Source organism: Callithrix jacchus, chromosome X (genome assembly GCF_049354715.1).
Source record: "Callithrix jacchus isolate 240 chromosome X, calJac240_pri, whole genome shotgun sequence".
Taxonomy (NCBI): Eukaryota; Metazoa; Chordata; class Mammalia; order Primates; family Cebidae; genus Callithrix; species Callithrix jacchus.
Window position 1 is genome coordinate 102,789,086 of NC_133524.1, and position 72,089 is coordinate 102,861,174.

The following is a 72,089-nucleotide window of genomic DNA, read 5'->3' on the forward strand; positions in this document are numbered from 1 at the left end:
AGGCATCACACTACTGGACTTCAAACTATACTACAAGGCTACAGTAATCAAAACAGCATGGTACTGGTACCAAAACAGAGATATAGACCAATGGAACAGAACAGAGCCATCAGAGGCAACACAACATATCTACAACCATACAATCTTTGATAAACCTGACAAAAACAAGCAATGGGGAAAGGATTCCCTGTTTAATAAATGGTGTTGGAAAAACTGGCTAGCCATGTGCAGAAAGCAGAAACTGGACCCCTTCCTGACACCTTACACTAAAATTAACTCCAGATGGATTAAAGACTTAAACATAAGACCTGGCACCATAAAAACCCTAGAAGAAAATCTAGGCAAAACCATTCAGGACATAGGAGTAGGCAAGGACTTCATGACCAAAACACCAAAAGCATTGGCAGCAAAAGCCAAAATAGACAAATGGGACCTAATCAAACTCTACAGCTTCTGCACAGCAAAAGAAACAGTCCCTAGAGTGAATCTGCAACCAACAGAATGGGAAAAAATTTTTGCAGTTTACCCATCTGACAAAGGGCTGATATCCAGAATTTACAAAGAACTCAAACAGATTTACAAGAAAAAAACAAATAAGCCCATTCAAAAATGGGCAAAGGATATGAACAGACACTTTTACAAAAGAAGACATACATGAGGCCAACAAACATATGAAAAAATGCTCATCATCACTGGTCATCAGAGAAATGCAAATCAAAACAACATTGAGATATCATCTCACTCCAGTTAGAATGGCAATCATTAAAAAATCTGGAGACAACAGATGCTGGAGAGGATGTGGAGAAATAGGAACACTTTCACACTGCTGGTGGGAGTGTAAATTAGTTCAACCATTGTGGAAGACAGTGTGGCAATTCCTCAAGGACCTAGAAATAGAAATTCCATTTGACCCAATATATATATATATATCCAAATATATATATTTAGGTATATATCCAAAGGACTATTAATCGTTCTACTATAAGGACACATGCACATGAATGTTCATTGCAGCACTGTTTACAATAGCAAAGACCTGGAACCAACCCAAATGCCCATCGATGATAGACTGGACTGGGAAAATGTGGCACATATACACCATGGAATATTATGCAGCAATCAAAAACGATGAGTTCGTGTCGTTTGTAGGGACATGGATGAATCTGGAGAACATCATTCTCAGCAAACTGACACAAGAACAGAAAATGAAATACCACATATTCTCACTCATAGGTGGGTGATGAACAATGAGAACACATGGACACAGGAAGGGGCGCTACACACTGGGGTCTATTGGGGGGAATAGGGGAGGGACAGTGGGTGGGGGGAGCTGAGGAGGGATAGCATGGGGAGAAATGCCAGATGTGGGTGAAGGGGAGGAAGACAGCAAATCACACTGCCACGTGTGTACCTATGCAACTATCTTGCATGTTCTGCACATATACCCCAAAACCTGAAATGCAATAAAAAAAAAATGTGTGTTGAGAGAGAAAAAAATTAGTAAGATGGTAGGTTTAAACTCAATCATATCAACAACCATATTTAATACATGGTCTAAACAACCCAAAACCAGAGTCTGTAAGGTTGGGTATAAAGCAAGACTAAACTATAGGTTGCTCGCAAGAAACCCACTGTAGTTATTAAGACACACCAAGAAGTATAGTGAAAGGATGGAAACAATATATCGTGATAACACTAATCAAAGAAAGCTCGAATGACTATATCGATATACAACAATATAGATTTTAGACAACATAATATTCATGGATTGGGCAGTCAATTGTTAGGGTCTCAATTCCACTTAAATTGATCAATGGAATCACTACAATTCCAATCAATATCCTAGCAGTCTTTTTGTAGAAATTAACTAGGAGATTCTAAAATTCAAATGAAAATGCAAAGAAAGTTGAACAGTCAAAACAACTTTGATAAAGAACAAAGTTGGAGGACATGCTTCCTGACTTCTTTCAAAGGTACATTAATCAAGATAATGTAATGCTATTGTAAAAATAAACAAATAGAGCAGTGAAATAGAAGAGAGATGTCAGAAATACGTTACACATATATAAACATTTGGTATTTTCCGAAGATGCAAAGGCAATTCAGAAGAAACACACTTTTCAACAAGTGACACAGAAACGATTGAATATACATGTGAAAATTCACATTTTGTTCAAAAAAAAAAATAAATCATAGAACTAAATGTGAAATCTAAAACCATAAAACATTGAAAACATATAGAAGAAAACATTTATGCCTTTCAGTTTAGGCACATATTTCTTATATATGACGGCATATCATAATCCTTAAGGGAATGAAATAATAAGTCAGAGTTCATCAAAATGTAAAAATTGTGCTGTTTGAAGAGTTGTGAGGATGAAAAAACTTCATAAACTGCAAGAAAAAATTTAAAAGAAAATATCTGATGAAGGACTTCTATACAGAATCCTTAAAATTAAATAACAAGAAAAAAATGACCCAATAAAAATAGGGAAAATATTTGAATCAACATTTCACTAGGAAGATATATGAATGGCAAATAATCACATGAAGGATGTTCAACATCATAATTAATAAGGAAGCAACTGCACACTTAATAGAGCAGTTAAAAATTGTGTACACCAAGTGTTGGTGAAAATGCGGAGAACTGAACTCTCATATGTTTTTGATGGGAATGTAAAATGATGCTTTGGAAAAGTTTGGCAGTTTCTTAAAATGTTAAGCCTACATTTATATGATCCAGTCATTCCACCATTAGGTATTTATGCGAAAGAAAAAAATATGACTACACAGAGTTTTTACATAAATTTTGTAGCAGGTTTATTTGTAACAGCTCCAAACTGGAAGTAATAAAAATGCAAATCAGCCGGGCGCAGTGGCTCACGCCTATAACCCCAACACTTTGGGAGGCCTAGGCGGGTGGATCACTAGGTCAAGAGATCGAGACCATCCTGGTCAATAAGGTAAAACCCCGTCTCTACTAAAAATACAAAAAATTAGCTGGGCATAGTGGTGCACGCCTGTAGTCCCAGCTACTCGGGAGGCTGAGGCAGGAGAATTGCTTGAACCCAGAAGGTGGAGGTTGTGGTGAGCCGAGATCATGCCATTTTTCCACTCCAGTCTGGGTAACAACAGCGAAACTCCGTCTCAAAAAAAAAAAAAAAAAAAAAAAAAGAAAGAAGTCTCAGCTTAGACATTGCTGCCTCTGGGGAAGCGTCTCTGGATTTTCCAGTATTGGTTGCATAGCTCTCCTCTGTGCTCCCTTTGCCTCTTGTACTTCATGGATCATAGCACTTTTGACATGCTGTGGCTCCATAAAGAGAGAGCTCTATGTTGTTTGCCCTGATGTCTTTAATATCCAGCACATAGTTGGCATTCAATATATATTAAATAAATATACTAATGAAAGCAATTAACCGAAAAAAAATAGAACAAGTCATCCAGGGATAATATGAGCAACTGGGTGTGTGAATATGCAATGCAACAGTGAGCATGTAATGCATATTAAAATCTGCATGAGTTTTCTACTGATTCAGAATTGATAATAAAGAATCCCTCAATACAAGGGACATAAGTCTAAAAACAAAAACATAGGCGAGTGGCTAAACAAACTGTTGTATGTAAATTCAATGGACTACTTACTAATCAGCAATAAAAATGAGTAAACTATTAACGCATATAACAAGAAGAATGAATCTCAAACTAATTCTTCTGAGTAAAAGAAGCTGATAAAGAAGATGGCTCACTGTATAAGTGTATTCATATAAAATTCTAGAAAAACAAATAAATCTATAGTGACAGAAAGCAGGTAAGTAATTGACTAGGGATATGGACTGAGTGGGGGGTGATTAAAAAGTGGTGCAAGGAAAAGCCGCTATGATGATAGTGAAACAGTTTATACATATATCAAAACATATTATGTACTTTAAATACATGTGGTTTATTTTAGGTCAAGTATACCTCAATAAAGCAGTTTAAAGAAAAAGCAGGTTATTAAACAGTAAGTAAGGTGTCTTAGTCCTTTCCTGTTACGATAGCAGAAACTCCTTAGTTAGACTGGCTAATTTATAAATAATATAAATATTTCTCACATTTCTGGAGGCTAGGAAGTCCAAGATCAAGATGCCAGCAGACTCAGTGTCTGAAGAGGGCTTGCACCTTCTTGCTGCATCTTCACATGGCAGAAGGGGCAAAAGCGAGAAACACTGTCCTCATATGGCAGAAGATATGGAAGGGCCAGGCAGTTCACCGAAGCCTCTTTTTAAAGGGCATCAATCCCATTAACAAGGGCAGAGCACTTCTGACTTAATCACTTCCCTGAAAGCCCCACCTCTTGACACCATCACCTTAGGGTTTAGGTTCCAACGTACAATTTCTGGAGGAACATACCTACAAACCATAGTAGACAGCCTATCCATAAGATTTTACAACATGTTGCTTCTAAAAACAGTGAAGTTGCTATATATGTAGTGATATGGAAACGTCATGTTATGTTTTTTAAAAGGCAAAATGCAGAATGGAATGCATCATATGGCCCCATTTTCAAAGCAGAATACATATGTTTGCACAATATGTAAAAAAATACAGAAATTATCTGCCAATAATTAATAGAGTATATCTCGATAGGCAGGCAGGTACTGGGGGTGATGGAGATATAAGATTATATCAACATCTATATTATAACATTCTCCTGGTTCAATTTTTCTTCAAAAATTTACATTAGTTTTGCTACCAGAAAAATGAGATATTTTAGAAGCATAAAGAATGTCTTCTTCAAAATAATCTTTTAAATGATGAAAAAATACTTTTGATTTAAAAATATTTAAATATGATGTTGAATGTAAATAAAAATCATAGTATCCAATAATATTGAGATATATTTGTGTGAAAATTCATGAAGGATGAAAATCATAAATATTAACTGTAAGCATTTCTGGCGTGTTACATTATCTTCCTTATATATCTTATATTTTTGCATTTTCTACAAGCATTTGTAATTGTTTTACAGATAAATATTGACAATAAAGACATTATAATCCTATTGTATCTGATTCTCTCAGTTCTTTTTCTATTCTCCTGTATACATAATGGAAACCCATAGACTACTTCGCCCAGACTCCCTTGCCACCTTGATATATATTAGATTATGTCAATGGGAGAAACTGGTAGGAGATTGGAAGGTGGGATTAAGAGAGAAGCCATTGTTTCTCTCTCTCTCTCTCTCTCTCTGTCTCTCTCTGTCTCTCTCTCTCTCCTCCCCTCCCACCCTTTTTGGCAATATAAGTTTCCAGTAACTGTAGCAGTAGGAGTGGGGTAGTAGACTCCTCAGTAGGAGTGTGGGTTTCCCAGTAGAAATGTAGTCTCCTGGGTTCCTGCTCAGGCAGAATGGTCCTGGCTGTGGTATCACAGATGCTCTGGCAGCCTAGGCAGCAGTGTCCTTCTGGCTCTGGCTCTGACAGAGGCAGTGGGAGTTCTAGTAGGCTTGGAAACACAGCATTTAGATACTTTGATCTTTATAGCTTCAGGGCAATCATGGGCTTTGGCTCTGAAGATAAAAGTGGCAGATGACTTTGAGCATGTGGGCTTCTGTAACATCAGTGTTGCTGTCACGCACATGAGTACAAATATACTCACAACTTAAAATAAGTGAACAATAATGAGAATATATTGGTCTTAGGGTGTTATGATAGTACTTTTATAGTTCTTTTTTAAACACATATTCCATGTATGAGATCTCCTCTGTATGATCCCCACTCTTTTTGTTCTCATATCTCTACTGCATCTTCATTGACAAGATTATTTTCCTTATATGGGACTTTTTTCTTTTCTGATTCTCCTTTTCTTATTGTACTTAATCCAGTATCTTCAAGTATCGCCTACTCAAAACAAGTGTGTAAACCCCTTTGGAGTTTTAGGAGGAAAAGATGAGGGCACCAAAAGTGATATCAATTAGTAGTCCTAAAACAAAAGAGCCGTATTAAAAGCCTTGCATTAGTAAAGAAGCAGGAATTTAAAACATGCCAATGTCCCAAGGATTTTTTCAGGATGTAAATAATTTATGTTAGAATTCTAGTCTATATTTACATAAAGTCATGCACTGAATAATGGTGGTTTGGTCGACAACAAACAGCATATGCAACAGTGGTCTCATAGATTATAATGGAGCTAAAAAGTTCCCATGTCCTAGCGAAGTCCATCATAGCTGCTGCAAAATCTAGAGCAGTACATTATTCATCCACTTGTTCAAACAAACCTACTGCACTGCCAGTTGTATAAAAGCACAATTTAACACATACAATTATGTGCAGTACATATTTGATAGCAATAATTAATGACCGTAACTCATTTATGGATTTACTGTATTATACGTTATCTTGTCATTTTGGAGTGTATTTCTTCGACTTATTTTTAAAAAGTTAACTGTAAAACATCCTCAGGCAGTTCCTTCAGGAGGTATTCCAGAATAAGTCTTGTTATCATAGGAGATGACAGCTCCATGGCTGTTATCGCCCCTGAAGACCTTCCAATGAAACAAGATGTGGAGGTGGAAGACAGGAATGATGATGATCTTGACCCTGCACAAGGCCTAGGATAACGTGTGTGTGTTCTAGTTTTGTTTTTAAGTTTTGAAAGGAAAAAAAAAGTTAAGGGTTTTAAAAATAGCGAAGAGCTTATAGAATGAGAATATAAAAGAAGAAAATATTTTTGTACGACTATACAATGTGTGTTTTAAGCTAAATGTTATTATAAAGTAATCAAAAGTTAAAAAATTAAAGTATGTAAAGTAGAACAGTTATAGTAAGCTAAGGTTAATTTGTTACTGAGGAAAAATAATTTTAATTAATGTAGTGTAGTTTAGGTGTCCAGTGTTTATAAAATCTACAGTAGTGTACAATAATGTCATAGGTCTTCACAGGCATTTACCACTCACTCACTGACTCATCCAGGACAACTTCCAGTGCTGAAAGCTCCGTTCACTGTACATGCCCTATATAGGTATACCATATTTTATCTTTTATACTGTATTTAAGAGTACCTTTTATATGTTTAGATATGTTTACATACACAAATACCTACCATTGTGTTACAACTGCCTATATTATATGGTAATATTTGTACAGGTTTATAGCATAGGATTTTAGTAGGCCATACCATCTAAGTTTGTGTAAGTACACTTTATGATATTCACACAACTAAGAAATTGCCTAATGATGCATTTCTCAGGATGCATTCTTGTCATTGAGCAATGCATGATTATAGATCAACAGACCATGTGTATCTTCAGATGATCCATGATTCACTTGGATTTCTTTTTCCCTTTCTCCCATTCTCACTATGTCTGCATTAGCTGCTTGCTCCATGCGTAGGTAGGTTAGCAGTGCTAAACACTTTTAATCAGTGTAATTTCACTTATATGACTTTCTGTATGGCAGTGTTAGTTTTCCCTGCTTACACTTATTCTCAAAAGTTTCCTGGAAATTCCCACGTTTTTATTTCAGGTGAACTACAGCATTGTTTTGATTACTTCTGTCAACTCTAGAGCTAGATACTAAAATTACTCACATTTTATAGATGAGGAAACTGAGGTATATAGAAATTAAGAAACTTACTTAAGATGACATGATGAGTGGTAGAGCTGGGAAATAAATTTGTATCTATCAGATTGCCTGTAATACTAAGAAATAAAAAATGTAACCATCTGGGTATGTGCATCCCTGACAATTTATTAAGGCTAAACATCTCACCTTGTGAATAGTCTCCAAATATCCTCACTAGAAAATGATAATGACCTTCATTCACAGTAGATACAGAAATAATTCTGGTCCAGGCTAGCCCTTCTTTTATAGATCCCCTAGGTAATAAGATGACTTCATTCTTGCTTTAGAATCCCTAAGATTGATCTCAGAAAGTCCTGTTCTTTGCTCGTCAATCCCAAGAAGAGTTGTGTCTCACTGAAACTCTGTCTCTCTAACATGTGATTTCAGAATGTGCAAGAGTTAGAATTTTTTGTTTGTTGGTTTGTTGCTATTATGTGCACACCATGATGATGCAGTTGTCAGATCTTCAGAAACCTTAGCATTTTATTTTAAAATCTTAGTATAACATTAACCTAAGCTGTCTAACCCGTATAGTTATTAGCCATCAGCAATGTGCAGGTTTTACATATTGACTCAAACACAAAAATTCTCAAATAGGGCAAACTCAAACTTATATTCCTGTGGGCCACGTGTCAGCAGATTCTTTGTGGGAGCTCATCTTTCTATGAAGCACTTTTTCCCTCTCCACCCTGTTCCCACACATTTGCCCAGAGATTTCTCAGGCTCCTTTGGCCCTAGCAATGATTGACTAGTTTGCCTTTCTCAGTATCCAGCAGCTCATGTCCAGTAAATTTTCTTGCTCTTATGCTTAAGGTGGCCTGATATTCAGCCAGTAGGCATTCTTACATATTGTTTGTCCATAGCCAGTGTTAGATACTGGTCAAGGTTTAAGCCTTCGGAGTTGTTACATACTTTGGCTATCATACTGAAACAAATTTGCTTCAGACAAATTTATCTCTACCATGTGTCAAATTTTGTTAATTTACTAGCAAGGCAACCAGTGAAACAACAGAAACATTTAAAAGAGAGTGTGCCAGGTGAGAATAGATGTTGAAATGAAATGATTAAAACTTTGGGAACTAAGAATGCCTACATAAACAAGTAGGTTTTCATAATAATGAAGAAAGTGTCCTTTCATAAAGTCTTAAGATATAATGTCCTTTCCAGTTGTTACAAAGGAAGCTTGTGGCAGTACGGTACATGCTGACCATCAGTTAGAAAATAAAAAGTACCTTCAGTACATGCTATCAGTCAGAAAATGAAACAAAACAAAAATCTTGTATTTAAGCAGCAAATGTTCAGAATTTATCTGCTTGAGATTAAAAACTTTCATCCTCCAGGAACAGTGTGGAATAGGGACATCTAACAAGGAGGCATAAAATCAAATCAATAGAGATAGAAAGCAGGGCACCAAAAAGCAAATTATTGCCAGTGATTTCCTTTCAATCTGAAAATAAATATGTAGAATATATAGTTTGCCCATTTCTGAGTTTGGCAATATTTTTTTCCTTTTGACTATCTCTTTTTTTTTTTGGTCTCCTCTCCCAAAAGGAAATAATCATTCATATTTTAACATATTGTTTGATTAATTGTTTAGTATACTTTTTAAAAGTGAAACTTAGACATAGGCTTACTTTACACACTGCTATTAGAACCATGATTATCAGCAAGGAATGTATTTATTTATATGAATCATTTAATTCGGTTTCCAACATCTAGGAGCAATTTCTAAATGAAATAACCAGGTAAATCAATCTTAATGGTAACAAATTAATTTTGTCCATTCATCTGGGCTTTTAGAGTATTTGGTTTACATATCTTGATATAGTTATATAAGTGTATTGAGTGTTACTGAACACACCCACACCTCCTTAGTATATCGTTGCCAACCCTTTCATGGTGAGAAACTACCAAGCCCTGATGACTGTTTGACTGAAGATTGTGAAAGAATCCAAATCTCTATTTTAAAAAGTCCCTTTTACTCCAGAAATGTTCTTTACCAATTTTATGAACTTATTTTCTCCAAAGTTAGGGAATAAAGACCAAGAAATTTACCTTAAAGAGTGAGATATTTCTGGAATGCTGTGATTTGGATATTTAAAATATAAAAAGAAGAGGAGGAGAAGGAGAAAGAGAAGGAAAAGGAGAGGGAGAAAGAGACAAACACTATGGCATAAGACTGTCAGAATAGAGAATACCTATAAACACAATGTCTAAAACATACCCATGCAAATAATCATAATCAGATTTTTTTCCTCCTTACATTCAGCCCTCTCTTAGTCTCATGTAGCAAATCCTTGTTTCATTTGTTTTGGAATCGCTGTCTACCTCCTGAAGTCCCCTGCTTCTAGGCTGACATAGTCTGGGAAATTTTGAATCTTGGATCCTTTCTACAATATATTTTATTATGACTCTAAGGCTAACTTTCTTGGACCTATCTTTCATAATACCTAATCTTTGACCTATAGTTTGTAATACATGCCCTTGTGACAGTGAAGGAGATTCAAGACTGACAGATTTGGGTTAATTTATTAGAGTGATTGAATATATCAGATGGAGAAGCATGAATTTCCCTATTCAGTATAATACATATATGGACCTAACCATGACCTTTTCTTAAGAACTTAGGTGATAATTACCATAAGTAAGTGTAAGTTGGTCAGTCTATGTTTTATGTACTGCGATTGGCAAATCTCTAGGGCTTTGTAAACCTTGCTATAAAGAGTGGACCACAATTATCACTAAACAGGAAGGAATAAGAACCTAGGAATGAAATCTTGTAATGTACATCAATTTGTAAAATGTTATTGTGTAAGCACGTACACATGAATAAGAGCATGCTTATATCTATCTGAAAAAGATACAGTCAGTGAAACTTTTATATCAATAGCCCTTTACCTATACAAAATTAATCTAGTGGAGGCCGATTTTCTTTTTCTGATTTGGCAGTTTTTCCAAAATATGTGTCTAGAAAAAGAGTAGTTCTTCAAACACTGTGAATCTATTTATAAAATAGCATGCCAAGTATACCTATGTATATTTTCATCCCTTCTTTTATTAGGTGAGGGAGTATGCCTTTTGTATTATTTTCTAGCCATCTGAAAACTGTCAAAGATGACTTGGGTGTATAACACAATGGCAATGGGACAGTTTTTATTATTCTAAATTTAGGGTTAGCTCAGGCTTAGTGGCTCATGCCTCTTATCCCAGCTCTTTGGGAGGCTAAGGAGGGAGGATTGCCTGAGGCCAGGAGTCTGAGACCAGCCTGGCTGACACTGAGACACCATCTCTACAAAAAATATGTTTATAATTAATTAGTTAATTATTTTAGGGTCAAATTTGGGGGAAGACAATAACAAAAGAGGCTACTGGAGGAAATCAGCTGCTTAGTTAAAATTAAAAAATAGACACCTGAGAGCAAAATAAACATAAGAGCAAACCTAAGAGCAAAATAAACATAACAGAAAGAAGCACAACAATAAATATAAATTTAGCTCTTCCTGAAATGAACAGTCTGTGAGCACAAGAGGTAGCACAAAAGGATACAAATAACCTTGTGTGGATTGAAAATGTAGATGAAAGTGGCATATTAAATCTTTTGCTGTCATGATAGGATATATGAAATATAAATAATAAGTTTAGGTCAGGCATGGTGGCTCAAGTCTGTCATCCCTGCACTTTTGGGAGGCCAAGGCAGGTGGATCACTAGAAGTCAGGACTTATAGATCAGCCGGGACAAATGGCAAAAACCCTGTCTCTACTGAAAATACAAACATTAGCTGGGCATGATGGTGCATGCCTGTAATCCCAGCTACTCAGGAGGCTGAGGCACAAGAATCGCTTGAACCATGGAAGCAGAGGTTGCAGTATGCTGAGATGGCTCCATTGCACTCCATCCTAGGCGACAGAGGGAAAGTCGGTCTCAATAAATAAATTAATTAAATAATAAGTTCATATAATCCCATTATGAGGTCAAATTACATATTCTAAGATCATTTTTCATTGTAGTTATTTAATCCTCTCTATTGTTCTGAAACTACTCTTATTTAAATTAGTGTACAATTATATGTGTATATCTAAACACAGACCCAAATATGCGCACACAAATACATATCATAGAAAGGTATAAATTGAGCTTTAAAATATAATTAACCTCTCAACATATTAGTAGATGATACATATACAATATTGATTTTACTATTTTATTTTGAGCTTTATAAAAAAAGCTTTATTAAAATACTTTCATATATAAGTAAGAATCTAACTAAAAATTGTTGCATTGGAAATTGGTATGTTTGATGCTTTGTGTTTATGAATTCCGATTTTCTTAGGAATTGTCTAGATATCCAGAAAAAAATCATTCATTATTTTCAAGGTCTCAAAATCAACTAGAGAGCTTAGAAATTAAATTTAGGTCAACATTAAAGAAAAATACAATCACTGTTGATATTAGAATTTTGGTTTTATGCAAGCCGGGCTTAATATCTAGATGATGGGTTGATAGGTGTAACGAACAACCATGGTACACGTTTACTTATGCAACAAACCAGCATATCCTGCACATGTAACCCTGAACTTAAAATAAAATAAAACAAAGAATTTTTCCTTTATTAAAGCACAATGAAAACACTTACATAGTCCAAATAGAATTACTGTATACCTACATATTTTGTGGTTTTATCTGAAGTTTGCAAGAACCAATCATTTTGCAAAAACATGACTTATTATAATCCAGTTTCTCATTATTATCCTAAACATTTAATGAGAGCAACGTTAGCTTACCTGAGCAGTGAAATCAGTATATAGGAAATTTAGCAAGTTCAGATTAATGAGTTTTTTATGAGAAAGTAATCCCAAACCATGCAAATGGCTTGGGAAAGGACAAGTGGGAGGGCTATGTGGGGTGATATTGCCATACAGCAGAGATTTCCACATATATTTTTATAACCACTGTAAAAAAAAATTGACACCTCCCAGTTATTCGATAATTTTATAAAATATATAATACATAACAGTATTTATCATGTGAATTTAACATATTTACAAGTAGAAGCTTATAAAATCAATCAATATGGAAGAAATTGAATTTTAAACATTTACTTTCTATGTCCCACTGGATCATCTGGGTATGCATAGGTTTCTGTGGAGACCAATTCTATATTATCAATTTAGACATTCCAGTCTGCTACTTAAAACATTAAATAGTTCTCTCTTAACCTCTATAATGTTCAGCTTTAGGCAAATAGTGCCAAAACAGTTCACAAAATGTGAGTTCCAATTTACATTTCTGTAAAGAGTTTATGAACTTTACAGTTGCTCCTCATTCTCACCAATATTTGGTATTTTCAATATTTTATATTTTGGTATGTTTATGTTCTACAACCACTGGTTTTTAAGAGTACTTTTTAATGCTAAAGAAAATAAAACGAATGTCAACAATAATAAAAATCCAATCCTTTAGAGTAGAGACTTTTCATTCTGAATAGCAATGTTTCTCAAGGTCTTGTGACTTTAAAGAACACAGTTTATCAGTTCTATGTTCTTGATGTTGTTATATTTCAATGAACAATTATTCTTGATATTATGTCCTTGTTACATATTAACAGAACTTGTCTCATAATTTTGGAAAATTTTTCATGAACAGAAGCAATTTTTATAGAGTTGCAATACTTAGAAGCTTTGAGCTTTGAAATTATATCAGTGCTCTTGAGATAACTTGCTATTAGAAATCATATGAATAAACAAGTGGGACTACATCAAACTAAAAAGTTTCTGCACAACAAAGGAAATACTCAACAGAATGAAAAGGCAACGCATAGAATGGGAGAAAATATTTGCAAACCATGCATCCAATAAGGAGTTAATACCCAAAATATATAAGAAACTTATAAAATTCAATGTCAAGAAAAAAACTAACAAGTAACCCGATTTTAAAAACGAGCAAAGGACCTGGGTAGTTATTTTTTCAAAGAAAACATACAAATGGTTGAAAGATACATAAAAAGTTGATGGTAGTTAATAATATGTAGTGTATATTTGAAATTTGACAAGAAATAGATCTAAAGCATTTTCTTCTCACCCAAACTATGTGAGGTGATGGATATGTTAATTGACTTGATTATGGTAATCATTTCACAGAGTATATATATATTAAATCATTACTTCTGTAAGAGCTAACCAAATTTTTCTTACTTGCCCAATAATATATTTCTACCAATTTTTGCATTATTATACATTTTGAGGTAACTTCAAGAGTACAAAAAGTTTACAGTTGTCCTATCTTAAAAATAACGAAGGAATTGTGGTAAAAAGAAATTGAAGAGCTGATGAAACCAAAATTGTCAGCTTTATTAGGACGGGAAGATAAATTGCAGGACTATTGAGAGTGAAATGAGACTAACAGAACTCCAGACTTAAGGAAAACTATCCGTCAGCCTAAAAGCATAATTCTCCAGTCTAGAAGACACAAAGAGCCCTCAAGTCACACTGCTTTAAGCTTTCTTCACAGGGAAGTAAATATCAGAAGTAGGGAAGAATGTTGTGAATTCTCCGCTTGTGTTATTTGCCCCTTTCTCTATTTTGTTGTTCACTTCTTTCTCATTGAAATATAAGAACCAGCTTAGGTATATTTTTGTTTATAGAATCATATGGATAAACAAAAGCACTTGAAAAACACTCCTAAGTTTGTGGCTGATCTTTTGTCTATGGTGAGTTTACTATTAACGCATTTTTTTTTTCAATTTTGGTATAATCAGATTTTGTTTGAGGATTTCTCTTTGGAAATGACCTAAGGAAAGAAGTATAAGAAATTTGAATAAAAGGAAAGATATATTAGTCCCAGGTTCAGACTCAAAATTGTAAATAATCAATTCTACCTAAAATAAAGTATTAATTCACCATAATCCAAATCAAAATACTTAGCGTATGTTTTTTCTTGTGAAACTTAGCCAGTAGGTCTTAAATTTACCAGAAGTAAAGTACAAAAGAGGGTCAGAAGAAATATATGTAAGGAACATCCTAATAACATCTTTTATTACATGAAAAAGAGATTTGCTGCTGCTGCTTTTTTTCCATGAAATCACCTATCCTAGAGGGTTGAATGGAAATTGAACAGACATACGTTACCATTACACTTTAAAGTTCTCTAAGAGGAACATTTCTTCTCTTTAGCTGTATTTCTGTTTAACTTGGTCATTATTCTCCTAAATGAAGAGCCTCGTGCTTTCCCCATCACGGAGAGGGGGCGGAGCATCTTTTAGGAGCTTGGAAGCAAGCTGCTCCCAGCCAGTCTTCCGGGAGGATCCACACTACACACAGGCTTTCAAGGCTTCCGCGGAGAAGCTTGGAGGCAATGGCTGTTGTAAACGCTAGTAAATGCTAGTTATTTTCAAGGAGTTCTCAAAGATTTGGAATAAAGGTGAGTAAAGAAGAGAATGCTGCTTAGGAATTACGGGAAAGGAGTGTCGTTTTGTGAGAGTCGTTTCTGTGAGGGAATTAATATCTGGGTTTTGTGTTCTGTTAGATTATTTTAAAAGTCCACAGTCGGGGAGGTGGTAATGAACATGACACCTGAGAAAAAATATTCTTCAAGAGGTAGCAAAAGCTAACTTTTTAACAGAGCATTTTGTGTTTCCAGCAAAAGTCAGTGGTGGCTGAGATAAATGATGAAACGAAAGTTGGGAGATTAATCTTCCTTATTTTGAAAAGGGTTATGATAATCTTAAATAAAAAATTAAGTTGTTAGTTGGGGATGTTGGTTTTTTTATATTACTTTGAATGTGTTGATTGTGTTTCTAACAAATCTTTCTGTTTTGGTGGAGTATGTTAGTAATCTAAAGTAATGCATAACTGCAAATTCGAGTATCTCTGATAATTAGCAGTCTGGTTATTTGTCAAGGGATACATAATGACTTAATATAATAGCTTTTTAAATAATGTGCAAAATATGATCTTTGTATTTTTCTGTCAAGAGAATGGTATGTTTCAATTTGTACTGCAATAGAAAAAATCTAAAGATCACAACAATAACAGGCATATCTTAATATAATAAAACACAACAAACAATATGCCTAGTAATGAAGGATGCCTGATAAAAAAGGATGTCAGGGGAAAAAGGAGGAAACTTTCCATTTCTTTCTTCCACATTTTACTTAGCATGTAGTTCCTATGTCAGCATAAAAGCTGAGATGAGAACTTAAAATCATGGGAGGAAAGCTACTTTCCCCAAAATAGTGAAAACTTATATAAACATGGAAAGGTGTTCAAATATGTGGCTAAATAAATGTAACTTCAAATAGCGTATTCAACCATATATGTAATGAGGAAAACATCAAAAAGATTAGACTCAAATGTAAGCCGTGAACAACTCAGAGTTTGAGTACTGATGACGTGTATTTTCATCTTTAGATTTTATGTACTTTTGATTCTTTTGGAAATGAAAATGGAGCTGAAAAGGGAATAATCAATTATGTTATAGATACTTGAGCAAATAGCCACACACAAATTCCATTGTCTTTTGCTGCAGTAGGATTTTTCTGTGGGTCTAAGAAGGCTCATTACCTGATTGTTTGTGCTTTTCTTGCAGTTCAACTATTGAGTCTATAGTCCAGACTCTGGTTCAAGCAGAACATATTTATCTTTATACTCATGAGGAATAATTCATAAAATGGTTTAAACATATTATGACATAGTTGTATAGGATAGTATATTCATAGTGTTGAGTACTACGCAGCTGTAAAAGGAATAAGCTAACGCTAAATGCAGCGGTTACAAAAAATGTCCAAGGTAGAGTCTAAAATTAAGCAAATTGATGGCTTGCATCATGTAATCCTATTTGTTTATCAAAAAGAATGTGCATGCATTAGTACAGTGCATGCAATAAAATTCTGGAAATATATATGCTACTTTATCAATTGGAGATATAAGTGTTCTTATATCTCCACACATATCTTCAATTAATAAAGAGAATATTTTAACCTTCTATATATTACATTTCCCCATTTAAAAAATTTCATTTTGAAAAGAGCAAGCCTGAATTATATTCATCATAAGAAAAACATAACATTTTAGAACGTGGAAACAATTTTGTAAAGCAATTCACAAAAGGATGATATGGAAAATAATTATTAATATGGAAATATGTTCAAATATATTACTGGAAAAAATAAAGGGTCTACTTTCAAAAATCGTCCACTTTGATAAGTATCTATAGAAAAATATATAGAAATATATTGAGCAAACCATTACATTTTGACCATTGTTGTGTGGCTTTGCTTTCTTCCTTGGAAATCCAAAAGATAAAAAAAGATATGCAACATTCATGAGAGATACTGTAATGAAAAGAATTTAAATGAGAACATTATGATCCCATTTTTGTATAACACATGCACAGAACATTTAAATTGAGAATGAAAATTTCTAGAAGCCTGAGTGTCTGCGGTTCTGGTTCTGGTCACAAGATTGTGCTTGCCAGGTTGCCTAAGCTTCATCCAGACAAACATTTTTATGAGGTGGACAAAGCAATGAGCTATGTTTTGTATTAGCTGACTATGAGACAGCACGTAGAGTGTGATTGAAATTCCATTTAAAATATTGTAAATATCTAGAAGAAAAATCCCCATCAATAACTGATATGAGGACTCAAACAGAAATCATAAAAAGTGCTGCTACATAGAGTCTGGCCCATAGTAGACAGAAATCAATTGTCCTTTCCCTCCTCTCTTTTCTCCACCTCATAATTTTCATGAAGGATGATTTTAGCATGAATGAAATAACATAACTGACACAGGGAACATTTCATATTATAAGAACATGAAGGAAAATAGATGGCATCTATATCATGGATGAGATTTTGCCTTATTCCTGTGTTTTGGAATGACATGCCTGTTAGAGTTTGGGTAGGGAAATTTATTTACACCTTTTCTATTTCATTGGTTTGATTTCCTGCCAGCCAAGCCCCAGGAAAGACAGTGAAACCACAGAAGTGAAGAGCGGGATAGAGATCCTGCTGGACAAGCAGTTAGAGTGAGAATCAAGACAGCTGGACCACAGGGCCAGACCCACCAGGATCCACCTGACAGTGGGTAAGACTCTTCCCATTTCACAAAACATTTCATGGCAAAAACATGTCGAGAACTTGGAGAATAATGTATTTTGCTTCCTGCTCTTTAGCTCTCATAGCATTTTAAATTAAAAGCCACATTTTATGTAAGGATCATGTGAGGTTGAGAATTTGGGGTATAATTCATTTTGCTTCCTGCTCTACAGCTATAATGTTTGCAACTAAAAGTCATAACTTCTAGTTTGGGGAAAGAATCTTATATATTATACCACTATGAAGAAATCATGCAAGAGGCTATTCAGGTGTCTACCTGACTCTCTAGTCCTTGACAACTATGCCAGGTTGTCATACCATATACTAGATAACATAGTTAACAAAGGTTTCTTAGGACCTGCTTAAGGTCTTATGACCTTCTTGAATCACCTGTATAGTCATGCATGGCTTAACAACAGGGCCATATCCTGAGAAATGCTTCATTAGGCGATTTTATCTGAGAACATCATAGAGTGTACTTGCACAAACTTAGATGACATAGCCTACTACACACTTGGGCTATTACTCCTATACCACAAACCTGTATACCATGTTACTCTACTGAATACTGTAGGCAGTTGCAACACAATAGTAAGTATTCATATATCCAAACATATCTAAACATAGAAGAGTTATGGTAAAAATATGACATAAAAGACAAAAAATGGTAAACCTGCATAGGGCCGTTACTGTGAATGGAGCTCGCAGGACTGGAAGTTACTTTGGGTGAGTCAGTGAGTGAGTGGTGAGTGAATGCGAAGGCCTAGAACATTATGTATACTACTGTAGACTTGAATACTTAGGCGATATTAAATTTATTAAATTTTTTTTTCTTTCCTTAATGATAAATTAACCTTAGCTTCTGGTAATTTTTTACTTTATAAATGTTTAATTTTTTACATCTTTTAACACTTTTGTAATAATACTATCAAACACAAACACATTGTACAGCAGTACAAAAATAACTTTTTTCTTTACATCCTTGTTCTATAAGCTTTTTTTTTCTATTTTAAAAATTTTTATCTTTTTTCTTTTCAAACGTTTTTTGGTAATCACCAACACACACATTAGCCTACGCAGGGTCGGAATAACCAATATCACTATCTTCCATTTACACATCTTGTCCCACTGGAAGATCTTCAGGGGCAGTACCACTCATGGTGCTGTTGTCTCCTAAAATAACAATGCCCTTTTCTAGAATACCTCCTGAAAGACCTGCTTTGTGGCTGTTTTATGGTTAATTTCTTTTAATAAGTAGAAGAAATACACTAAAATAAGATTAAAAAGTATAGTATAGGAAGTATATAATCTACTGTCATACTTTTATGCCGGTCTCGGTGTACTAAGTTGTTTATGCCCGCGTCACCACAAACACATGAGTGATGAGTTGTGCTTCAGTGTTACGATGGCTGTCACCAACATCAGCAGGCAACAGGAATTTTGCAGCTTTATTATAATCTTACAGGAACACCATCATATATGCAGTTTGTCATTGACTTAAATGTCATTATGCACCACATGACTGTATTCTCTTAAATAATATTTTATAGTGGTTTAACAAACAATTATTTCCCAGCAACTATCACAAATCTGTGACTCATAACCTTGGGCTCTCAGTGAGATTGTTGATGCTGAGCCTCAACAATCTCATTGTGTCCATGAGCTCTCCTTTGATTGCCTTGAGTGGCAGCTTAGAAAAGATTAGAACCCAGCATTCACTTATGATAACTCAGAGGGTTGCAAAAGCCCAAATTTTCCAAGAACAAAAACAATGTTCCCGATACTGCCAAAGCTCCTCCCACACAATTCCCTTTCTATTATACAACAGAAAAAATAAAGATGTAATATTGGGTTTGTGTTATAATACTTCTTTTTTTTGTACCCCACAGATATATTCCACATCTCTAACCCCATCTGTCTGATACCCACTACTCAGTTTTCTGACTTGTATCTTGTCTACATTCTCATCGTTTACCTTCTTCCTACTTAGGAGACTAAATTTTTTATCTGATCCCTTTTCTTCTTTGCCATGTTTTTTTAATGTAATCTTATTATCACCCATTGAAAATACTTCATTCAAGCTAGTTTGTGAAGGTTCAGGGGGATAAAAGAGGCTCCAACAGGCCAGAACCATTTACTATCCCTAGAGCAATAGAATAAGACTTCTTAAAAAACAAACAATAGAATGAGACATCTTAAAAAACAAAAACAAAGAAAAATGAATTTTCCAGATAATTAGGTAGCTAAAACTCTTATTATTATTGTATTGCTAAATATATTAATATTTAATATTTGGACAACCTAGATTAATATAGAGATACAGGTGACCCATGCATCCTTGTTGACTATGATATCTAGGATATGAGAGATGACAAGCTAGCATTGTTGTCAAGGATTGGAAAGTTTTCTCTCCACTGAGCTAATAAAGGTTTCAAACCCACATTGTCTGAATTTTTGGCTAGCTGTCTGAAAACTTCAGAAACATAACCCTGTCATAATGCCTCGGTGACAAAGTAGTAAAGGATAAACTTAGGGTCTTGCCGACAGAAATCCATATCTCATTAAATAACTCTTTATGTCATTTTAAATGTGGTTACCAGGAAAATTTTGACCCAGGCTGACCCTTCTGTTATGAGTATCTGGAAGAATGATGGCTTCTTTCTTTAGAGTCCCCAGTGCAGACAGTTTTCTGTCTTTCCAACTGATCATTACACAAAGAGTTGTGTCATATGCAGCTCTGTGTCTCTAACTTGAATAGCAAGAATGCAGCAGGAGATGTGTTTACCTGCTCACTGCGATAATGAATGGGGTTGTGAGGGCCTCACCAATTTTACCTAATTTAACAATTTTTGTTTTTATAAATAGCATAACATTATTGTAAGACACCTAAACCTCAGAATCATTATCCACTGGCAATGTGTAGGTTTTAATGCTTCCTGGGAAATAACACCTGACAGTAAAGGCAATAAAAATCTAAATTTAAATCTTAATTTTGTGAATATTTTGAGAATAAAAAAGCTCAGCAAGAGAGTATAAAAATACAACTTTCCTGTACCGAATTGGCAGTTGCAAACCACAAAGCACAGGAGCAAGGAATTGCCAACTGTTAATGAGGCTAAAATGAAAATGACATTTCTCTGTATAACAAATGATTATCAGCCCCTGTCCAGGAATCGCCATATCTGAAAGGGAAGTTGCTTCCAGGCCCCTACAATGCAAAAGGGACTTCTCATAACTGCTCTAAGGCCAAGTGAATGCTGTCATGCAGAATGGTCAGTGCAAAAGCATAGTGCAGGCTGGAAGCCGTGGCTCACGCCTTTTAATCCTAGCATTTTAGGAAGCCAAGGCAGACAGATCACCTGAAGTCAGGAGTTTGAGACCAGCCTGACCAACATGGCAAAACTCCATCTTTATTAAAAAAACAAACATGGGCCGGGCGCGGTGGCTCATGCCTGTAATCCCAGCACTTTGGGAGGCCGAGGCGGGTGGATCACGAGGTCAAGAGGTCGAGACCATCCTGGTCAACATGGTGAAACCCCGTCTCTACTAAAAATACAAAAAATTAGCTGGGCATGGTGGCGCGTGCCTGTAATCCCAGCTACTCAGGAGGCTGAGGCAGGAGAATTGCCTGAAGCCAGGAGGCCGAGATCGCGCCATTGCACTCCAGCCTGGGTAACAAGAGCGAAACTCCGTCTCAACAAAAAAACAAAAAAACGTGAGTTTGGTGTTGTGGCACATGCTTGTAATCCCAGCTACTCAGGAGGTTGAGCCAGGAGAATCACTTGAACCCAGGAGGCAGAGGTTACAGTGAGCTGAGATCCTGCCACTGCATTCCAGCCTGAGCGACAGAGCACGATTCTGTCTAAAAAAATTTAAAAAATTAAAAAAGCATAGTACATGAAAATATTTTTTTAATTTGTGTGGGAATGTAGATGGATGTTAGAAATGGAAAGAGGTCAGGATAATAAGTATGGTTGTTGCTAAAGATGGTTGTAGTTCACCAATATGTTCACCAAAAGAGACATGAGACTAAGCAACACTCACTCACCAATTTCCTCACAGTTCAAAAGTGAACAATATCATCTTTGTTTCTACCAAAGAGACAAGATTCCAAGCCCTGTAGACAGTGAATACTCGTGGATAGAGGGCATACCTCCTGTTTTGGGGTCAGACTTTGGCTCTGACTTTGTCTCACCCTCTTCCTAGCTTTGTGACCATGAGCATTAGCAAGGGTGCTCATTTCTTTGTTTCCTGCATCTCCACCAATTATATCATTTATTTGCCTCTTTGTCAGTCAATTTAGGTAGAAAAATGACATATTATTGTTGTTTTATATTTGCATCTCTTTGGTTATTAGGGAAGGTGAATACCTTTTATGTATTAGTTTTAATTTCTATTTTGAATGTTTGGGTTTTGAGGAGCCCCAGTAAATGGCACCTCCCTTTCTTCAGCGAACAAATTAGATAAATTGATATAAAACAACTGGAGTCGCAGATGGAAGCAAAAATGTCAACATTGGTACAAGGGGAAGAGGAAGTTGGAGGGTATTGATTACTGTGAGAATCAAATAGGCCCGTTTATTTATTTCTTATTTTATTTTGAGATGGAGTCTTACTCTGTCACCCAGGCTATAGCGCAGTATTATTCTACACAAAAATAATAGAAAAATGTAAACATATAAAGGGAATGACATGTAGGGACACAAATATAAATGTAAGGCCTTCTGAACAAAAAAAATGTACTTTGTGTGCCAATTTCAGGATATTCAGACACATACATATCTCTTGAAGGATACAGTGGCACCGTCTCGGCTCATTGTAACCTCTGACTTTTGGATTCAAGCAGTTCTCCCACCTCAGCTCCCCAACTAGCTGGGATTGCAGGCACCCACCACCATGCCCAACTCATTTTTGTATTTTTAGTAGAGACAGGGTTTCACCATGTTGGCCAATCTGGTCTCCAACTACTGACCTCAAGTGATCCGCCCACCTCGGCCTCCCAAAGTGCTGGGATTACAAGCATGATAACAGAACTCCAAATTTAAGCAAAGCCACCCAAATAGCCTAGAGGTTTCTAGCTGTACAGGGAAGGACAAAGATTCCTGTGGCGGCACCGTATAAGCTTGCTCTCAAGGAAGTAAAGATTAAAAGGGGGGAAAATTATTCTCCCAGAACATTGTGAATTGTCTGTTTATGTCTTTTGCCCATTTTTACCCTACCATTATTTCTTATTAATATGTAAGAGATACTTTAGCGATATTTTTGCATTAAAAACAGTTTTGCCAAGTTTGTTCTTATATTTTCAAATTTGGTTTATTGTGTTTTTACCAACAAAAATATTTTTCTTGTCAATTTCAGTATATTCGGATACATACATATCTCTTTAAAGATTTTGGCTGATGTTTTATATTTAGAAATGACTTTAATTGAAAGAAACGATGAAACTTTCTGAAAGATGAATGAGAAGACCTGAATAAAAAGAGAGATATACATCATGTGCCAGAGCCAGAAGAATTAAAATTTCAGGGAATTATTTATCCACAAAATAATGTATCAATTCATTTCAGTACAAATAAGGATGTTGGGGGGCTTTTAATAGAGCTTGATCAGTAGGATCTTGAAATCATTTTTAGAAATGAGGTGCCAAAACAGGAAGAAAAATATGTAAAAGATGTTCTTTACTGAGTCTTTATTATATGATAAAGGCATTTCTACCTATTTTTTCCAGAAAATCACCCAATCTTGTGGTTTGAATATAAATTAAACAGACACGTGTTGCCATTCCACTTTCAATTGCTTTAAAAATGATAATCTTTTCGCTTTAAGGAAATTTCAGTTTAACTTGGTGATTCTCTTCCCTTTGGGGGAAAGGTCCCCTGCTAGTCCCGTCACTGGGAAGGGGCGGAGCCTCGTCGGAGCCTCTTCGAAGGGAGCTGTACCCGGCCAGTCTTGGGGGAGGAGCAGCATTTCAAGAGGCTGCAGCTGACGAGAGGCTTCAAGGTAATGGCTGTCTTAAAGCCAGTTATTTTCTGGGAATTTCTTCGGGCCTTGGTGTTAAAGTAAAAAAAAAAAGAAATATAGATTGTTGATTGAGAGAGGTGGGCATAGAATATGGTATTGTTTGAATTGCTGTTATTGGAACGGAATTAATCCTCTGGAATTTTTGTTTCGCCCGATATTTTTAAAGTCCTCCGTGTGGGAGTGGGCTATCAGATTACAGCTTCTAAATTAAGACTTCGGTGAGACGTGCTGCTCATGTTAATTTTTTACGTGGTGTTCCATATTTCTATCTTTGTTACAGATTTTTTTATATTTTGACTTAAACACGTATTATTCTACACAAAAATGATAGAAAAATGTAAACATATAAAGGGAATGAAATATAGGGACACAAATATAAATGTTCATGAACGTAGAAAGGGATTCAGATATGCCGTCGAGTGATAACACTTGTAAAGATGTATATTCGTTTTCCTTAGGAAGAGAACTAGACTCCCGAGTTAACAGTCAGCATCTCTGAGTGTTCATTTATGAGTGTTCAGATTACGGAGATTTTTTTAAAATTTATTTTTCACTGGTTTCAACATTTTTAGAATTATTTTTATTCGTGCTCATTTTTGGTATTAGAAGAGCATACTAAAGCCAAAACAGTATACCCATTTTGTTTCAAATACATAAACACACGTAGACACCACAGACACGCTCACATACCCCCTTGTCTTTTGCCAAGAGTGGAATTTTTCCTGGACCTGATCAAGTGGGTAGCCTGGTTGCTGTTTCAACTACAGCCCCGCATGTGTCCTCCCTGTAACCCATCCTTTCAGAACCACTTTTCTGTATCATCTAAGTTTGAGAGTGAGAAATGGAGAGGATTTGGTTTATTTCTATGAACTGTTTTAAAAGTATTATGTAGTATGGTGCATGTTATATAGCTGACAAATGAAAGTATGAACTTGTAGTGATTTGAAAAGTTGTCTGAGAAGTAAAAAGAGCAAACTGCAGAATGGTAAGCACCATATTATTTAAACATAAACGACTACATTAATACATGTATACATAAGTCATTTAAACATAAAAGACTACATTAATCCACATGTAACCAAATCAGAAAAAAATATAAACCAGCATGCTAATTGAATTATTTGTGTAGTTGAAGAGCTAGGGCAGGCTTCACTATCAGTATTTTTTTAATTATTAATACATATTTAGCTCTTTTTTAACAAAATCAGAAAAAGGATTGTGGTAAAATGTTGCAAAGTTGGGGGAAAATTTCATTTGATGTGATTCACTAAAAAATCACATTGAAAATGCTTATTAGTATGGAAAAATGTTTAAACCATGAGCTTAAGCAAGACAAAAAGCTGATTTGAAATCATCTGCATCCATATGTTTATGTAAAGAAAAACTATGGAAAGATATACAGGAAATAATAATGTCTTTCCAGAATTATACTTTCTTTTTATATATCTTTCTCATATTTTCAACTTTCAGTAACCACGATCCGACCATTGGAGATGAAGACATTCAGATTCCATTTTTAATATAATGCATAAGAAAACTAAATTTGAGCATGGTATATTCTAGAAGCCTGAGAAAGCTGTTTCTTGGCAGGATGTAGTTCCCACCATTCTTCCACAAGGATGTTGTAGTAACAGTTCTGTTTCTTGTCACAAGATGGCGCTTGCAAGATATCCTAAATTTTCTCCAGACAACTATTTTTATGAATTGAGCAAACAAAGCAGTGAAATGTATTTTATTAGCAGACTATGAGACAGCATATAGAGTGTGATTCAAATTCCACTCAAAAAATTGTATGTGTATAAAAGAAGAAGCCCCACCCAAGAACTGATGTGAGGACTCAAACAGAAATCATAAAAAATGTTGCTGCAAAGAGTCTGGCCCATAGGAGACACCAGTCAATTGTCCATTCCGTTCTCTCCTTTCTCCACTTATAATATTCCTGAACGATATTATTTTAGCATGAGCCAAATATCGTAACTGACAAAGAGAGCATTTCATATTGTAAGAACATGAAGCACAAATAGATGGCATCTGCACCACAGATGAAATTTCACCTCATTCCTGTGTTTTAGAATAACATGCCTATTAGAAATTAGGTAGGGAAATTTATTTACGCCTCTTCCATTTTGTTGGTTTGATTCTCTACCTTTATCAGAGATGCACTTAACATGGAAAATCTGCTTGTGATGCCAGATGAGCCTCAGAAAAACAGTGCAACCACAGACACGCCAGGGAGGGTAGGGCCCTGCCAAACAAGCAGTTGGAGTAAGAATTAAGACAGCTGGATCTCAGCACCAGACCCACTAGTATCTATGTGACAGTGGGTAAGGCTTTTTCCATTTCACAAAACATTTCATCGTAAGAACATTCTAAGTTGAGAATATGGAATACAAGTGATTTCACCATGGCTCAGTAGCCATAACATTTTAACATTTTAAATTAAAATCCACAAATTTTAATGTTGGGAAAGAAATATATGCTAAACTCCGGTAGGAAAAGTATACAAACAGTCATAATGATGTCTAATTATGGAAGACTAGGATGTCTGAGCCATCTGCCTGACTCTCAAGAAATCCTTAAAAACAATCCTTTCCAGTGGGTAGCCAGGACATCCATTGTGAATCTCTGACTTCTAAGCTTATTCTCTTAACAAGGTCGCTGTCTGGATTAGTTTAGGGGATGCAGACTTTCAGTATCTGTGTCTGGCTCCCTTGGGTAGCCAGGGAAGCACTGTTAGCTTAGTAGAGTCTAAAGAGGATTCTACTGGAATAAACCTTGAGAGGCTCCAAAGTACAAAAATATTCAATAACATATGTCCCCAACATATTCCCTAGTTTCCCTGGACATCTCCCACCACCCACTCATACACACTCATTCCTTAGATGTAATAGCTATAAGAAGGACTACAAACTGGGGTATTACAGAACTACTCCTTTTTTTCTTAGATTTTTAAATATTATCCCCCAACCACAATGTTTATTTGTCTTATGCCTAATATTTATTCATCTTTTGTCTTCTTCATTTTCATCATCCATCTACCTACTCCTTTGAGAGAAAAAATCCCTTTGCTTATTCTCTTTTTTCTTTTCCTTTCCTTTAAATGTATACACTCTAGTATTGTCTATTTGAAATTACTTATTCAAGCTTCCTTGTGAGTTTTCAGGGAGGCATGAAAATGCCAGAGAAGAAGAAAGCTGTTTAGTAGCCCTAAGGCAACAGAGGCCTCTAAAACCACCGCTTTTCTAGTTAAACCAGAAAAACACAGACCAGCGACCTAAGGAATTTTGTTAGATGATTGAAAGTTCACTGATTTCTAACCTGTATCCAGATAATAATGCAGATCTATGGTTTATTTGAAGCCTTTTCTTTCCTTATTGCCTTCTTTTCTATGTCCATATCTACCTCTTGCTTCACACTTAAACTGTCACTGAACTTTAAAAAATTATTCTAAACTTGTAATATGTTTTGATATCTGGTGGCATCAGTAGTTCTCCATGTAGTCTGCTGTTAAAGTTAGAACTGGGTCCTAAACCCCTGTCTCTACATCTGTTTGTGAATTTGGAATACATAACAGCCTTGCCATAATACTTGCCTGAGGAACTCTGAGGTTTAGACATTGGATCTTTAACAGTCTCTCACATCTCCTTACTAAAGAATTGATAATTACCTTTATTTAGAATGGTGGGAGGAATAATTTTTGTCCTGTCTGGTTCTTTTTCTATGGATTTCTCAGAGAATGGTGGGGCTAGCGGAGGACTCCTTTTTTTCTTAAAATTCCCCAGGGCAAACCCCAGATAGGTCTTCCTTCTTGCTTGTTTGTGCCAGAAAAAACACTACAGTTTAGTCTGTCTACTGGAATATGCACAGTGCAGCAGAGCTTTGTTTGTCTATGCACTGTAACGATGGGGTTGTGAGGTCCTCATCAAACTTGTTTCCATTTTATTCCTTTTTAAAATATTTCTCCATCATCCTGTGTCTTGACTTCTAATAGTTTTATTCATTGGCATGTGTAAGTTTAGCCTGGGAAAACCTACACATTGCCTTGGAAGCACAAAATCTCCAATGTGGCAGATTTATCCCTCTGCGACCTCTAAGTCACTGGTGGATAATTCTTCTTTTTTATTCATATACATTTTACCAGGGATTATGGAGACTCTTTGATCCCGGCAGTGAATAACTATATCTGACTTACCTTTTCCATACGTGGGATGCTTGTTATTAGTAAGCTTTTCCTGATGTTCTTCTTCTTCAGGTGGGCTGATATTCAGCCAGTTTACATTAATAAGATTGGACTCTTTGTTTAGAGAGAGATTCAGTTGTTACTTGTCTGTGCTTCTGCCTTGGGGGTCATTGAATATTTTGAGTATCTATGAAATGTCTAATATTCTTTGTTTACCAATGTCTGTGGCCCACTCATGGTCTTTGAGAGTGTTCTAACTGGAATACCTATACTTGTTATATAAACCTTATGCACTAAAATATTGATATTTATTTATTTTATGACCACTCCGTTTTCCTGTCATATGTTACTCAGTTTCTGCTTTTAACTGGGGACATATTCTTAACTAGATCACTATTACCAGATTGCAGCATTTTGTTTTCTACTTCTTTCTCCCTATTTCCTTACTTCTCAAATTGCAGAAGAAGGACTATTTCCTCTATTTCCATGCATATGCTTTAGTGCCATGTGATAACTTCAGTGTGGATAAAGGCTGTGCCAATGGGGATAAATTTCATGTACTGTACAATGCTGATGTCATCTGGTTTCTTGACATATGTCCTGTGCTAACTAATTCTCAATGAAAGAGTTATTTAGTGAAGACATGTATTTAAAGGAAGTTCTATAACTGCATCAAAGTCAAGTGTCTTAGATGCTGTCCCCCCATGCTTTAAAGCAAATTCATAAGGAGAAGTTAGTAAAAATTAACAAAAGAAATCAAAGTAATTTACATTTTTAACGTATTATTTCTGCACTTACAGAGGATATTTTTACACGTCTTGTGAAACCCACAGCCTCTTTGACAATCATTGATTCGAAATACAAATCAAAATCCCTATATGCATCACCATTACTCTCACAGTAAAATACAAATGTCTTATATTGGTCATATTCTGATGGGATGCCTTTTTAAGACTCAGGTTTAAAGAGGTATAATTTACATAGAGTTGAATTCACTCTTTTAACTGTACAGTTTAATGAGCTTTGAGAAACAAACCATCATGTAACTACCAGTACAGACAAGCTGTCAAACCTTTCCATAACTCCAAAATGTTCCTTCCTGCCCCACTGTAGTCAGTCTTTATCTCTATGTCAGTTCCTGACAACCACTCATCTGATTTCTGTCCCTATAGTTTTTCATTTTCCATGATGTCATACAAACATACTCATAAAGTATATAGCCTTTACATCTGGCTTCCTTCACTTAGCATATTTTTAAAATAGTCACCAATGTTGTTGCATGTACCAGTAGTTTATTCCTTAATTTAGTCAAGAGGTATTCTGTCATATGAATTTTCTGCAATTTGAGTATCCACTCACCAGTAAATTTGTAGTTTTTGGCAATTATGATTAAAATTGTTAAATATTCTAGAATAGGTCTTTGTGTGTGTGTACCTAACTTTTCATTTCTCTTGAGAAAATACATAGGAGTGGAATTTCTTGGTTTTATGGTAGGTATGTGTTTAATTACATTAGAAATTGCCAAATTGTTTTCTAAAGTAGCTGTGATGTTTTGCATTTCCACCAGCAATGTATGAGAGTTCCAGTTGCTCTGCATCAGAATTTCATTTTCTTTTTAATATTAGCTATTCTTATAAAGGTGTTAGTGGTATCTCATTGTGGTTTTGCTTGCATATCCTCAGTTACTAATGGTGTTGTGCATCTTTTCGTGTGTTCACTTGCCATTCATATGTCTTCTCTGATTAAGTGTCTATTTAATTGTTTGTCTGTTTTTATTGGGTTATTCAATAATAATCTTATTGAATTTTGAGAGTTCTTTATATATTTTAGATAAAAGTTCTTCAATACATAGGTGTTTTGTAAGTATTGACTCTCTGGGTTTTCTTTTCATTTTATTTTTTGAAAAGCAGAAGTTTTCAAGCCGAATTTATTAATTTCTTATAGTCCATGCTTTTTAAATTCTAATAAATCTTTGCCTAGACCACAATCTCAAAGATTTTGTACTTTTTTTCTATAAGTTATAACTTTTGGTTTTATATTTAGGTCAGTAATCCATTTTGAGTTAATTTTGTATATGCTCTTAGCTGAGGGGTCCAGAAGAATATTTTAGCATATGATGTCTAGGTTTTCCAGTATCATTTGTTGAAAAGACCACCATTTCGTTATTTAATTACCTTTGTTCAAAATCTGTTGGCCATATTTGCTGGTCTGTTTACCTTCTGTTGATCTATAGGTCAATCCTATGTCAATAACAAACTGTCTTAATTACAGTAGTCTTGAAATCAGGCAGTATGAGTCTTCTAACTTTTGTATTTTCTTCTCAAAATTTGTCTAGCTGTTCTGGTTTCTTTGTTTTTCTCCATATTCATTTTGGAGTTAGCATCTCAATTTCTGTGAAACACCTACTGGGATTTTGATTGAGATTACAATAATTCTACAGAAATGTTGGAGAGATACATCCTAAAATTGGTATTTCAGTTATTCAGTCAAAGAACATGGTGTATTTCTTTATTTATTTATGTCTTATTTAATTTATCTCATCAGTGTGTTGAAGTCTTCAGCATACAAATCTTGCACATAGTTATCCTTTGTTACTTATTATTTCCCAGTTTTTAATGCTGTTACAAATGGTACTTTTAAAAACTTAAAATTCCAGATTATATTGTATAGAAATAAAATCAATTATTTTATATTGACCTTATGGCATTATTATTAAACTTACTTATTAGGTCTCAAAGCTTCATAGTTGTTTTTTGGTAGATCCACTGGGATTTTCTTCATAGATCATCTTGTTGTCTGTAAATGGAATTTTACTTCTTTCCTTCCAACTCATAAGCAATTTATTTTTCAGTCCTTATTATATTGGCTAGAATCTCCAATGTAATGTTAAATAAAAGTGGTGAAAGCAAACATCTTTGCATTGTTTCGAATTTTAGGGGAAAAGCATTCTGTGTTTTACCATATGATATTAATCATAGGGATTTTGGTGTTTGGTGTTTTTGTAGATACCTGTGTTTAGGTAGAGGAAGATCCTTTAAACCCTTACTATGCTGAATGTCTTTTATCATTGTTTGTAGAAGGTTATTAGTTTTTTTTTCTTTGGTAAAATTTGAGAGGATTTTTTTTCTCCTTTTTGGTCTGTTGATATGGTGAATAACATTGATCGATTGATTGATTTGCAAATATTGAACCATCCATACATTCCCAGGATAAACTCCATTTGGTCATAATGTATTATTCTTTTTCTTTATCATCAGCTTTGATTAACAGCATTTTGTTAGGGACTTCTGTGCCTATGTTTATTAGAGATATTGATCTGAAGTATTCATTTGTTATTTTATTTTGTAATTTGGGTATCAGGTTAAACCGTGCATTATAAAATACGTTGGATAGTTTTTCCTTCTTTCCTCACTTAATTGTCATCTGGCTTGCTTCAGTTGGAGCCAGGAGTCAGTCCTACAGGATTTTTTTCAATGATTCTCTACTCCAAAATTTTAGTAGTCCCTTCATACTTGTGCCACAAGAGGAGGGTCTCTCTTCCTACTCTTGTTCACTTGACAGCAGTTGGCTGCTGTTATTATCAAGTGCTAGGCTCATGGTGAGGCAGGAAGTATTGTCTGTTGTCCTCTGTAGCCACAGCCTTAGTGGGGCTCTATGAATCTCGGTGGACCTTAGGGTAAGGCTTTCTCAGCATTCTTTCCTCTGCCATGGCAGCTAACCTCAGATTTGTATATGTGGTTGGTTTTTGGTGAGAGATATTTTCCTGCCTCTTTCTCAACAATAGGCAAACACTACTTTTCATTCATGTAGGACCTAGGCCAGAAAAGGTTTCCTCAGGAACAGGTTTTTTTTTTCCTTCTACTTCTCCCTGAGCAGCAATGGATCTCTGCCTTTGTCCTGAAAATCAGGGGGTTTCTTATCTCTCCTCCCTAGGCAAGTAAGGTTTGCTTCTTTCTACCCCTCCACCAAAAGCAAGGGATATTTACCTGGGTTCAGGAGAGGGTTTGCTGCTTCTCCTCTAGCATTTTAAGGCTTTTGCTTCTCATGACAGAAGGGTTTTGTGGGGTTGTATGTCTGTCCCCTGGCAACTGCTGGTTACCTTCTGCATACCAGAACCAGTGACGTAGACTCTTTTAGGTCTCCTGATTTGTCCTGAGACATTTTTCTGAGCTTCTGGTTAAAGACTGAAAAAGAACTTGATAGTGAGTGTATAAGTCTTTGGGGCTCCAGATATTCCAAACTGACAAAGCTAACCCATACTTTTCTTTAAGTTCATTAAGACTTCAGCTTGTATGACAGCTACTTCTGTCTCCATGCTTGGATAAAGGTTCGTATGTTTTGTCTTTCTTTAAAGGAGCTGGTCACCCTTTGGAATTCACTTTAACTCAGTTCCCTAACTAAGCTCAAGGAAAATTATGATTTTGTACATTATCTCAAGATTTATCATTATTAAGTTATGAGCCACATTCTCTTATGGCTTTTTATATCCTAAATGGAAGTAAAACTGGTGCTTTTGAAAAAATATATGTATGGGTGTTATTTGGGGGGTTTTGTTGTTAAGTATGCTTTAAGAAGAAGCAGATGCTTTCTAAGCATACTTGCAAAGACTTGCTTTTTATATAATGGCTATTGTTACATTTTTCACTTAAATTTTTATTTAAATTGCTATACATTAAAATTATACTTTAAAGTATCATACACTATACTTAACCATTTTTTTGTATACAGTTCTCTGGATTTTAACATATATATAGATTCATATAACTACCACCACTATCAGAAAAGTTCCATCACCCTCACAACATCTTTGAGCTGTCCCTTTATAGTCACATCCTTCCCAACTTGTAACACTGGCAACACTTATCTTTTCACCATAGCTATACTTTTGTCCTTTTGAAAATGTCATATAGAGGAAATCATAAGGTATTGTGGTAAACACATCCTAGGTAACCCACTCCCTTATATAATCCCCATGGTAAGAAAACACTTTCAGCTTCTATCATTATTGTCATTATTAATAATAATATTAATGCTGTTATGCAGAGTGAGTTGGTTTTGGCCCTCTCTTCCAGGAAATAACCATCTAATAATTAAATGAGACCATATATCAAGTGCTGAGAACATTGCCTGGCATATAGAAAACTTTTATAGGTATTAGATATTATCATATCTGTAATGTTATCTGTCTTTATCATGAAAATATTAATAGTGCACTATTAGCATTTACTATTATTGGTTATCATTCTTCTCCACCTCCTTTACAAATTGGTGAAATAGAAAATATTATCCATGGAATTAATCTTTCCTTTTGCATTTCATTTTGAAAATGGTGCCATAGTATAGCATTTCCTGATTTATATACAATATGAAAAATATCCAAAATAAAGCAAAAAAATAATTTTAACATAATTATCATACTGTGTTCATTTTTTCCAAGCTTGTAAGATGATGACAGAATAAAAAATATTACATTATAAAATATATAATGAAATAAATCTCATCATTTAAAAAAGCCATATATACACTGGCCCGATAATCCTATTTAGATTATATAGTAATATTTTGAAGGCATTGAAAGGATTAATTATATAATAAGAATTATGTTATTTTCATTGTAATTTTTATAGGATCAATTATTTTGTTCTACAACTAGAAAGAAAGACTGGAAAACACAAAGCCTTTGGTAAAATAGAAGTCTAATGTTCCACTACCTTAAAGAGATTGGAATAAGGTGATCCCATTATTGAGTGGTTTAGGATCACACATTCCTAGTGAGTTGCATCCTTTTCCTAAGTCACTTTGTGGTCCAGAAAGGCTTCCTGAACTCTATCTATCATGATCAAATTCTGGGAAGCAAGAGAAAGGGGGAAAGTGTTAAAAAAAAAAAAAAAAGCCCAACCTGGCTACTTATTCCCCTCTAGAGATGCTATCTCTAGAATCTTCACAGCAATTTCTGCTTGCATTCTTTGGCAAGAAATTTCATCACATGGCCATGGCTTGCAGGGAGGGAGTCTGGGAAGGGCAATATTTTAGGAGATTAAATTGCCACCTTCAATACAACTGAGGTTCTGCTAATGAGGAAGAATGCAAAGAGTGGATCTTGGGTGAGAACTAGAAGTTTCTGTCTCATTCATTGTAAATGTGATATATGACTAAAAAAAAAAAACAAAAACATTAAACCAGTAACAGAAGTCTATAAAAGATTGGAAGGCAAAATTTCTTGTGGCAGAGAGAACGCTACATGCTTGTCAACCTCTGTCTCATTTTTCTGCTTGGTTCACAGGGAGATTACATTCCCCAGCCAGTATGGCAGTTGGGGCTCCATGTCTAAGTTCTGGCTAGTGGACCATTAACTAGAAGTGATGTTTGCCAGACATGACCGCTAAAACCTTCCATATGACTCTCTATTTTCCCTCTTGTTTAGGCTGTTAGCTAGATGCAAAGAATGTAATGAAGGAATGCAAGACCCAAGGACATGGTAGAGCCATAGGATAGAAGAAGGTTGGGTCTCCTAATGACTTTTAAAACAGAGAACTTGCCCCTTTTTGGCCACTGATGCCTTATATTGAACCTTGACATCAGCAAAATAAATTTTAGGGTATTGAATCTCTGAGATTTAGGGGTTGTTTATAGCACAAAGCATTATATACTCTAATTATTAGAGTCCCCAATAATACACCAGCTTAAAGATGGCTTTCAGTGATTTATTGGTATTTTATTTTAATATTAATACTTATATAAATGTAATGTTAAAATTGTAGTTATTATATATGAGTAATATTATATGATACAGATGCTAAAAAAAACTTTATTCCCCAGTTATCACTAATGATAATTAAAATTTACTTTCTGAGTTAAAAAGCTATATTTAAATTTAACATAGAATTTTGATGAACAGAATATGCAAAATCTATTTCAGACATAAATAAATTTTAAGAAATTAATTTCCTTCATTGAATCACGCAAGTAAAAACAACAAAACACAAGAAACAGAATTGTCAATTATTGATGAGGGCATATGAAATGAGTGCCAATAATTTTTAACATCTAGCCAAAAATAATCATGTATATGAAGAAATCTCTGCAACTTTCCTGAAAGTTTTAAGAGAAGAATGAATATAAGTAGAGACGTACCATGTCCTGAAAACAGAAAAAAAAAAGGATTCTAAAGAATTAAAGTCTCCCTCACATAATGTACAGTTTTTGTGTAACCCAAATTGATAACCTTAGTGGTCTGTTTTAATGGAGCTTGACCAGCTGGGTTTAAAAATTCACCTACAAGGGTAAGATGCCAGAGATAGCAAGAAAAAAAATAACATAAGGAATATTCGTAACTGGGTTTTTATTATATGATAAAGTGATTTGCTACCTCTTTTCTTCAAGAAATCACACACTGGGTTTGAATAGAAATTAAGCACACTTGTTGGCATTTCACTCAAAAGTTTTTTTAAAAAGGAACATTCCTGCAGTTCAGCACTTCAGCGGTTTCTCTTGGCAATTCTTCCTCCTCTGATCCAGGGAGGGGCTTTCTGGTCTTCATACACCCCGGGGGCGAACCCTCCTTTGGGCCTCTAGGAAGGGAGCTCTGCCTGGCCAGTCTTAGGGGAGGAGCTGCATTTCACCAGGCTGCAGCTGACAAGAAGCTTCAAGGTAATGGCTGTCTTAAAGCTAGTTATTTTCTAGTGACTTTTCGCGATCCTAAAGTTTAGAAAAATAGAGATGGCAGCCTTAGAGTGGTGGGAAAGGTGCGTAGTTTTGAGAATTGCTGGCATTTTGAAGGAGTTAATCCTCTGGAATTTTTGTATCTTCCAATGCTTTACAAGTCCACAATGGGAGAAGAGGTGATCAGATTACTGCCTCTAAATTAAAGCTTCAGTGCAGCATGGCCGTTCATGCTAATTTATTGACTTGGTATTCCCTGTTTATATTGCTAGACAGTCTGTTATAGTTTGGACGTTTAGACATTTACTAATTTGCACAGAAAAATAACTTAGAAGTATTTGACAGCATGGGGAGAATACACCTATAAGTTGATTGATACATTAAAAGACTGTATGTGTCACATGTACATAAGCATGGAAAAGAGATCAAATATGTAGTTGAGTGAAGAAGATACTTTCACATAATATATGCATGTATATATGTGATTTTTAAAATCTGGAAGAAAATAATATCTCAAGTTAACAGCATTTCTGTGTGATCAGGTCACCATTTTAACATTATTTTTAACCTATTTCAGCATCTTTAGATTAGATTTCTCAGTGATTATTTTTATAATCATGAAAGAAAAATGAAGCTGAAACAGCATACTCATTTTGTTTCAAACATATAAACACGCATAGATACACACAGACACATTCCCATATCCCTCTTGTCTTTTGCCAATAATAGAAACTTTCCTGGACCTGATCAAGTGGATAGCATAGTTGCTGTGTCAACTACAGGCCTGCATGTGTCCTCCCTGCAGTTTATTCTTTCACATCACAGATACCAGTGTGGGCAGGAAGAACCATTTTTCTGTATCATTTAAGAGTGAGAAACAGAGGATCTGGTTTATTTCTATATGCAGTTTTCAAAATATTACATGGCATGGTACATCTATACAATGAAATACTATGCATTTGGCAAATGTCCGAGAAACAGTATAAGGTGAAAAAGATTATAGAATAGCACATACTATATGTTCTCACTTAAGAATAAATATGTATGTTAGTATACTTATGTATGTTACTACAACCAAATCAGAAAAAACATAACTGTGAAAGTGTTAACAGGATTACTTGCATAGTTGTAGACACAGGGATGGCTTTACCTTTTTCTTATTTTGGAAATTATTAATATATTTATTTGGATTTTGTTACATCTTCAGGGAAATATTAAGATAAAATGCAACAAATTTGGGAGAAAACCTCATTTAAAGTAATTTATAGTAAATCATGTGGAAAATATGTGAATGATGTTCAAGCTATGCTCTTGAGTGGGATCTGACACTGGTTTCAAATGTGATACATTTATCTTTATATGTAAAAAAATGTGGGATATATATATAGAAAATATTCATAGTGGTTATTTGTCTAGAGTTGTACTTTCTTTTGCATATATCTTTCTGTGTCTTCACAATTTTTAATAAGCTTCTGGATGTTTTCATAATCAGAAACACTGTAGTTGTAGACATTATGATCTGGTTAGAATCCCACACAACAAAACCTTTAAATTTAACATAGAAAATTCTAGATGTCTGAGAAGGCTCCTGGCTGGTTGGATGTAGTTTCCATCCTTATCCTATAAGGATGGAAAGAAGATCTAATCATGAGTGAAGTCGCCTTCAACTCATGAGCAGCTCTGGTTGTCATCATAAGAGGGCGCCTGACAGATTTTCCAAATTTTCTCCAGCCAACCATTGTTATGGAGTAGACAAACAAAGCAACGAAACTATTTTGTATTAGTAAACTATGAGACAGCATATAATTGCAATTCCATCGAAAAATATTTTATCTATAAAGAAGAAGAATTCCACATGGTAACTGATGTGAGCATTCAAACAAAATCTCCAGTCTGACTCATAGTAGACACAAGACAGTAGTTACTTCTTTTTTGTCTATCTTCACTCCACCATACTTTTCTTGAGGGATGATTTCAACATAAACTAAAAAGCATACATTTATCCCAGAGAGCACTTCAAATTATGAAAAGAAGGAAAATAAACATGGCATCTACATCAAGAATGAGATTTTTGCCTCATTACTGTTTTGGAATGACATGCCTGTTAGAGTTTAGGTAGAGAAAATTCTTTACACCTTTCCCATTTCATTGATTTTATTCCCTGCCTTCCTTTTGGACAGCCTGGGTTAATATCAGAGATGCACATTACCTGGACAATCTGCATGTGATGCCAGCTGAGCCCCAGAAAGACAGTGCAACCACAGAAGTGCCTAGTTGGGTAAAGGCCCTGCTGGACAAGAAATTGGAGTGAGAATCAAGACAGCTGGACCACAGGACCAGACCCATCAGGATCCACGTGGCAGTGGGTAAGACTTCCCATTTCACAGTAAAAACATGTTGAGAACTTGGACAATAATGTATTTTGGCTCCTCCTCTACAGCCATCATAGGATTTTAAATTAAAAGCTGTATTTCATGTTAGAATCATGTTAAGTTGAGAATTTGGGGTACAATTTATTTTTCTCCCTGTTGTGCAGCCATGACACTTTACAATTAAAAGTTATAACTTCTAGTTTTCGGAAAGAATCTCACTTTTTAAGCCATTATGAAGAAATAACCAAAGAGGCTATTCAGATGTCTCCCTAAGGTTCAGGCCAATGACAACTGTTAATCCTTTTTAACTATCCTATCCAAGAAGTTGTCATAGCAGCCATTCTGAATCTCTGCCTTCTAAGCTTATGGTTTTAGAAGGGTCATTGTATTTTTGTCTGGTTCTAGGAGATAAAGACCCTATTGTGTTTGTCTGCCTGCTTCAGGTGAACAGTGGAGCACTTGCAGCTTAAAAATTATAAAGGTGTGTTTTCAACTAGATCACTGCTCCTCAAAGTGTTCTTCATAAACATGTATCCTTAGATGCACTTGAGAATGTTTTAGAAATACAAACTTTGGAGCTCACGTCAAACCTTCTGAATAAAACTCTATGGGGCATAGAAATATAAGTACTTTGGATGATTCTGACACAGGTTAAGTTTGGAGACCCATTGCTATAGGTATCACATTAGGGACAGAAAAGTATCAAAGTATTAATTACATAATAGAGTTTCTGACATCCCATCACAAACTCTCTCACCTCTGCTGCCATCTGTGTACATTCACTCCTTAGTAAGCATGCTCAATAATGAGGGAAAGTTCTTGAATTTGAGGTATTATAAAACAGCTTTTCCAGTTTTTATCCCCCCAAACTTACATTATGCTGCATTTTCCTTTTCTGTCTCATGCCCCACTGAGCAATGTTCTTTCTTTTATTTCTTCTCCATTTGTAATTGCTCACCTCCTGTTTTGGCAAGATAATTGTATTTGCTTACACTTTTCTTCTTTTCCTTTTCCCTATTTCAGTATCTTCCAGTATCGTCCTATTCAAACAACGTGTTCAAGCATCCTTGGAAAATTGAGGTGGAGAAAAGGCAAGCAGTAAACCTTTTGTAGTCATAAGACAAAAGAGACTTTGTTAAGAGTATTGTTTTGGGTAGGACTCGCATTAGCAGTGACAAAGACAGACAGCCACCTCAACCTTTGGTAATAACCCTTGGCACACAAATATAAATCATAATGGAGTCTGAATATGTACTGTGCAAGTGGAAAGACCAGTTATGGCCAGCAAAAGTTTTGTCCAGTTCTGAAACTTCATCAAACAGTAAGAGAAAAAAGACACTTTCTCTAGAAGTTCAAATACTCTCACTAAATGAAAAAATTAATGTAGACAGCATGGAAACAAAGATCCTAAATAAAACTCAAATTGAAGCCATTGCTGCCTCATTAGCACTACAGTCAGAGGCCGGTGCTCCACCTACAGAGGACACTGCCTATGGAAGATCACTAAAAGTGGCACTGGATATTCTAAATGAGGGAACAAATTTGAGTCAAGCAAGCACTTCAGATGAAGAGGAGACCACTATGCTGTCTGAAAATATATCACAAAAAGTGTCCGATTCACCCCCTCATAAAAAATATCGGAAGGATGAAGGCAACTTACAAGAGTGTCTTGAGGAAATTGAAAACTCAGTATGCTTGTTGGCATCTTCAGAAAGTGATGATTCCCTGTATGATGTTAAATCACAAGAGCACACAATGGTCAGTACTATTCCAAGTGAAATGGAAACAAAGTCATTAGAAAACTCTAGCTGCTGTGAGACTTTCTCTTCACTTTCAGAAGATAATGATGAAAAAGAGGACAAGGATAAGATTGATATTTCAGCAGTTATGTCTGTGCATTCTGCAGTCAAAGAGGAAAGTAAGTGTGTTAAAGATGAAAAGTGTGTTCCATTTTTGCCATCAGATATCCTTACTATGCCCAAAGCTTTGAAAGAAGAGAGCCAGGATACCTGCCCAGAGATCCTGGCTGTTCCCTCTGAATGCTCTACCTTCTCAGAAAATATTGAGGATCCTGGAGAGGGTCCCTCAAATCCATGCTTAGATACCAGCCAGAATCAACCTTCTGTGGAATCAGAGATGGGGGCTGCAGCATGCCCCGAGAGTTCTTCACAGGAATGCCAGGTTTCACTTAGTACCTCTAACCCTGTCTTGGATTATTCACTTCTTAGGAATAGTGAAAGAAATTTTCAGAGACTGGATTTTGAAGACCTTGAGGAAGAAGGTCAAGCCTCAAGTCGCATTAATCTTTCTCTATTAGATGATGAGGAGGAAGAAGAAGAACTTCCACGCTTCATTTTACATTACGAGACACGTCCATTTGAAACAGGAATGATAGTCTGGTTTAAATATCAGAAATATCCATTTTGGCCAGCAGTGATAAAAAGTATCAGGCGAAAAGAGAGGAAAGCAAGTGTGCTTTTTGTTGAGGCAAACATGAATTCTGAAAAGAAAGGCATTAGAGTAAATTTTAGAAGATTGAAGAAATTTGACTGTAAAGAGAAACAGGCACTAGTGGAGAAAGCTAGGGAGGATTATAGTGAAAGTATTAACTGGTGCATCTCACTGATTTGTGACTACAGAGTTAGAATAGGTTGTGGTTCCTTCACAGGCTCTTTGCTTGAGTATTTTGCTGCTGATATTAGTTACCCAGTTAGGAAAGAAATCAAACAGGATACTTTCAGGAACAAATTTCCTAAGCTGCATAATGAAGATGCCAGGGAACGGTTGGCTGTGACTTCCCAGACCAAGAAAATGTCCTTCCAGAAAATTCTCCCTGACAGAATGAAGGCTGCTCGGGTCCGAGCCAATAAGAACCTAGTGGACTTCATTGTGAATGAAAAGGGAACAGAGGACCATCTTCTGGCCATTGTAAATGGCACAAAAGGATCCAGATGGCTGAAATCATTTTTGAATGCAAACAGGTTCACACCCTGTATTGAAACATACTTTGAGGATGAAGAGCAGTTGGATGCAGTGGTGAAATATTTACAAGAAGTCTACAATCAGATAGAGCAAAGAATGCCGACTTGGATAAAAGATGATAAAATTAAATTTATTCTAGATGTTCTTCTGCCAGAAGCAATTATTTGTTCAATTTCTGTTGTTGATGGGTTAGATTACAAGGCAGCAGAAGCAAAGTATCTAAAAGGGCCATGTCTAGGCTATAGGGAAAGAGAATTATTTGATGCAAAAATCATATATGGAAAGAGACGAAAACCACCAGCAAATCAAGCTCATTGAATGTGGTGAAAGTTGAAACCATGACAGGAAGCTCTCGTAGATACTAGTTTTAAAAAAATCTCTGAAGAGTTCTCTCTAATACATATTTTCTGCAAATGGGAGAATGGATAATGTGTTCACTTTTCTTTTGAGATTTCTAGAATCCGTGATTATAACTACATCTTTATTTCCTCTTCTTGTGCTTCTTCAAAGTTAATTTTGTCAACACATTTCAGCAGTTCTACTTTCTCGTACATTTTTAGAAAGCATAATTCCTAAATGATTTTGAAGGGAAAGTACTATTTTGTTTTATGACACTTTTGAGTCTATGCTGTATTGTTCAATATATTGTGCACAAATATTTTAATGTTAAAATTGCACTAGTGTTAGGTATTAAGAAAGATAATTAGAAAAAGTCTAAAAGAAGCATCATTTCTATATTATTTGCTTATTTTGTATAAAATATTGGGTTTTCCCTTAAGATAGTTGAATTATTTTTCTTGCCATGCCTATTTATTTTTGCAAAAAAAGTTATCTGATATATAGAACCAAAGATAGATATGCTTTGCTATATACTATAACTATACTTGCTTTTGCAATAAAACAACTTGAAATTCAAAAATGAAGATTATCTGCATATAGTCTTTATGTGTGTGAATAACATCTTGGCATGCAGAAAATAATTTTGGCAGCCTTGAACAAGATTTTTTAATCTACACTTCCTTGAAATTCCATTTTTGGGAGTATCTGTCCTTCAATGGCTGAATAGTTCCTTAAATGAGGCTCCTGACTTATCTTCATAACTAACAGTGAGTGGATCTTCTTAATATAGCTGTCTGACCACATGTGGAAGGCAGCTAGACTTATTGTATTTACAGCCTGGCCACTCTAGACCTATGAACCCAGGCTGGCTGCTTAAGTGCCCATCTCATTTGATATAAACTGTAGAAAAGGCAAGCACTTTGTTCTGAGTCTTTTATCTCCAAATACATAGTAGTCTCAAACCAAGCAAGCTTTATCAAAATGGCTTATTTGTAGATTAGTTTCAATATAAATGCCAACTGACAAGTCATTCCAAACTGCTTGAAGGAGTAGATGGACCAGAATCTGAGAATTTGGAAATAGATCACAGAAAACGCCTCCATTTGGCTAAATATGATAATTTTCTTAGTATGGTTAAATATACACAATTAAAAGTATGAAGCCAGTAGTTGTTTATTGTAACTTGAAATATATTTTTGTGAGAATAAATGTTAGAAAAGTTAGTTTATTTTAGAAACTTGCTGTGAAAGGAAATTAATTCTAAGAGCTTAATGTGAAGCTGTTTGCATTTTTACCTGTTAGACAATAGTCACTCTTGGGTTTGTTATACATTCACATGGCTACATGTTTATTAAAGTTTGCAAAAGTTTGGTGTTTTGATTTTCAATAAAAGCATTATATTACTCACCTTGGATTTTTACTTCATCCTACTTGAAACTGTGCAGCTACATAAGTGGTGTTTCTCCAAATTTATTACACACACACACACACAATGGCTACATATATATGATTTGTTTGGAATTTTTTATTGTTGTAGTTACCATCATTTTAACACTTGCTATAAGTTATTCTAAATAATTATTCCCTTTCATGATGATTTTGTATTACTTTAATAGAGAACCTACCAAATTTTATAAGCTGCATGTCCCACAAAACCCTCTCTGGACCCTGGCTAAGAAAAAGAAAACAAGAATTCTTGGACATACAGTTTCTATCAATCCACATGCCTTTCTCATTGCCCTAAGACATAATTTACAACAAACCATCATCATACTATATGTGAATTTTATAACTTGGATAAAACACACTTCATTTGTTCTATAATTGTATTAGTTCATTTTCACACTGCTGATAAAGATATACCAGAGACTGGGCAATTTACAAAAGAAAGGTTTAATGGACTTAAAGATCCACATGGCTGGGTGGGGTCTCACAATTATGGCAGAAGGCAAGGAGGAGCAAGTCACATATTACATGGATGACTGCAGGTAAAGAGAGAGAGAGAACTCGTGTAGGGGAGTTCCGTTTTAGAAAATGATCAGGCTTCGTGAGACTTAGTCACTATCATGAGAACAGCACGGGAAACACATCCCCCAATGATTGAATTATCTCCCAGTGGGTCCCTCCCACAACACATGGGAATTCAAGATGAGATTTGGGTTGGGACACAGCCAATCCACATCATTCCACCCCTGGCCCCTCCCAAATCTCAGGCCCTTACATTTCAAAACCAATTATGCCTTCCCAACAGTCCTCTAAAGTCTTAACTCATTTCATCATTAACTCAAAAGTCAACAGTCCAATGTTTCATCTGAGACAAGGCAAGTTCCTTCCACAATGAGCCTATGAAATCAAAAGCAAGTTAGTTACTTCCTAGATACAATAGGGTATAGGCATTAAGTAAATACAACCATTACAAATGGGAGAACTTGACCCCCAAAAAAGGGTGATAGGCCCCATGCAAGTCTGAAATCCAGCAAGGCAGTCAAACTTTAAAGCTCCAAAATGATCTCCTCTGACTCCATGCCTCATATCCAAGTCACACTGAGGTAAGAGGTTTATTCCCACGGTCTTGGGCAGCTCCACCCCTGTGGCTTTGGAGGGTATAACATCACTCCTGGATGCTTTTATGGGCTGGAGCTGAGTGTCTGAGGCTTTTCCAGGTGGATGGTGCAAACTATTAGTGGATCTACCATTCTGGGGTCTGGAGGACAGTGGCCCTCTTCTCACGGCTCCACTAGGTGGTGCCCCAGTAGGGACTCTGTGTTGGGGCTCTGACCCCACATTTCCCTTCTGCACTGCCCTAGCAAATGTTCTCCATAAGAGCCCCACCCCTGCAGCAAACTTCTACCTAAGCATCCAGGTATTTCCCTACATCCTCTGAAATCTAGGGAATGGTTCCGAAACCCCAATTCTTGACTTCTGTGTGCTGGCAGTCTCAACACCACATGGAAGCTGCCAAGGCTTGAGGTTTGCATCCTCTGAAGCCATGGTCTGAGCGCTATGTTGGCCCCTTTCAACAACAGCAGGAATGGCTGGGATGAAGGGCACCAGCACTGCACAAAGCATGGGGACCCTGGGCCTGGCCCAGGAAACCACTTTTGCCTCCTAAGCCTCTGGGCCTGTGATAGGAGGGGCTGCTGTGAAGACCTCTGACATGTCCTGGAAACATTTTCCCCATTGTCTTGGGGATTAACATTCTGCTCCTCATTACTTATGCAAATTTCTGTAGCTGGCTTGAATTTCTCCTCAGAAAATGGAATTTTCTTTTTTATTGCATTGCCTGGCTGCAAATTTTCTGAACTTTTATGCTCTGTTTTCCTTGTAAATGGAATGCCTTCAACAGCACCCAAGTCACCTCTTGAATGCTTTGCTGGTTAGAAATTTCTTCTGCCAGACACCCTAAATCATCCCTCTCAAGTGCAAGTTTCCACAAATCTCTAGGACAGGGTCAAAATGCCACCAGTCTCTTTGCTAAATCATAGCAAGAGTAACTTTTGCTCCAATTCTGAGCAAGTTTCTCATCTCTATTTGAGACCACAGCCTGGATTTCATTGTTCATATTATTATTAGCATTTTAGTCAAAGCCATTCAACAAGTTTAGGGAGTTTCAAACTGTCCCACATTTTCCTGTTTTCTTCAGAGCCCTCCAAACTGTTCCAACATCTGCCTGTTACCCAGTTCCAAAGTTGCATCCACATTTTCAGGTATCAGCAGCAGCACCCACTCCACTGTTACCAATTTACCGTAGTAGTCTGTTTTCACACAGCTAATAAAGACATACCAGAGACTGAGCAATTTACAAAAGAAAGAGGTTTAATGGACTTACAGTTCCACATGGCTGTGGGGAACCTCACAATCATGGCAGAAGGCAAGGAGGAGCAAGGAGTGGCTGGGACACAGGGCACCAGCACTGCACACAGCACGAGGACCCTGGGCCTGTCCCAAGAAATCACTTTTTCCTACATGGATAGCAGCAGGCAGTGAGAGAACTCCTGCAGGGGAGCTCCTCTTTATAAAAAGATCAGATCTCATTAGATTTATTCACTATAATGAGAACAGCATTGGGAAGACTTCCCTCCATGATTCAGTTATCTCCCACTGGGTCTCTCCCACAACACATGGGAATTAAAAATGAGATTTGGTGAGGACACAGGAAACCATATCAATAATATTGTGTCCCTCTTATTCCAATATAATACCCATCTTTAGGTCTCTCAGTGGAGCTGTCTCCTGATTCAAATACTTTATTACCTCATTGATTCATTCATAGTGTTTTGAGTCAGGAGAGCAAGTGATCTGTGGCTAAAGCTCTCCTCTGAGGGTAGATTTCAGGTGCCATAGAAAGGAGTTGTTACTTCTGTGACCCAGATGAAAATGTAATTTCTAAGATGACTAGGATGTAGTACATCATCATAGTGAGAAATATTGATTAAACTTGTGCACTGACTGCCTGTGCTTGAAAACCAGAGCCCAAGTTTTCTTATATTTGTGAGTTTCTGAGTGTCTGTTAGGTTTGTGGTAAAGACTGGACACCTGATACCTCTTGAGATGCCATTCATCTTGGGGCATATTGAAGTGAGGGAGGAATACCTCAAACATGCATCTTTTCTCCACTTTGAATGAATCATTGAATGGCATTTGAGATGTGAAAATGGATGAATTTGGCTTCCAACTCACTGTGGACTCAGATCCCTTTCAGCCTGAACAGCTGTTAAGGCAACTCTAAGATTGCCCTAAACTGGATCTCTAAAGTAGGTTCGTGTGTCTGATTAGAGAGCCTGACTTGTTATCCACCCTAACCCACTTGGTTAAGGAAACCTTTATCTTTTCTAGTCATAAGGCAGACTGCTGAATATCAGGTCCAGATTCTAATCTGGCCCAGGTCTATAGAGCTGCAAGAACACCACAAACGTAATGTTTACAGATTTAGATACATACATACATACAGATAGAGATGGCTTGATAAGGAAAGAAGAAAACCATGAATCTGGTAATAGCTGAGTTAAGAATCAATCCCCTCCACCCTCAGTCTAGCAGAAGCAGCCCCCATGCTGTTGGAGAGCAGCCTCCCCATTTCTGGAGACAGGTCAATAACTTCATCTAAGACACTTACCTCCAAAGAAATTGCTGGTTTTAATATCCAGCATTGACATTTTTAATTGCTTCCAACCCATGCCAAAGGTAAGGTATTATCACAGCACAAGGAACAAGGTACATATCTTTAAGCAGGTGGAAAATATCTTGCATATGGAAGGAAATACAGGAACTGGCTAATATGCATTAGTATCAACTAGGAAAATTATATGTTGGAATGGATTTTGAAGTTGTAAAACTAGCAAGGGAAGGGAGAAGAATACGCAGTCATAGGGGAGAACTTATTGTCATGGAATCACACACCTGTGATTCTGATTTTACTGACTTGGAGCAGGCCTAATATACATCTGGGTTGTCATCTTTAAGCTTGGACCATGACAGCCCACTTAAACTTTCTTGCCAGAGTACTGATGAATTGGTGACAAGGTCAAATGAAGTGTCAACATTAGAAGTGACTTACTGAGTGAGACAAGACGACCTATCTCTGAACTATTTTCCCTAAAAGGGTGGAGAAGACATTTCAAAAAGGAATATGTTGATGAGAAGGAATGCTAACCTTTTTTAGAAGCTTGATGTTGGCTCTCCTCTGCCAACCATGGTTGGATGTAAACTATGTTGCAATGGAGATAATAAGATTCCAAAATGGTAGGGCCCAGGTGACAGTATAAAACCTCAGGGGTATTGTGGGTATCATTACTATAATGGAAAACAAGGTCAGAGTAGATTCTGACTAACTTGGCTGACAGAAGTGTCAGAAGCTGTGACAATACCTTATAGATAGTAGTATTCTAGGGCTAGATGTACAGACAGCTGGTTGATGTATTATTTCTTTTATACAAATATAAAAGATGTGTCCTGGCAAGCCAAAGTCTGATGTTAGCAGCTGCAGTGGAAAATTATGTTTCCCCACCAAGTTTTCAGATCTGCAGTGCAAGTTGCCCTGCTACTCCAGCCATATGACTCAGCATAACTGATAATGTTTAAGGTATCTGTGGTGATTAAGAATGGACTATCTAACCATCATATGGGTGCTATAACACAGAATTCTGAGGTCCGGAGGAAAACCCATATCTCCTGTAAACTACTTGCCATTTAAAAACATATCCTCATATGCTATTAAGGCATAAAAGAAATGGAGTGCCTAATCAAGAGATAGCAAGTGACAATATTACATAAGCTGCCCATCATCAATAAGCTGTACATTAAGATTCACAAAGTGATAAGGTCTGACAGGGTAAACAGCAATCCATTCCATGATAGAAATGCCATATATGAGATCCAGTATGAGAAGGCACCAATAAATCAACAGATTACATAAAACTGCCATGACATTGACCATTGTTGCAAGAATGACCCCTCTCAAAACACTTCTATGACCATGGGGCATGAGGTTATCTATGACCACTTAATGGAAGAGAAAAATATAAAGTTGAATGAACAGATGTCAGCATTGCAGATAGCTGTAAATGTCCTGCTCCTACACTTTAGCCTCAGTTGGAGTAGCCCTAAAGATTAGTGTTGAAGGACAAACTCTTAGTTGGCAAAGCTGTGAACAGTACATCTGCTACTTCTCTTTACAAAGGGAGTAGTGGCCTGAAGTTGTTTGCTGGACTGTGGAAAACAACTTGGCTGGTGTGTCTGAGTCTTGGAATGAGAAGGTTTAGAAATTAAAAAAATAAATAAATCTGGATAAGAGACACATAGATGGAATTATGGAAATGGAAGCAAATCATATGTATCTCTGTGCCTCATTATTAATGACCATGCAAAAGAACTGACTGTAGAGAAGGCACTCAACAACCAAGTGGATCTAATGACATATGCCATGGATGTCACACAACTTCTTTCCTAAGTTATCTTATTTCTGACACATAGATCCATGAATTGTCTTGGTGGCAGGGATTAAGCCTAAGTGTGAGCTCAACAGCATTGGTTTACTCTTGCCAAAGGTGATCAAACTACTGTTGCAGCTGAATATATATCTTTGCAAGAGCAACATCTGATGCTCTGCCCTCAATTCTATACCTTCCATCAAAGACACCACCTAGCTACTTGGTTTCATGTTGAATGCACTGCACCGATAGTAGTTATTCATCCTAACGAAAGTGGATAACAGCTTCTCTCCTATAAGATTGAGAATTACCTGCCTGTAGTGATGTCCAATTTAATAACACAACCTTGTTTGAATTTTCTTCTTTCTTTATTTCACCACTGATTTTCTCACTCTGACTCACTAAAACCACTTGCCAAATAAACTATTCACATGCAAACTCTTGTATCAGGCTCTGTTTTGTGGACACTCAGGCAAAGACAAAACAAAAACAATGATGCATATATTTTAGAAAATATAACTAAGTACCAATGTATAGCAATGCATTAAACATTTTAAACATTCATAAATGAAAGCTATTGAAAATTAGTAAGTTTTCCGTTTCTGGATAAGACAAAGTATATATTTCCACCCCATTCCTGCTACTAAAATCAGTAACCTAACTTTCCATTTTAGGAATCTAGAGAAAGTAAAGCAGATTAAATCTAAAATAAGCAGAAGAAAGAAAATAAATATTAGAGAAGAAATCCATAAAGCTGAAAATAGGAAAAAATAGAATATATCAGTAAAACCTAAAAGTGTTTCTTTGAAAAGATTAATAAATTTGATATGACCAGGGTAACCAAGAAATAAAGGGAAAGAAAAGTCACAAATTACCAATAGCAGAAATAAAAAAGGAGACAGCACTACTAGTCCTGTGGTCGTTAGGGATAATAAAATATTATGAACACCATTATGCACACAAATTTAATAATTTAAATAAAATGTACCAACTCCTCAAATATTTTCAAAGAAAATACTATTTTATTTTATAACGTTTCATTGAACTACTCTTGATATTTTAATATGGAATTCACATTTTTTTACATGAAAAGGCACTGGTGTCAGATAGTAAGCAACAGTAATTTTAAAAATTCAATGTGTATTTTTTCAGAAATATTAATTGAATTTTTTACCTCATTGATAAACTATTAGATTTCTTTTTAAGATAATTCCTAAAATATCAAAACAATGGCACAGATACTTTTTTATATATTATCACTAATTTGAATGGTTTTTGCAACAAAATGGCCTGCAATTAAAAGATAAAGTTCTTAGTAGAACTGAAGGAGATAGAGACAGAAAAATTCTTCAAAAAATCAGTAAATCCAGGAGCTGGTTTTTCAAAAAGATCACTAAAATCGACAGACCACTAGCCAGATTAAAAAAAAAGAAAACAGAGAATAACCAAACTGAAGCAATAAAAAACAATAAAGGGGAAATCACCACAGATTCCACAGAAATTCAAACCATCATCAGAGACTATTACAAACAACTCTATGCACATAAACTAGTAAACCTGGAAGAAATGGATAAATTCCTGGACACTTGCCTCCTCCCAAGTCTAAACCAGGAAGAAGTTGAAACCCTGAATAGACCAATAACAAGGTCTGAAGTTGAGGCAGCAATTAAGAGCCTACCACCCAAAAAAAGCCCAGGTCCAGACGGCTTCACAGCTGAATTCTATCAGACATACAAAAAGGAGCTGATACCATTCCTTCTGAAACTATTCCAAATGATCCAAAAAGAGGGAATCCTTCCCAAATCGTTTTATGAGACCAACATCATCTGATACCAAAACCTGGCAGGTTTCAACAAGAAAAGAAAACTTCAGGCCAATAACCATGATGAACATAGATGCAAAAATCTTCAGTAAAATACTGGCAAGCCGATTGTAACAGCACATCAAAAAACTTATCCACCATGATCAAATAAGATTCATCCCAGGGATGCAAGGCTGGCTCAACACATGCAAGTCTATAAACGTAATTCACCACATAAACAGAACCAAAGTCAAAAACCACATGATTATCTCAATTGACGCAGAGAAGGCGCTTGACAAAATTCAACAGCCCTTTGTGCTAAAAACCCTCAATAAACTAGGTATTGACGGAACGTATCTAAAAATAATAAAAGCTATTTATGACAAACCAACAGCCAATATCATACTTAATGGGCAAAAACTGGAAGCATTCCCTTTGAAATCTGGCACTAGACAAGGATGCCCTCTTTCATCAGTCTTATTCAATATAGTACTAGAAGTTCTAGCCAGAGCAATCAGGGAAGAAAAAGAAATAAAGGGTATTCAAATAGGAAAGGAGAAAGTCAAATTGTCTCTATTTGCAGACGACATGATTGTATATCTAGAAGACCCCATCATCTCAGCCCGAAATCTCCTGAAACTGATAAGCAATTTCAACAAAGTCTCAGGATACAAAATCAATGTGTAAAAATCACAAGCATTCCGATACACCAATAACAGACATAAAGAGAGCCAAATCAAGAACGAACTGCCATTCACAATTGCTACAAAAAGAATAAAATACCTAGGAATACAACTCACAAGGAACGTAAAGGACCTCTTCAAGGAGAACTACAAACCACTGCTCAACGAAATCAGAGAGGACACAAACAGATGGAGAAACATTCCATGTTCATGGTTAGGAAGAATCAATATCGGGAAAATGGCCATACTGGCCAAAGTAATTTACAGATTCAACACTATCCCCATCAAGCTACCAATGACCTTCTTCATAGAAGTGGAAAAACCACCTTAAGCTTCATATGGAACCAAAAGAGAGCCTGCATAGCCAAGTCAATTCTGAGCAAAAAGAACAAAGCGGGAGGCATCACACTACCGGATTTCAAACTATACTACAAGGCTACAGTAATCAAAACAGCATGGTACTGGTACCAAAACAGAGACATAGACCAATGGAACAGAACAGAGGCCTCAGAGGCAACACAACATATCTACAACCATCTGATCTTTAATATACCTGACAAGAACAAGCAATGGGGAAAGGATTCCCTGTTTAATAAGTGGTGTTGGGAAAACTGGCTAGCCATGTGCAGAAAGCAGAAACTGGACCCCTTCCTGACGCCTTATGCTAAAATGAACTCCAGATGGATTAAAGACTTTAACATAAGACCTAAAATCATAAAAACCCTACAAGAAAATCTAGGCAAAACCATTCAGGACATAGGAGTAGGCAAGGACTTCATGACCAAAACACCAAAAGCATTGGCAACAAAAGCCAATATAGACAAATGGGACCTAATCAAACTCCACAGATTCTGTATGGCAAAAGAAACAGTCATTAGAGTGAATTGGCAACCAACAGAATGGGAAAACATTATTGCAGTTTACCCATCTGACAAAGGGCTGATACCCAGAATTTACGAAGAGCTAAAACAGATTTACAAGAACAAAACAAACAAGCCCATTCAAAAGTGGGGAAAGGATACGAACAGACACTTTACAAAAGAAGACAGGCTCAAACCTGTAATCCCAGCACTTTGGGAGGCCGAGGCAGGTGGATCACAAGGTCAAGATATCGAGACCATCCTGGTCAACATGGTGAAACCCCATCTCTACTAAAAATACAAAAAATTAGCTGGGCACGGTGGCATGTGCCTGTAATCCCAGCTACTCAGGAGGCTGAGGCAGAATTGCCTGAACCCAGGAGGCGGAGGTTGTGGTGAGCCGAGATAGCGCCATTGCACTCCAGCCTGGGTAACAAGAGCAAAACTCTGTCTCAAAAAAAAAAAAAGAAGACATATATGAGGCAAACAAACATATGAAAAAATGCTCATCATCACCGGTCATTAGAGAAATGCAAATCAAAACTACGTTGAGACACCATCTCACACCAGTTAGAATGGCAATCATTTAAAAATCTTGAGACAACAGATGCTGGAGAGGATTTGGAGAAATAGGAACACTTTTACACTGCTGATGGGAGTGTAAATTAGTTCACACTGTGGAAGACAGTGTGGCGATTCCTCAAGCACCTAGAAATAGAAATTCCATTTGACCCAGCAATCCCATTACTGGGTATATATCCAAAGGATTATAAATCGTTCTACTATAAGGACACATGCACATGAATGTTCATTGCAGCAGAGTTTACAATAGCAAAGACCTGGAACCAACCCAAATGCTCATTGGTGATAGACTGGACAGGGAAAATGTGGCACATATATACCATGGAATATTATGCAGCCATCAAAAACGATGAGTTAGTGTTATTTGTAGGGACATGGATGAACCTGGAAACCATCATTCTCAGCAAACTGACACAAGAACAGAAAATCAAACACCGCATGTTCTCACTCACAGGCAGGTGTTGAACAATGAGAACACATGGACACAGGCAGGGGAGCAGTACACACTGGGGTCTGTTGGGGGAAAATAGGGGAGGGACAGTTGGGGTGTGGAGTTTGGGAGAGATAGCATGGGGGGAAATGCCAGATATAGGTGATGGGGAGGAAGGCAGCAAATCACACTGCCACATGAGTACCTATGCAACAATCTTGCATGTTCTTCACATGTACCCCAAAACCTGAAGTGCAATTAAAGAAAAAAGAGAATCTGGAGAACATCATTCTCAGCAAACTGAGACAAGAACAGAAAATGAAATGCCACATATTCTCACTGTACCCCCAAACCTACAATTCAATAATATATATATGTGAAAGAAACCAGTTAGCCCTCATTGCATGCAATGGAGTCCTGGGGCTGCTAGTTTTTCTGGGTGCTCGGTGTCCAGAGAGTGGGATGGAAGGAGGCTTTGTGCAGAACAAGAACCATGTCCCATAATTTTTTTTTCTTCTTTAGCCTTCTTGTCATAAAATCAAACACAGGTAACATAAAAGAAAAAAGATCTTAAAATGGTGACGTTTAATCAAAGGTAAACACCTGTTAACCATCAGAGCGAAAGAAGTTTGTCAACTGACCTAGAAACCCCATCAATTGTCCCAGCTCAATAATAAATTCTTCCCTATTAAAAAAAGATCAAGTTGATGCATTATCTGTATGCATTCTATATATGTGTGAATAAATCTCAGGATGCAATAAATCATGTTGGCAGCCTTCAGCAAGATTGTTCATCCACATTTTCCTGAAATTCCATTTTGGGGAGTAATCATTCTTTAACAATTGAATTGTTTCTTAAAACAGACAGCCCTTTTTGACTGTCTTCCTCACTGACACTGAGGGAAATTCCCTTAATATAGTCACCTATTCCCATGTGGAAGGCAGTTAGCATCATTGTATTTCATGAACTGACTGCTCCTGACCTACGACTCCAGGCTGACCTAAGAGCTCCTATAGTCTTAACATAAACTGTAGAAAAAGCAAGCACTTTGTTTTGAGTCTTTTAGCTCCAAATAGTCATTTGTCACAAACCAAGCAAGGTTTATAATCTTGCTTATTCATAGAATAGTTTCAATTAGTTTCAATAATAGAAATGCTGACTAGCAAGTCATTCCAAATTGTTAGAAGGATTATATGGATCAGAATCCAGAGTTTTGAAAATAGCTCACAGAAAAAGTCTTCATTTGTTGAAATATGACAATTCTCTTAACATAGTTAAATATACACAATTAAAAAGTCAAAATGTGAAGCCAATGAATTTTTTTTCTAACTTGGATTATGATTTTTGCTAGAATAAATGTCAGAAAGTCTAATTTATTTTAGAAACTGAATGCAAAAACAAATGCTAAGGTCTTAACCCAGACCTACCTGCATTTTTACCTTGTAAAGTAAGTTAGCTGTACCTCATTTGTGATGACATTTACACATTTTTTTTCACAGTAGTGACTATGATAGTTGAATGTATATTCTCCTGGATTTATGGGGAGAATACGATCTCTTTTCTTTTCTTTCTTTTTTTAATTTTTTATTGGATTTTAGGTTTTGGGGTACATGAGCAGAGCATGTAAGACAGTTGCGTAGGAACACACATGGCAGTGTGCTTTTCTTTCCTTCTCCCCTTCACCCACATTTGGCATTTCTCCCCAGGCTATCCCTCCCCACCTCCCCCTCCCACTGGTCCTCCCCTTTTCCCCCCAATAGACCCCAGTGTTTAGTACTTCCCTTTCTGTGTCCATGTGTTCTCATTTTTCGTCACCCGCCTATGAGTGAGAATATGCGGTGTTTCATTTTCTGTTCTTGTGTCAGTTTGCTGAGGATGACGTTCTCCAGATTCATCCATGTCCCTACAAACGACACAAATTCATCATTTCTGATTGCTGCATAATATTCCATGGTGTATATGTGCCACATTTTTCCAATCCAGTCTATTATCAATGGGCATTTTGGTTGATTCCAGGTCTTTGCTATTGTAAACAGTGCTGCAATGAACATTCGTGTACATGTGTCCTTATAGTAGAACGATTTATAGTCTTTTGGATATATACCCAGTAATGGGATTGCTGGGTCAAATGGAATTTCTATTTCTAAGGCCTTGAGGAATCGCCACACTGTCTTCCACAATGGTTGAACTAATTTACACTCCCACCAACAGTGTAAAAGTGTTCCTTTTTCTCCACATCCTCTCCAGCATCTGTTGTCTCCAGACTTTTTAATGATCGCCATTCTAACTGGCGTGAGATGGTATCTCAATGTGGTTTTGATTTGCATCTCTCTGATGACCAGTGACGATGAGCATTTTTTCATATGATTACTGGCCTCATATATGCCTTCTTTCGTAAAGTGTCTGTTCATATCCTTTGCCCACTTTTGAATGGGCTTGTTTGTTTTTTTCCTGTAAATCCGTTTGAGTTCTTTGGAAATTCTGGATATCAGCCATTTGTCAGATGGGTAAACTGCAAAAATTTTTTCCCATTCTGTTGGTTGCCGATCCACTCTAGTGACTGTTTCTTTTGCCATGCAGAAGCTGTGGAGTTTGATTAGGTCCCATTTGTCTATTTTGGCTTTTGTTGCCAATGCTTTTGGTGTTTTGTTCATAAAGTCCTTGCCTACTCCTATGTCCTGGATAGTTTTGCCTAGATTTCCTTCTAGGGTTTTTATGGTGCCAGGTCTTATGTTTAAGTCTTTAATCCATCTGGAGTTAATTTTAGTGTAAGGTGTCAGGAAGGGGTCCAGTTTCTGCTTTCTGCACATGGCTAGCCAGTTTTCCCAACACCATTTGTTAAACAGGGAATCCTTTCCCCCTTGCTTGTTTTTGTCAGGTTTATCAAAGATTGTATGGTTGTAGATATGTTGTGTTGCCTCCAGTGCCTCTGTTTTGTTCCATTGGTCTATGTCTCTGTTTTGGTACCAGTACCATGCTGTTTTGATTACTGTAGCCTTGTAGTATAGTTTGAAATCCGGTAGTGTGATGCCCCCCGCTGTGTTATTTTTGCTTAGAATTGACTTGGCTATTCGGGCTCTCTTTTGGTTCCATATGAAGTTCATGGTGGTTTTTTCCAGTTCTGTGAAGAAAGTCAATGGTAGCTTGATGGGGATAGTGTTGATTCTGTAAATTACTTTGGGCAGTATAGCCATTTTCACGATATTAATTCTTCCTAACCATGAACATGGAATGTTTCTCCATCTGTTTGTGTCCTCTCTGATTTCGTTGAGCAGTGGTTTGTAGTTCTCCTTGAAGAGGTCCCTTACGTTCCTTGTGAGTTGTATTCCTAGGTATTTTATTCTTTTTGTAGCAATTGTGAATGGCATTTCGTTCTTGATTTGGCTTTCTTTAAGTCTGTTATTGGTGTAGACGAATGCTTGTGATTTTTGCACATTGATTTTATATCTTGAGACTTTGCTGAAGTTGCTTATCAGTTTCAGGAGTTTTTGGGCTGAGGTGATGGGGTCTTCTAAGTATACTATCCTGCCGTCTGCAAATAGAGACAATTTGGCTTCCACCTTTCCTATTTGAATACCCTTTATTTCTTTTTCTTGCCTGATTGCTCTGGCTAGAACTTCCAGAACTATATTGAATAGGAGTGGTGAAAGAGGGCATTCTTGTCTAGTGCCAGATTTCAAAGGGAATGCTTCCAGTTTTTGCCCATTAAGTATGATATTGGCTGTTGGTTTGTCATAAATAGCTTTTATTACTTTGAAATACATTCCATCGATACCGAGTTTATTGAGGGTTTTTAGCATAAAGGGCTGCTGAATTTGGTCAAATGCCTTCTCTGCGTCAATTGAGATAATCATGTGGTTTTTGTTTTTGGTTCTGTTTATGTGGTGAATTACATTTATAGACTTATGTATGTTGAACCAGCCTTGCATCCCCGGGATGAATCCTACTTGATCACGGTGAATAAGTTTTTGATTTGCTGTTGCAATCGGCTTGCCAATATTTTATTGACGATTTTTGCATCTATGTTCATCATGGATATTGGCCTGAAGTTTTCTTTTCTTGTTGGGTCTCTGCCGGGTTTTGGTATCAGAATGATGTTGGTCTCATAAAATGATTTGGGAAGTATTCCCTCTTTTTGGATTGTTTGAAATAGTTTTAGAAGGAATGGTACCAGCTCCTCTTTGTGTGTCTGGTAGAATTTGGCTGTGAACCCGTCTGGACCTGGGCTTTTTTTGTGTGGTAGGCTCTTAATTGCTGCCTCGACTTCTGACCTTGTTATTGGTCTATTCATAGTTTCAGCTTCCTCCTGGTTTAGGCTTGGGAGGACACAGGAGTCCAGGAATTTATTCATTTCTTCCATGTTTACTAGTTTAGAGTTGTTTGTAATATTCTCTGATGATGGCTCGAATTTCTGTGGAATCTGTGGTGATTTCCCCTTTATCATTTTTTATTGCATCTATTTGGTTGTTCTCTCTTTTCTTTTTAATCCATCTGGCTAGTGGTCTGTCTATTTTGTTGATGTTTTCAAAAAACCAGGTCTTGGATTTATTGATTTTTTGAAGGGTTTTTCGTGTCTCAATCTCCTTCAGTTCAGCTCTGATCTTAGTTATTTCTTGTCTTCTGCTGGGTTTTGAGTTTTTTTGATCTTGCTCCTCTAGCTCTTTCAATTTTTATGATAGGGTGTCAATTTTGGATCTTTCCATTCTCCTCATATGGGCACTTATTGCTATATACTTTCCTCTGGAGAATGCTTTAAATGTGTCCCAGAGGTTCTGGCACGTTGTGTCTTCGTTCTCATTGGTTTCGAAGAACTTCTTTATTTCTGCCTTCATTTCATTGTTTACCCAGTCAACATTCAAGAGCCAGTTGTTCAGTTTCCATGAAGCTGTGCGGTTCTGGGTTGGTTTCTGTATTCTGAGTTCTAACTTGATTGCACTATGGTCTGAGAGGCTGTTTGTTATGATTTCAGTTGTTTTGCATTTGTTGAGCAGTGCTTTACTTCCAATTATATGGTCAATTTTTGAGTAGGTGTGATGTGGTGCTGAGAAGAATGTATATTCTGTGGATTTGGCGTGGAGAGTTCTGTAAATGTCTATCAGGTTTGCTTGCTCCAGGTCTGAGTTCAAGCCCTGGATATCCTTGTTGATTTTCTGTCTGGTTGATCTGTCTAATATTGACAGTGGAGTGTTAAAGTCTCCCACTATTATTTTGTGGGAGTCTACGTCTCTTTGTAAGTCATTAAGAACTTGCCTTATGTATCTGGGTGCTCCTGCATTGGGTCCATATATGTTTAGGATCGTTAGCTCTTCTTGTTTTATCGATCCTTTTACCATTATGTAATGGCCTTCTTTGTCTCTTTTGATCTTTGTTGCTTTAAAGTCTATTTTATCAGAGATGAGAATTGCAACTCCTGCTTTTTTTTGCTCTCCATTTGCTTGGTAAATCTTCCTCCATCCCTTTATTTTGAGCCTTTGTGTATCCTTGCATGTGAGATGGGTTTCCTGGATACAGCACACTGATGGGTTTTGGATTTTTATCCAATTTGCCAGTCTGTGTCTTTTGATTGGTGCATTTAGTCCATTTACATTTAGGGTTAATATTGTTATGTGTGAATTTGATACTGCCATTTTGATGCTAAGTGGCTGTTTTGCCTGTTAGTTGTTGTAGATTCTTCATTATGTTGATGCTCTTTAGCATTCAGTGTGATTTTGGAATGGCTGGTACTGGTTGTTCCTTTCTATGTGTAGTGCCTCTTTTAGGAGCTCTTGTAAAGCAGGCCTGGTGGTGACAAAATCTCTGAGTACTTGCTTGTTCGCAAAGGATTTTATTTTTCCTTCACTTCTGAAGCTCAGTTTGGCTGGATATGAAATTCTGGGTTGAAAGTTCTTTTCTTTAAGAATGTTGAATATTGGCCCCCACTCTCTTCTGGCTTGTAGTGTTTCTGCCGAGAGATCTGCTGTGAGTCTGATGGGCTTCCCTTTGCGGGTAACTCGACCTTTCTCTCTGGCTGCCCTTAGTATTTTCTCCTTTATTTCAACCTTGTTGAATCTGACGATTATGTGCCTTGGGGTTGCACTTCTTGCAGAATATCTTTGTGGTGTTCTCTGTATTTCCTGCATTTGAGTGTTGGCCTGTCTTGCTAGGTGGGGGAAGTTTTCCTGGATGATATCCTGAAGAGTATTTTCCAGCTTGGATTCATTCTCTTCGTCCCCTTCTGGTACACCTATCAAACGTAGGTTAGGTCTCCTCACATAGTCCCACATTTCTTGGAGACTTTGTTCATTCCTTTTTGCACTTTTTTCTTTAATCTTGGTTTCTCGTTTAATTTCATTGAGTTGGTCTTCGACTTCAGATATTCTTTCTTCTGCTTGGTCAATTCGGCTATTGAAACTTGTGCATGCTTCGCAAAGTTCTCGGATTGTGTTTTTCAGCTCCTTTAATTCATTCATATTCCTCTCTAAGTTATCCATTCTTGTTATCATTTCCTCATATCTGTTTTTAAGTTCCTTAGTTTCTTTGCATTGATTTAATACATGTTCTTTTAGCTCACTAAAGTTTCTCATTATCCACCTTCTGAAGTCTAATTCCATCATTTCATCATAGTCATTCTCCGTCCAGCTTTGCTCCCTTGCTGGTGAGGAGTTTTGGTCCTTTCTAGGAGGCGAGCTGTTCTGGTTTCGGGTGTTTTCCTCCTTTTTTCGCTGGTTTCTTCCCATCTTTGTGGGTTTATCCGCTTGTCGTCTGCGTAGTTGCTGCCTTTTCGATTGGGTCTCTGAGTAGACTCCCAGATTGTTGATGATGAAGTATTTCTGTTACTTGGTTTTCCTTCTACCAGCCTAGCCCCTTCGTTGTACGACTGCTGAGGTCCACTCCAGGCCCTGCTTGTCTGGGGTGCACCTCTAGCAGCTGTGGCACAGTGAGGGATGCTACCCGTTTCTTTTTCTGCTATATTTGTCCCAGGATGATGCCTGCCAAATGTCAGTCTTTTGGATATAGAGGGGTCAGGGAGCTGCTTGAAGAGACAGTCTGTACTTTTTTGGAGCTCAATTGCTGAGCTGTGAGCTCTGTTGTTCATTCAGGGCTGTTAGGCTGCTATGTTTGATTCTGCTGCAACAGAGCTCATTAAAAAAACCTTTTTTTCTCAAATGCTCTGTGTTGGGGGGTTTGGGCTTTATTTTTCGATGTCCGTTGAGGTGCCCTGCCCAGCTAGAAGGCAGACTAGCCACTGTTTGGCTGCCGAGGCTCCGCCCTGCTGTTGTGTGATTCGCCCTGTTCCTGCAGGCTCTGCTGTGGTCTCCGCCACGCCCTGCGGCGGCGTCTCTTCATTGTAGAGTGTTCCCTCGGCAATGGCAGGCTGCGTCAGCAGTGGGCGTGTATCTCAGTAGGGACGGGTTGCCTCGGCAATGGAAGGCTGCGTCAGCAGTGGGCATGTATCTTAGTAGGGATGGGTTGCCTCGGCAAAGGCTGGCTGCGTCAGCAGTGGGCATGTATCTCAGTTGGGGCGGGTTGCCTTGGTAGTGGTGGATGCCCCTCCCCCACAGAGTGTCTCGGACCGTCTGCTTGGGATAGTTTGAAATCGCGGTTTTGTTCGTCCCACTGGGTACCCCAAACGATCTGTCCCTGCAATCCCCTGGGCTGGCCTACTGTCCAAGTCTCGTTCAGTCTCAAGTCCTGCCCTCTCAAGTCTCAGGTTGCTGGTTCAACAGGGCACCCGGACAAGCGCGCCCTGTGGGGATTGCTGGGTAGGGCCGGCCGCCGCCGCCCCGGCTGCCTGGCATCCTGTGTCTTTTTTATGCTTGGGAGTTTCCCCGTTCTGTGGGCAACAAAGATCAGTCTGGAAATGCAGCTCCGATTCACCTCTTTGCGGATTCAACGAGCGCTCCAATCCTGGGTTGTTCTCACAGCGCCATCTTGAGTCCTCCACCTAAGATCTCTTTTCTAATTTCCCTTTCACTTTGCAGTAGCTCCCTTAATAAAAACTAATTTAGTTTCCTGTTGGATGGGAGATTACCCACTTTCCTTTCACTTTGTAAGTTAATGTTTTAATAGAGAGACAGTCATTCAAGATATTTGCAAATAAAATTATAGTACATTATACACGTTTACAATGTTAATTTCAATGTGATGTAAAACTTTAAAAATTGTTTACTGGATGCCACGTGCGGTGTTTCACACTCGTAATCCCAGCACTTTGGGAGGCCTAGGCAGGTAGATCACGAGGCCAGGAGTTCAAGACCAGCCTGACAAATACAGTGAAACACTGTCTTGACTAAAAATACAAAAATGAGTCAGTTGTGGTGGCACATGACTGCAGTCCTAGCTACTTAGGAGGTTGAGGCAGGAGAATATATATATATTGGAGTCACTGAAATTTTGGAGTAGAGAACTCTAAGCATCTGTCAACCCATGGGAGCAATAAAAATGCCAGCAAAAACTGTCAGAATCAACATTTTTTAGAACTCTAGAATTGAATCTCACACTGAATTGATTAGGCTTCATCATCAAAATAACTTGGCAATAGTGAAGCCAATATTTTGTCCATGTATCCTCCTTTAATTAAATATCATTCAGTTGCTGTTATGGTCTTTGGCAACAACCATGTACCATGTTCTCAGAATATAATTTGGTGTAGGATAATCATCTTAAACTCTGGAAGTTGCTTCTGTTTTTTACTTACACCCATGAAGAACTTTTTAGAATGCCAGCTTCAGGACCATAGGGATTTCTCCTATTGTTCTGTTCCATCAATAGTACCTTGAACACTGCCTGGCACATAAGAGGTACCCAGTAAGTATTTGTTAAATAAATTGATTGAATGTGTAGTATAGAAATAAAATCTCTTGAGTCCTGCTCTTCCTTGTATATGTGGAAAAAAAGTAAACCTCCTGTGATTTCTGAGACATTAAAAGCACTATTCAATTTCAGTAGAACATATCTCAGAATGTAGCTGCTGAAGCAAGCTCACCACCATCCAAATATCAGGAACACTTTTGTGCAAAAGTAAATAGAAGAAAAGACAGTGTAAGACTTTAAGATTTTTTAGTCTTAATTTATCTTCACACAAAAGCAGAATAATATTATTAATTTTTGGAATTTATCTATTGAAAATTCATAAGGAAAAGGAGTCTTTCTTTTCAAATTTGGAGCATCTCTATATTATTGCCATTTTATTATTGGTCTCTATAAATGTGATCTTATAATCTTAGAACCTATAATGTACCACATTGAGAAGCATAGCTGGACATAGAGTAGGAAGTAGAACAAGGAGTAAACTTACAGCAAGAGACTGAGTGAGAATACAGGGACAGCAAGACTATGCTTGTAAATGGATAGTCTGCTGCTAGATATGTGGGAAATCTTGCTTCTGAGAGTGTGGTGGTCAAGTGGCTAGATGAAGTTCTGTCAATTCTGAACTGTAGTGCCAGAAACACAAGGCTCAATAGACAAGTAGGAAAGTTTAAATATGCTGGATAGGAAGAAAAGGTACTTCTAATAAGATCTGGTGATGGGAGGGTGCAGCTACACACTTGGTTTACCAAAAGCTTAATTAATGGTTAAGATGTGTGTTAAAATAACAAAACCCTGGTGGAACATTGGAATGAGATTGAGTTAGAAAGCCTCCATTTTCCTTACTGCTTGCTTCACTGTTGAAAGAAACTGATTTCAGAGTACACTCCTAATCTCTCTCCCAACTTTCCTTCTTTAGGTAGGGTAATTGAAGAGCTTGGTGAGCTTTGGAAGAAGAAATTAAGTATAACTGGATCAGCTCCTTCTTTTGTTTTTGGGGCTCTCTGCAAGGAGAGTTCATTCTGGTTTTCTCTGTGCCGTAATTTAAAAGAGACCTGTCCTATGCTGTTGAAAGGTGGTGAAAGCAGTGATTTTCTAGCGATGCCAACGATTGGATAAGTAAATCTGTTTAGTTCAGGGAGCAAGTATTTGCAAGCATTTTGAGCACAGATTATTAGCAATAAAGCTAACATTCTGATGTCTATCTCTCTGTCACTCATGTCTTGTTTCTTTGTTGATTCTGACCCAGGGAACATAAAGAAGTACTTAACATGTCTCTGTTGTATTAATATCAGAAAGAAAAAAAAACTAGTTTAAATCTCATGAGTTTTCCAGGAGGCTTAATATGAATGTAAATAATAAACATGAAGAGAAATGTGAGAAATATAATTTTTGTGGATTATTCTGTTTTAGAAACTTTTGAGGATATTTCAGACAAAGTTTGAAATATAAGGGAAATACCTAATGTAGATGACAGTGATGGATGCAGCAAACCACCATGGCATGTGTATACCTATGTAACAATCCTGCATGATCTGCACATGTACCCCAGAACTTAAAGTATAATAAAAAACAAAATAATTTTTAAAAAGTGGCAAACCACATTGGGGTAGGAAAAGGAAATGCTGGGGCAAGATGAGGGACAGTGGGCCTTTGGTTGGTGGTCTGCGTCCCAGAGTGTCAGAAAATAGGAGACATCAAGCAAGACCAGGTACATAATTTCTGGGGCCCAGTATAAAACGAAAATGCAGGGCTTTTAGTTTTAATGTCAAGTAAAAGTGCTGCCAATGGTACATATAAAACTCATTCTTTTTTTTCCTGTGCTCTCTCCTTTGATTTTCATGGTAGCTTTATTTTTTATTTACTGTTATTGTAAATAAAAACAAATTAAGGGAAAAACAAATCACTCTACTGGACATGAGAGGATATTCCACTTTCTGTGGGATTTCCCTTGAAAGGCTTTTGTCAGTTCTGTTCTTTAATGAGCAAGATGAAACAAGTAGTCTGAGATACTTCTAATCCCAAAGTGCAATTTTCTTCAAATGTATTTACATATCATTCAATATAAATCTGCCTTTGTATTAAAAGGAAACATTCGATTTTATTTGGGATTTTAGGATGCAAAGAAGTATTAAATGAGAAGTTTAAAAACCCTTTCTCTAAATTTGGGAAGTTTGTGATAAGTTGTTCCCATGGGCTGATATAAAATAAAACATTTTGCTTCTGGATTGACAGTCCAGCTGATAAATATGTGGTTGAACTACTTAGTATAATAAAATGTGAGCGTTCTGTTTTTAAAGCAAGAGAGAGTTTTATGTGGCACATTTGTGAGAAACAGAATTCTTTTTTTTTTTTTTTTAGTGCAAAGTGAAAGCAAGTTTATGAAGAATGTAAAGGAATAAAGCAATGGCTACTCCATACACAGAGCAGCCCCAAGGGCTGCTGGTTGCCCATTTCTATGGTTATTTCTTGATGGTATGCTGAACAAGGGGTGGAGTATTCATGTCTCCCCTTTTTAGGCTATACAGGGTAACCTCTTGATGTTGCCATTCTTCCATTGCATTACTGGGACTGTTCCTTGAACAGTGGAGAATATTTTACATATCTTTACTTGCCAGGGTTTCTGTCATCTAATGCCAGCCTTGGTTATTGGCTTCTGGGTATGCTCACCACTGATATTTCATTCTCTTTGGAAAGAAGGCATTTGTTTGTTGGTTGTATGTGTGTTTGTGAGATAAAGGTAGTGGCAGAAATGTTTGGAAATTAGAATGTCAGTTCTGGTTCCAGGTAATATAAAATAAAGACACTTCATTCAACTATGCTACTGAATACAACTATAAAACTTGAACAGAATGCATGGAGCAGTTATGTAAGGACACTGAAATGTAAATAGGAGAAGACAATTTGGGAAAGAACATCCACATTCAAAGTATCCTGAACTGGCAGAAAGTTTAATGTTTTCTTGTTTTGGCATCCTCCAACTCAAATATAATGCACTCTAAAATCCAGAAGTGAGTATTGTGGTACAGAAAATGAGAACTCCAGAGAAAGCCATCTAGTTCTGACTGAAGGAATTGCAAATGACTAACATTCTGAGAGAGCACAGATAATCTCCCTTTTTCTTTCCTTCTTTGATATTTGCCTCACATCATAAATAAAAAATTTTGTCAAAATGCATCATCAAATTAAATGTAAAACCTAAGACTGTACAACATCTAGAAGAAAAGATAGGCCAAAGTTGTCTTAGATGTAACACCAAAAGCAAGATTCATAATACAACAAATAAATAAACTGGACATCATAAAAATTGAAGCTATCCTCCTCAAGAGACATTGTTAGGAATATGTAAAGATAAGGTACAGGGAGAAAATACTTCCAAATTATATAACAGATAAAGGACATGTATCCAGAATATATTTTAAGAACCTCAGAACTCAATAGGAAGCTTAAAAATTTAGTGTAAAATAATATCTAAAAACTCAGCAACATTGGAAAACCCCTTCTGGACATTGGCTTATGCAATAAAAACAAAGATAAATAGCTGGGACTTAATTTACCTAAAGGGCTTTTGCATGGCAAAAGGAACAGTCAGCAGATAACCCACAAAGTGGGACAAAAATCTTCCCAATCTATACTTATGACAGGACTAAAATTCAGAATCTACAGTGAACTCAAACAAATCAGCAAAACAAAATAAACAATCTCATTAAAAAGTGTACTAAGGACAAAGGTAGACAATTCTGTAAAGAAGATATACCAGTGGCCAACAAACTTAGGAAAAAATGTTCAACCTTCCTAATGATCAGGGAAATGCAAGTCAAAACCACAATGTGATACCACCTTAATCCTGCAAGAATGGCCATAACCAATAAATAAAAAAACAGTAGATGTTGTCATGGATGCAGTGATCACGGAACACTCCTGCACTACTGATGGGAATGTAAACTAGTACAACTACCATGGAAACCACTGTGGAGATTCCTTAAAGAACTAAAAGTAGAACTACCATTTGATCCAGCAATCCCACTACTGGGTATCTACTCAGAGGAAACGAAGTTATTATATGAAAAAAAAAATACTTGCACGTGCACGTTTATAGCAGGACAATTCACAATTGCAAAATTGTGGAACCAACACAAATACCCATTGATGAACGAGTGGATAAAGGAACCGTGGTATATATATATATATGATAAAATACTACTCAGCCATAAAAAGGAATAAATTAATGGCATTTGTGGTGACCTGGATGAAGTTGAAGACTATTATTCTAAGTGAAGCAAGTCAGGAATGAAAAATCAAATATCGTATCTTCTTCCTGATATGTGGGAGCTAAGCTATGAGGTTGCAAAGGCTTAAGAGTGATACAGTGGACTTTGGGGGCTTGATGGGAAAGACAGGAGCGGGGTGAGGAATAAAAGACTACAAACGATGTGGATTCTATACTTCTCAGTTGATGGGTGCACCAATCTCACAAGTCACCACTAAGGAATTTATTCATGTAACCAAACACCACTTGTACCCCAATAATCTAAGGAAAAATTAAAATTAAAAAAGCCAAAAATTAAAGTGAGAGTGTAAATTTGTTCAACCATTATGCAAAGCAGCATGGCAATTTTTTAAAGAGCTAAACACAGAACTACCATTTGACCAATAAATCCCATTACTGAGTGTATACCCAGAAGAATATAAATTATATATATACACACACACACATATACATACATATATATATATAGTCTGTTTGTTATTAATGATATAGGAGTTCCCAAGACCTGATAAACTGTTTTTTCACTTTGTGTAGACTGGCTCAGGCAAGAGAAATAACTGCAATTGTTGCTAGTGATATTTTCAGAAAGTAAAGAGGTCAGAGAAGTGATCATTTCTAGCTAAAATGCTGGTTTTGTATTTTTAAAATAATGAACTATCTAAAGATATTTTCAGTATTTATATTTCATTGTATTTTACAGGAGAAAAAATGAACTATAACTGGCATTTGCAAATGTTGTGAAATTTGAAGGTGTCGTTATCAAGGTTATTATTCCTCAAGCCATCTTGTATTTACTCCAAAGCAAGTCATGTCAAGCTCTGCTTTTTAACTTTTGTCACCATCATTTGGATTTTGGATTTCCTTCAATTTTTTAAAATCCAATCTATCTTAAGTACCAGGCCTCTGCTTCAGGAAAGACAAGTTCTATGCCTAAGGATCTTTTTATTTTAATTAAGACCTTATTTCTCTGATCGTTTGTTAACGATATTTGTTAATTGTTGTTTATTAAAAACATTTACCATGTAAAAAAAAAGAAATGTTAAGTCACTCACTTTATTTCTTGATGATATAGACTAGCGAGAAATAGAAAGAGAGAGAAAGCAGTATCTGACGTTACAAAGCTGACCTGGCACTACCAGGTAGTCCATGTTCTTCTATCAGATAAAAACAGTTTCAAAGAATACAGTTCTCAGAGAAGGTCACTCTGAGATTGTGATAAAGTAAGACAAAATGAGACCACTTTATATTTTTGTCTAACCACAGAAAAAAAAAAAACCCTGGTAACAGTGCTACCCACAAAAATTCCCAGTCAGAATTGTGCCCACTTTCTAACAACTAAAGTGAAAGCCCTGCTTCCTCTTTACCCTCCTCCAAAATACTGAAGCAAACCCTAAATCCTGTATATTCTCTCTAATGCTCTTTTACTGAGACTACCATATTTCCCATTAGTGTTCTTTTTCCCTTAAGAAGTAATAAACCCAACTTGTTTATCTAAATGTCTGTTCCTGGTGGTCTTTGAATGAAGGGAATTGACAATGTACTGGAAAAATATAGAGCATGGATTTTCCAGCTTTAATATTTGCCTGTATGTAACCATTCTGGCTAGTTTGCATGGATTTGGGTTAAAGCTAAATAGAGCTATTTTTATGCTTGTTAAAACTCAACAACCCTGAGGATTTTGGAATAGATGAACATTAGTTGATTTTTATTCATTATCATACTTTAATGATCAAATTACTGTTACTGGTGTATAAAGTAATTAGGATTAATAACTGTATATATGTATATAACAAAGAATGAGAGGGAATAAGACAGGGAGGGAGAGAGTGGGAGGGGGAGAGGGAGGAAGAAGAAAGAAGGAAGAGAAAAAAGGAAGAAAAGGGAGAGTAAGGGGAGGAGGGAGAGTACACCCTGCTCTGCTTTCCATGCTGCTTAGTGTTGTCCCAATAGAGGACCTTCAGCAATGTCAATATTACTGTTTATCCTCAAACAACAAGGCAATCAATTATGCCTGCTCATAAAGTTCCACAGCAGCAGCCCACTGTGATGTCTCTTTGCTCAGAAGTCTGGGTCCAAACTGGTATGCAGGGCAAGGTCCTCCTCCGAGATTCTGAGGCTTAGCACAAGCCAGGCAGCTCTCCCTCCTCAGAGAGAATTCCCTAGTTGGTGGTCTTCCTGCTTGAGTTGCTTTAGAACCCACCACTAGTTGGGGAGTTTGCTTTCCTCACAGGTCTGAGTCTTAGCTCTGAGGCTTCATCCTCCCCTATTATGGGTTATTAGAACACCTAGATCTTCCCTTGGTTTGCCCCGCTCTAGGGGTGGAAGTTCCATCTTACCCTTTCTATATTTGCACAACTTTAGCCTTCCTTTGTGTCTATTTAGACGTGCCAAGTCTGTTTAAACAATTCCCTCTATTAAATCTTGCCTTATTCATCTGTGTTGTCTCCGTTTCCCTGACAGCACCTTGACTGATATATATGTGTTTCCAAAAGGACCTTGCCTAATATTATACACTTAATTTTTCCCCTATTCTGTTTTCAGTTTTCTTCTGGGCATGTGGATTTTTGAAGGTCACTTCTTGAATCTGCTGCTTGGCTTTTCTCATAATTTATTTTTGTAGAAATTTTGAGCGATTTTGTTTTCAAATATGACTTCCTCTACAATCCCTTTCAGATCTCCTTTGCAGTATGTCCTATAAATTTATATTATTCTTTGCATTTTCTTTTTTTGGCTTATTTATTTATTTATTACTTCGATAGTTTTGGGGAAACAGGTGATGTCTGGTTATATGGATAAGTTCTTTAATGGTGATTTCTGAGATTTTGGTGAACTCATCACCCAAGCAGTGTACACTGTACCCAGTGTATAGTCTTTTACTCCTCACTCCCCTCCCATTCTTTCTTCTATTCCCCAGAGTCCATTATATCATTCTTACAGCTTTGCATCCACATAGTTTAGCTCCCACTTATAAGTGAGCACATACAATGTTTGCTTCTCAGCCTTCATCAGTAAAAATATTTATTTACTTATTTATTTATTTATTGCGACAGGATCTTGCTCTGTCACCCAGTCACACAGGCTGGAGTTCAGTGGCATGATCTCAGCTCACTGCAACCTCCACCTCCTGGTCTCAGGCGACCCTCCCACATAAGCCTCTTGAGTAGTTGGGACTGCAGGCACATGCCACCACACCTAACTAATTTTTTGTATTTTATTTAATTTTTTTAGGGACAGGGTTTAACTATGTTGCCTAGGCCTTTCTTGAACTCCTGGGCTCAAGTGATCCACAAGCCTGGGCCTCCCATAGTGTTGGGACTACGGGTATGAGTCACTGTGCCCAACCAGTTCTTTTTATCTATCATCCATTTACTTCTTTTTCCTTTTCACTCTGCCTGTTATTTTTAAATTCTCTATTTCTATATTTTACATTTCAATAAATATTATTTACTATTGGTTATTCAACTATCTCCATGTAATTCTATTCTTTTTTTTAATGTTTTAATTTAACCTATGTTCTTAGATAGCTACAATTTTGGTGAATTGCTTCTTTAATCAATATAAATTATCTTTCTGTACTTTTCAAGGATATTGCATTTCAATTTTTTAAATATTGTATTAATATTTAAAAAATTGAAATGTTTTATTGTTAAAATATATTCTGAAAATATATTTTTGTATTTTTAGAAGGCATTATTTAAGTGCATAAGTAAATAGAAATGCATTCTTCTACTTGTATCTTACAATAGTATTGTAATAATAGAGTTGACTTCCATCACCTGCCTATTCTCCTCTTCCTCCACTTCTTTCAGATCAAATTCATTTTATCAGTTTATTATATACCATTCAAGACCTTTTTCAGGTTGTGAGTGGTCGCTCACGCCTGTCATCCCAGCATTTTGGGAGGCTGAGGCAGTTGGATCACCTGAAATCAGGAGTTTGAGACCAGCCTGGCCAACATGCTAAAACCCCATCTCTATTAAAAACACAAAAAAAGTAACTGGGTGTGGTGGCACATACCTGTAGTCCCAGCTGTTTGGGAAACTGAGACAGGAGAATAACTTGAAACTGGGAGGTGGAGGCTTCAGTGAGCCAAAATCACACCACTGCACTCCAGTCTGGGTGAGACAGAGTGAGACTCCGTCTCAAAAACAAACACACACACACATGCACGCAGACACGCACACACACACACAAAACTTTTTCTATGGATATGTATTTTTTCATGCTGTAAGAGAAGAATATACAATATTGTTTTCCATCCATATGAGATTTTTAAATTAATGATATCATTTTGCTTCCTTGTTGGCTAATCTGATTTTTTATGTTAAAATATTTAGATCCATCTTGTTATTTGGTTGACAGCATAATCTATTTTGGCCTAGACCTTAGATTACTTATTCTATCCCCTCTAATGGCACTAGGGTTTGGGTTGTTTCCATTGTTTTGTTATCAAAGCAATTCAATGGATAATCTTGTGACAATGATCAATGCTATTTTTGAGCACAACAGAGAGATATCAACAGATGATGAAAGAACCACACACTCAGTTCACATACCTAGAAGTTTCTCATTATAAGGACGGCCCTCCAGGAAGAGGAAATACCATTGGTTTCTAAGCTTTGAGCCTCATGCCTGAGTCATTTACAGTTACAGGTGCATTATGAGATCTCCAGGCTTTCAGGTTATAGGGAAAGGAAGAAGTGAAAGAGAATAATTAAAAGAAAATTGGTCTGTTGAAACACAGACTGATTGTGAGTTTTAGGAAGAAAACTGTTAAAGGGAATGCTGAACTGAGAGGTTTCTCTGTGAAGTCAAAAATTACTCCCTGTAAATGAAACCAAGAAGAGACTATTTCTGAGCATCGGGTTCACTTCCTGACACACACAGAAGCTAATACTATGGCACCAGGTTTGGAAGAAAAAAAGAGGCTTTATTGAGAAATCAATCAGCAAGGAGACAGGAGGCACAGCTTACATCTGTATCCCCAGTTTGGGGTTTGGGGCAAATTTTAAGAGTTTGGAGGACAAGGAATGTATTAGAAATGTTGGCTTGGCAAGCTCCAATTGGAGGGCTTCACATTTGTCCATTTATGGTAAGGTATGATGGAGGAGTAGATTTCAGTACGAATTTTTCTCACTAATGGACCCTTGACTTCTGAAAGGGTTCTAGCATTCAGATTCTAGTCACATCCCAGTCTTGGTTCTGGGGGCAGAATATGTTGATTCTGGGAGTTGTTAGAGGTCGAAGATTTTTCATTGCACATACCTGGAATACATGACACTCTGTTTCGGCTTTGTTATATCTACAAGGTAACTCAACATTCTGTTCTCATCAGAGTAGAGTCAGTTTGAGCTAGTCCTGTAGTTATGAGACTAGGGAACAGAAAAGTTATAGTGAAAGTAACAGTGAATGGAAGAGCTGGGATTCAAGCCAATATATGTTTTTCTTGATATCCCTGATTAGAAAGCACAGTTGCGAATGACCCTCATATGAGGATTGCCAGATAAAACGTAACACTCAAGTAAATTTGAATTTCAGATACATAACTTTTTTAGTTCAAGCATGTGCTATGTAATTTTGTTGCATATTTGAAATTCAAATTTAACTAGAAATCCTGTAATTGTATTTACTAAATTTCATTATATTATCAATAGTTGTCTTCTGTAAAGATTGGAATGTGTGGCTAGGTTTCTGCATTTTCTCCTCATTAAAGGTATGTTAAAAACATTCACTCATTTTATATACAGGAATATTTCTGGACTTGCCTGAACATATGTTGTGAATCTCAGGGAGTTTGAGATGGATTCCTCTTGCTTCTGAGTCCCTCAACCAACCACAGAGGAGTGCCTTCTATGCTTGTTGACAGGAAGCAGAGCTGTGTGTCACTGTAGCTCAGTATCTCTAGCCTGAATAACTATGTATTACAGAAACTGTGTGTGTACCTACCTATAAGTTTGTGTGGTCATTATCAAATGTATCTAAATTTTATTATTTTTAAAAATAATCTTAAAATAGTGTTACATAAAACACCTACCTATAAATATATTATCCATGTTAGTCTATAGATTTCACCATGTCTAAGGAACAGCATAATCCCTAAAGTGGCAGCCTCATATTTATCTTCTGTCCTATGTTTCCTTATACCAAAGCACTATAGAGTAGTTTATCTATTATTTTATTTTAAAGTATTTAATTAGCAAGTAAAGATTGTATATATTTAAGGTGTACAACATGATCTATGTATGCTTCACATAATGATTATCACAATCAAATTAATCAATACATCCATCATCATTCATGCTGTATATTAAGTCCCCAGAAACTGTTCATCTTATAACTTAAAGTGTTATACCCTTTGACCAATATCTCCCTACATCTCTCACTGCCCCCCTGCTCCTGGTAACTACTATTCTATTCTCTGTTTCTATGAGTTTAACTTTTATAGATCCACACGCAAGTGAGATCATACAGTATTTTCTTTGGTGTCTGGTTTATTTCAC

General features: G+C 36.6%; 1 protein-coding gene across 1 annotated transcript; it reads left to right on the top strand.

Moving 5' to 3' along the window:
* The first annotated feature begins 14,884 nt into the window (after nucleotides 1-14,884).
* PWWP3B (PWWP domain containing 3B) lies at nucleotides 14,885-42,653 on the top strand. The gene is made up of 5 exons (XM_017968739.4): nucleotides 14,885-15,015; nucleotides 17,548-17,680; nucleotides 23,562-23,690; nucleotides 37,734-37,919; nucleotides 38,949-42,653. The coding sequence occupies exon 5, from the start codon at nucleotides 39,162-39,164 to the stop codon at nucleotides 41,223-41,225; it is 2,064 nt and encodes a 687-aa protein (XP_017824228.3). The 5' UTR covers nucleotides 14,885-15,015; nucleotides 17,548-17,680; nucleotides 23,562-23,690; nucleotides 37,734-37,919; nucleotides 38,949-39,161; the 3' UTR covers nucleotides 41,226-42,653.
* Nucleotides 42,654-72,089: the final 29,436 nt, after the last annotated feature.

Excerpts from the sequence above, each read along its gene's own strand:
- PWWP3B (XM_017968739.4), top strand. The coding sequence starts at position 39,162 with ATGGAGTCTGAATATGTACTGTGCAAGTGGAAAGACCAGTTATGGCCA.